This window comes from Taurulus bubalis, assembly GCF_910589615.1.
Source record: "Taurulus bubalis genome assembly, chromosome: 13".
NCBI lineage: Eukaryota > Metazoa > Chordata > Actinopteri > Perciformes > Cottidae > Taurulus > Taurulus bubalis.
In genome coordinates, this window is record NC_136601.1 from 8,364,125 (window position 1) to 8,426,575 (window position 62,451).

At 41.4% G+C, this 62,451-nt stretch overlaps 5 protein-coding genes across 5 annotated transcripts; 4 read left to right on the forward strand and 1 right to left on the reverse strand.

Annotated features, from left to right (window-relative positions):
- Positions 1–6,295: 6,295 nt before the first annotated feature.
- Positions 6,296–8,820, reverse strand: shisa3 (shisa family member 3; the record flags this gene model as incomplete). The annotated part of the gene is made up of 2 exons (XM_079228247.1): positions 6,296–6,864; positions 8,550–8,820. 2 exons carry the CDS (start codon positions 8,818–8,820, stop codon positions 6,296–6,298), a joined length of 840 nt encoding a protein of 279 aa, XP_079084373.1.
- A 2,072-nt stretch (positions 8,821–10,892) lies between these two features.
- Positions 10,893–21,362, forward strand: bend4 (BEN domain containing 4; the record flags this gene model as incomplete). The annotated part of the gene is made up of 6 exons (XM_079229233.1): positions 10,893–11,367; positions 13,786–14,370; positions 15,543–15,634; positions 15,812–15,838; positions 19,912–20,152; positions 21,130–21,362. The coding sequence occupies 6 exons, from the start codon at positions 10,893–10,895 to the stop codon at positions 21,360–21,362; spliced, it is 1,653 nt and encodes a 550-aa protein (XP_079085359.1).
- Positions 21,363–26,527: 5,165 nt separating this feature from the next.
- rab11fip5b (RAB11 family interacting protein 5b (class I)) lies at positions 26,528–38,030 on the forward strand (the record flags this gene model as incomplete). Its single annotated transcript, XM_079229248.1, has 6 exons — positions 26,528–26,907; positions 29,057–29,589; positions 31,081–31,672; positions 32,268–34,649; positions 35,948–36,083; positions 37,770–38,030. The coding sequence occupies 6 exons, from the start codon at positions 26,528–26,530 to the stop codon at positions 38,028–38,030; spliced, it is 4,284 nt and encodes a 1,427-aa protein (XP_079085374.1).
- A 2,738-nt stretch (positions 38,031–40,768) lies between these two features.
- On the forward strand, positions 40,769–48,686 carry sfxn5b (sideroflexin 5b; the record flags this gene model as incomplete). The annotated part of the gene is made up of 14 exons (XM_079229250.1): positions 40,769–40,825; positions 44,095–44,163; positions 44,468–44,545; positions 44,744–44,770; positions 44,885–44,939; positions 45,059–45,084; positions 45,228–45,281; positions 45,538–45,594; positions 45,911–45,976; positions 46,190–46,280; positions 46,577–46,692; positions 46,928–47,013; positions 48,217–48,334; positions 48,609–48,686. The coding sequence occupies 14 exons, from the start codon at positions 40,769–40,771 to the stop codon at positions 48,684–48,686; spliced, it is 978 nt and encodes a 325-aa protein (XP_079085376.1).
- Positions 48,687–50,922: 2,236 nt separating this feature from the next.
- Positions 50,923–60,733, forward strand: smyd5 (SMYD family member 5; the record flags this gene model as incomplete). The annotated part of the gene is made up of 13 exons (XM_079229226.1): positions 50,923–51,015; positions 51,893–52,001; positions 52,838–52,977; positions 54,481–54,602; positions 54,676–54,745; positions 55,629–55,733; positions 56,838–56,900; positions 57,928–57,998; positions 58,103–58,209; positions 58,379–58,435; positions 58,559–58,653; positions 59,068–59,138; positions 60,206–60,733. The coding sequence occupies 13 exons, from the start codon at positions 50,923–50,925 to the stop codon at positions 60,354–60,356; spliced, it is 1,254 nt and encodes a 417-aa protein (XP_079085352.1). The 3' UTR covers positions 60,357–60,733.
- Positions 60,734–62,451: the final 1,718 nt, after the last annotated feature.

Sequence of the window (62,451 nt, forward strand, 5' to 3'; positions counted from 1 at the left end):
TTAAGAATTTGTTACAATGTTGTTTTGTCATTCTTTTATTGCATTTTGTCTCATTTAAATCACAATTTTATATGTATATTATTTTTTAGAAAACCCATCTGTTTCATTTTCTTGTATGTTTTTTTTTTAGAATAAGATAACATTAAACTTGATAGTAGCTTTGTAGTCAACAAAGTATCAATGATGCACAATTCAACATCAATAACTTGAAGAAAATTCAAGCAGCCTTAGTGTTATTTTACATTGTAGAACTATTTACTGGTAATTATTCAGCTGTGTGTAGATTTTCGACAGACAGCAGGAAACTTCTTCAACGTCTCTTTCTAAATGTTGATGTATACATTAAGAAAGACGTACTTTCTACTACTAAGTGTAAAGTAAGGGTTCAAAGTAGTATAGCTTTCGCATTGGCAGCAACATTCAGCCGTTACATTTCCAATCATACTTAAGCATGGGGTTTTGTGTTCTGTTTATTTTTCTCTTTTTCGTTTGTCCTGTGTCTGATCAGTTTGTTTTTTGTTTGTCTCATAGGTGGGGATGAGACCGTTGTTGTGTGATACCTTTTTGAATTTCCTTATTCAAACCTCACCCCGTTTAAAACTTCAGCCTCCTCTAGCTCCCTGATAGACGCCTCTCTCCCTCTTTTTGTTTTGGCGGTTGACTTCCTGTCCTCCCCCTCGTGTGCCTCGTGTGTCTTTAGTTGAGCTCAGTAGAGCGAGATAACCAAGAAATGATGAAATGTTGCGCTGTTATTCCCCCACAATGCACTCATCTCAGCGGGGTCCTTTGAACTTCCCCGCTGGCCTCCAGGTAGTGACCGAGTCATTTGACACCTGAAGGTGAGTCAGGGGTCAAAGGTCATGAAGGAACCCTGTAGGAAAGTTTAGGTGGTAGATCACAGAGCTGCTGTTGTACTCTTGATGTAGAACATATTTGGGAGTGCTGTGATTACTTTTTAAAACTTTTGTTTTGTTTTCATCAGATGATTTATTTTCAAGAATAGTGTGACATTTTGGGAATATTCTTATTTGATTTCTTGCTGAGAATAAACCGATACCCTTCTCATTGTGCCACTTATGCATTAACATTACATTACATAACATCAGCCTCCATTTGTCTGAGAAATACAATCTGCGCGCTGAATGTTAAACGCAATTTTCTCAAGCTGTGACTCACGAAACTGTTGCAACTTTATAAGCAGGTTAAAAATATGTTTTGTCGTGAGGCAGATTTTCTATATTTGGGTCTTTGAGGATTATGGAAATTGCTTCAGAACAGTGAAACGTTTTAATGACCTGCATTCTTCAAATATTGCTCGGAGATTCTCTTTCTGACTCGAATACAACACGAATACCTGAGAAGCACAAGCTGGCGTTAGCTACAGCTACTTAGCTTAGCTTAGCTTAGCGTAAAGACTGGTTCTGGCTCTTGTATAAGACCCAAATTGTTGTTTTACACTTAGTTTTTTGTGCATTAAACAAACAAGATATAACATGTTAAATATTGAGCAAACGTTGTTTCCTTTGGACAAAGCCAGGCTGGCTGTTTCCTTCTGTTTCCAGTCTTTGTGCTACGCTAAGCTAAACGACTTCTGGCTGCAGCCTTCAGGCATGAGAGCAGTATTGGTCTTCTTAGCAAAAAAAACTAATAAACATATGACCTGAAATGCTGAACTTTTTTTTTTCTTTCTGTTTATTCAGTTGTGTTTTTTTATGTTATAATTACTTTTATTACATACATCTCTGAGGTCCATCGTTTTAACTGCTTCCACTCTTTTCCAGATGGCTACGCCTTCTCACAAGACGAGAACGGAGTGGTGTCTCAGTCTGATGTCATCAGAGTGTACGACACCACCAAACAGAGGACCAACGAGTGGTGAGCTGCCGGCCCTCTGGTCGGCCAATCCGGAGCCACAACAGCTGTTTCTACTGGCGATATTTGAAGCTTAGCAGGGGGGGAGAGGAGGTGCGAATGTGTGCCTCCAGCACTGAGGGGGTATTTGGACATGGATAGGAATTGGACAGAAGAGAGTGTCTTTGAAAAAGGGAAAAAAAACAACAAGCAACAGTTAAAATTGTGTCCACTATCAGCTGTAGTTGTGTGTCCAGCAGACATGATGAGCACTGTGCTTCTTAGCAGTCTGTGGTCTGAAGTTCTTCACTGTTCTCGCTCAGTTTGTTGGAGTGAACGTCTCCTCTCTTTTGAAAATCATTTAATTATATTAAAATCTTACTCCTTAACACTGTTGTAATAGAATTTAAAACACTGGACGATGATTAGTTTTAGAGGATTTGAACTTCTGAAAGATTGCCAAAGAGCAGTCGTATATACAATCTTCCAAGTACTAGTGAATTCGGAAAACTTTAAACCAAATGTAATCACACTCCTGAGTGTATTCCAGCACTAAACGGACCACTTCAGAGCAGACATTGTAATATTTATATTTTCTTTTTGCACTTAAGGAAGCATCTATTGTGTAAGGCCTTACATTTGCTCATGCCTTCATCGTTGTTTCTTTTAAAACACATTTGTTCCTTTTTATTTAATTTTTAAGTATGTAGATATCGTGCCTGGTTTTTATTTGTTTATTTTCCTTCTTAATTCTTTAAGAGGTTGCCTCCCGCAACTCACCGTAGTCCTGTTTCCACCGTTTTTTACAGCAGAAGCATTGCTTGCGACAAATAATTGCATTCCACACATCACTCCTGTCTCAACGATCACGACGGTGCCTACGTAGAACCTTTCCCTCATAGAAGAAGAAGATAGCCAAGAATAGTTTAGCCAGCTAGCTTAGACCAGTGCTCCACACACACACACACACACACCAACTGAATACAAAATCACTGTCTCCCCACCACAGTCTTGCACTCGTACAATGTGAAAACTACAGAGTGCCTTGTGGCACGCGTGTAAACTAAGATGTGTTCCTGCAGAGGGGAACGGCTCTCTGATGGTCCTGTTAGAGCTCACAGTGGTGGCAGTGTTTCCCTTAACATGGAGATTTTATCCTTCTAACATAAGTGCCATTAGCTTAAGGGGGAGAGAAATATTAGCCAGGAAAACTTCACGACAATATCAAAACTACTTTGTCTCTATAGTTATTTTGTGGATTTGTATTTTTATATTGGAGATGTATGACTTTTGCATTGACTGGCTTTGTAATGAACTGTCTGTAACTTTGAGTTTTTTTTGTTTTCTTCCTCTGATAAACTGGCAGGATATAATAGATCGAATGAGGAAACTGAGCTTTCTTAAATGTCTTGTTATTATTAATATCAATATTGTTACAGCTTGATTTATTTATAATTGACTACTTAATGTCTGTGTGATTGCTTTCTTCTCCCTATGGGAGATCAGATCTCTGACGGTGTGTGTGAGTGAGTGTGTTTGTTTGTTTGTTAGTTTCTTGCCTGCATGTGCATGTGCTGTATGTGTGCGTGCGCGTGTGCGCGTGTGTGTGTGTGTGTGTCATCTCTACTGTGGATAACTTATATGTATGCATTGCATGTCTGTGTCCTCTATGTGAGATTGGGAGTTCCTGGCGTCTCCCGGTTTGTTTCTTTTGTCGTGTGTATGTATGTGTGTGTGTGAGAGAGGGAATTTATGTGTGTGGCTTGCTTCAGTTGTCCGTCTGCACGACTCCAGGTATAGCTATGTTGTACTGCTGTGTGCTGATGCATGGCCCGTATGGGAGCGTGTGTGTGTGTTAGTGTGCAGGATGACTGTGTGTGTTTGTGTGTGTGTGTGTGATCAAACTCTCGACCTCGACTGTGAGAGTTTCTGATGCTCAGCTCGCTTCGACAGGAGATGTTGCACAATGCACTCGATGTACCTTTCCAGTAGTGGATATCTGGTATTATCTGGTTTCGGTATATGATTTCTCTTGAGTGTAAATGTTTGTAACTTGTTTTCTTCACACAGTGTACCTCTGCTTTACAGGAAAGCTCTTTACTGAGGGTTAATGATTATTTTTCTCTGCCGGTCTTTTAGTGTAAAAACTTAATTGGACGTCATCTTGTCAAAAGTTTCCAAGCCGCTGAATGTGGATGTAGACTGTTGCTTTCTTTTTCCAGAAAACATAAAACACACGTTGTTGTCTGTGAAAGTCGTGGGCTGCATGAATGGATAACACAAAATGTTTAACTGTACTACTTTGATTCTCCCTCAAGTGTTGATCACTTTACAAAAGAGAAAAGAACGCACCTTTAACTTTACTTTTTAATATTTGTTTTTTTTCCGTCATTCTGTTCGATGATTGTTCTGCATGTTGGGACTGCAAACTTATAAGTGTTGTCTTTTACTGCCATGAAGGACTACTGAAATAAAATTTACAATCATGGAGGAACAATGTGACCGTCGTGGCTTATTCTCCTGTGTATTTGGAGGTTTGTTATCACATAATCAGTAAAAGTCTGCCTGGTGGCCGTACATTTCATAGGCCAAACAATACATAGAGAGAAAAACAATTCAATAAATCGATAACTTTAAGGGCGTCAACGGCTATTAAAGCGGAGCAACCATGTGACGTATCGTAAGCAAAAATGGCGAACACGGTGCTGAAAATCCCCTGACAAATAAAGCGTGGTGAAACGCCAAGCGGACAAAGCTTCTTCCAAAACAAAAACGAAAATGAGCTTTCATCCGCTGGTGAGTTTGAATCCATTGCAGGAATGGTGAACTCCACCACTAATTTAAAAAAAAAAACACTATAAAGAGGTACTTAAGGAACGTGAATACACCAATTGGCTATTGCTGAAAAATGCTGATAAATAATGGTATCAAAAACATGGTTTGATTTCACAATTTTAATGAGTTATTGTTCTCTTTCACCATTCATCACAGTGACTTAAATGTATGATGGATTTTGTTACGAGATAATTGTTTTCAGAGGCTTTGGACCCAGAAAAAGGTTTGACTTCGATGAAATATGTGAGACAGAATAAAATATAAGCCTTCAGCGTAAGCAGAACTCTAACTTTCTAAAGAAACTTGAAACTTATTTGAGGCCCGGCTAAGAAAGACATGACAGATTACCTATTTGAATGATTTAGGAAATGTGAGCAAAACTTGTTGACAACTTGTATTTTTCTTTTTATTAGCAGAGTGTGGAATGTGAGAAAAGTCTGAGCCGACAGCTGTGAGTAGGAGCGAGACCCCGAAGAAGTTATTAGTGGAATCTGTCAAGTGAGTTGTATTTTGTGATGGAGCAGTCCGCTGAGAACGGCACAGACTTTAATGCAGCGGCAAACACCGGCAGACTGAACCGCTTGCAGGTTTCACGAGACACCGATCGCCAAGTCTATTTCACAGTCAGATAACCTGAGAACAGAAAAGGCTTTGTCAAGGTTTTTGCTCTACCTGTTGGTGCAACCTAAACCTCTATTTCTGGGGCGAGTTGTTTTTAACACTGTGACCATGCCATGCTCATTGAACACTGACAATGACTGATCTCAGCGCTGCATTCCTGCTGTGAAGTCTGGCGCAAGAACGAGCGACAGGTAGTGAGCTGCTGTGCAGGCCCGACCGCTCCGGTTTCCTTTTTCGTCTGAGTGATGATGAGGCTTCGTTCAGAGCGCAAAAATGTAAGTTAACAGACATCGCGTTAGTGCGCAGAAGGTACGGGAGAGACAACATTTTATTCGCTGTAAATTAGGGAATCAATATGACAACCCTGCTCTGGGTACAATGCATGTACAACATCTTTATAATAGTCCACATTTCCTCCAAATTATACTATCCTTTGTATATCAGGTCCACACTCGTTCCCCTCGTTCTGGGGTCCTTGCGATTGTCCACAAAAACACAATATTTTCCCTGGTTTCCAACATTTAGTTCTAATAATGTAACAATGCTCAGAGTGACAGTGTTGGTGCTGTTTGCCCGAGCAGTATTTCACTTTTCAGCGGAAGGTTTGTGATTAAGTTTAGTCAGTATTATGAGCCGTCACCTTGAATAACAGCCTGAATAAAAAAAAATACAAATTAAGTCCAGTGAGGACTGTTTACAATTTAAGATAAAAGTGCACGAGATCCAACACTGTTGCTGCCTGTAACAGTTGTGTTGAACTCTGATGTGTCCTGTGATGCAGAAGGGCCTCAGGCCGTGCAGCTTTGTGGTTCTTTATCCCCGGTCCTCCTCTCTGTGTCCGTTCGGACGGCCTGGGCCTTCCGCCCAAACACCACCAGCTGTGTTGCAGTGTTGTGTGTGTTTGCCAGCTCACAGCCAACCACCTAAAAAACTTTTAAAAAACTTAACTTAACGTAATCCCTCTATATTTCCCCTGCTGGGAGCCGTGTCAGCTTTGTCCGAAGTCGGCGAAGCCCTTTGCCGCTGAGAAGGCGTCTGGCTGCAGGGGGAAGAAGTACTGCTGCGGCAGGAGGAAGCTCTGAGAGGGCTGGTGGAGCTGCAGCTGGGTGTGTGTGTGTGCGGAGGGCAGTTGGTGCTGCATGCCTCCTGACATGGGTGCTGGTGGGGATGTGTAAGGGGGTGGTAGAGGCGGAGGCAGAGTCTGAGTCTGGGTGGAGGCCGACGAGGAGACGGTGGCCGACACCAGGCAGCCGTGCTGCTGCTGCCCACCCGGACCTCCGAGAGAAAACCTCCGCATGGAGCTGCCTCCTCCGGCCGAGCTGGAGCTGGTGGTGGCCGTGCTGGACTGTCGCGACGGGGCCCGGAGGCTCGGGGGAGCGGAGGTGAGGATCATGGGGATGGTTTCGCCCTGGTAGCTACGCAGGGAGAAGCGAATGGGCTGCTGGGTCGGCTGCTTGGGCCGCAGGCAGGTGCAGCAGTAGACGGCCACCAGAGAGCCGACCACGACGAAGGCCACGAAGATGCTGCCCACCATTAGGAAGGGCACGTAGATGGGCTCTGAGGGGGGAGGAGACAGGCAGGTTAGCATCAATAGTGAGGAAGCAGCTCCATGGGACAGAAAGCTGCAGGTTATAAGTATGTATCTACGTGAAAAAACATTGACCCAGTTTGTGTTCGGACTTTCTATTTGCATTTCCCTGAAGACCAAAAATAACTAATTTAACTTAAATAAATCAAAGATATTATACATTATTTCTGACATGCTCACAGGAGGAGTTATAGTTGTTCACAAATACATTAAGAAACACTTATATCTGCTTAAAACTATTATAGTGTGTTATAAAACATACATGTTTATGTAGTGCTTAGTAATCCCAAATAGAGTTGTTAAAGTTAAGTTTGACCTTAAACTACAGCCTACGGTGACTCAAATTGTGAAAGTGAACATTATTTAATAAAGTTATTTCTTTTAAGCTCTTTATAGTATTACAAAATCTAATGGACACATTCCTGCTGGAAAATACAAACAGCTCCGGTTACACTCTGTGAAGCCCATTTGCACTTTGGGAGGAAATCAGCGAATGTTTATTTATTTTTATAGGAAGAAATTAGGAAATTGTGAGCACACAGTCCATTCAGTTAAGGCCCCGTAGCTTATCAGCTCGGGGAATTTAAAGGAAACTTTGAAGAAGAAAAAAAACATTGAGGGTTAAAGTAACCTTTTATTTAAGATTGCACAACTCACAGAGGGTTAATGTAACACTTTGAGCCTATTGAAGGTTTAAAGAAGTTAAAGATAAGTTGTTGCCGTCTCATTCAGTTGTGATTTCTTTGGTTGGCAAATCCAAAGTCAAAGTGATTTTTTGGGGTTTGGCAACACAATAAGCCGGCTTGTGTGAGAAATGTTTGAATGCATTCCTGCATTCTGATCCAGTTTATCTTTTGTTTTGTGAGTTTTGTGCTTATTTCTGCTGAAAGATTTTCTAAAGAATTAGTTTGAAGAACATTTGTTGAGTGACTGACAGGCTGCGTCACACCTGATAGTGATCTGCAGTGAGTTCAGGTCAAATGAAGCCACGGGAGCGCAGATTAAAAGGTGCTGGAAACTGGACACTTGGCTTGAAATACATGAAAACCATAAAACACAATAACTGGACATATAAAAGGCTGCATATGTAAACACTTTCAGTATTGTAAAACAGAAAGGTGTATTTAGTTTTTTTCTGCAACTTTTCTATTTTACAATTCAACACACTTTAACATGTTGGCCTCAAAATGTTGTGTTGAATAACACAAATGGTGTATTTTGTTTCCCCAAAGAACATACATCTGTTGGTGTCTTGTTTGAGTGGATGAACCAAACATTGAACAAAGTGTTACATATATCATAATTTCACATGACAGCAGTCTGTCTGCTCTGGTGGTTGCACACTCAAAGTGTCCTGGGGCCCTGAAACATGCATTAGTCTTTATATTCATGTTAAATGACCTCTGTAGAAACCTATCAGAAGCCATGCATTTAGACTCAACATGTGCATGCATCTTATTGCGTTTGTGTACTTTATTTGTACACCACATTGGTTAAACCCAATCAAATTTAGACTGAAATGGTGTCACTATTTGTGTTTTGCACCTAACCGAATTCGACTCTGAACTAAATAGAGTTTTTCTGAATGCTAAACTTTCGGGAATGCCTGAGAACAGCACATTTAAGCCGGTAAGTGTAAACCCACTAGACTTACGCGCTGCGAACTCGGTGTTGTCCACCTCCCGGTCGTTGGTGCAGCCGCCCTGGTCCAGGCGCGCGTCCGCGGCCGCGCAGCAGTAGCGCAGCGAGCAGGAGCCGCAGCACACGGTGGCGTCCATGGTGTCAAAGTCCTCCGGACACTGGAAGCCATCGTGATAATTCCCATTAGCGTCCAGCCAGCCGTGGCAGTACTCCCCCTGTGCGTCCGATATCCGCAGATTCCAGGTCAGATATCCCAGCAGCAGGCAGCTCAGCAGGCACACCATCCCGGCGAGCCGCGGGGGGTTCACGGGTCCCTGCGTCCTGTGGGCGTCCTGTGGGCTTCAGCCGCCGGCCACCGAGAGCGTCGGTCCGGGTTAGAGCCTCTTCATTGAGAGGGACTCACTGAATGAGAAACGCGGGGGTCCGGGGATGTAAACTTATGTCACCGTCATCTTTCTACCATCCGAGCCGTCCTGAGCCAAAAGTTCCCAAATCCCTTGAATGCAGCTTCTCTTGAAGAAACTTCTTTTAAAAAAAAAAGTCAGCAGTGAACTTTCTCCTCCTCCAAAGCAACTGCTGCTCTCTGCTCGCAGTGTGGTCGCTCCCGAGGACGTGTGTTGATGTCGGTGCAGAAGTTGTGCGCCCACCACACTGGAGAGTTGCTGCTTTTTGTGACTCTGGCGGTGCACGCGCGCACGTAACTCCCATTAAGCAAACGTGCGCGTTCGTGTGGTGGTAGTGGTCGCAGCGGGGCCGAGTAGCATGAAGTTGCCCAAATAACGTGTATAAATTGTGTTTACGAGCTTATTATTGCACGAGTGGAGACCCACAGTGCGGCAGCTGTACTGCATTAAGATACCTGCATTTGTATTAATCATCATTTTGACATTTAAGACCGAACAAAGTAAATGTATTTAATTTAAAGACATGAATCACAACTGAGGAACCCGTTTAAAGTGAGACAATACTCTGGTCTGTTATGACTGATGTTGCTCTAATACTGACTTTGGGTCAGTTTGTGGACATCGCTGCTCTTCTACCGTTTTAAACCCATCTTTTTAGCATATATAATGTTTATACTTGTATTTATGTGGTGTGTTTGTTATACTTGTCCATGCTCTACAGGTTGTTGCCACTCAAGCCTGTTCAGCAAAAACTAGAACAGGCTCACTTTAAAGCATATTAGTAGATGTATGACGAATACATGCAGGAAGTTAAAACTTCTGCAGAATAATTAAAATACTTCATTTGCTTCAGATGCTCCATTGTTGCCTAAACGTATGACTATTTCATTGGATCATTTATGATAATCACCAGTTAACGTTTATTGTATCCGCTTCTGAACACTTTATTCAGATCATGCCTTTATATAGGCCTATAAATCTTTTATGATCAGCCATACAGACATGCATAGCTACAATATTGACGAAGCACTTGGATGTGTTTTGATTACACGCAGGAGCAACAACTACCGACCTGTCTGGCCAGGTGAAAATGAGAGTAAACACATGAATGTTAATTAGCAGCAGGTCTTTTCCTTCCATGTTTGCTAATCTATTGATGTGGCGCCCCCATGTGTTGCTGCAAACTTTTAGGGCCGCAGGCTACCAGACAGCTGCTATAAACACTAAAATGATTATATACACGAGGTAAATTCTGATTTGAATGACAGCTGGCCTTTTCACTATTTATAAAAAAAATAAATAAATAAAAAAGGATCCAATGAATAAAAGCCTTCTGTGGAATTCAGGACCAAAAGATATACAATCATATTTTATTTTATTATTATTATCATTATACTTGTTTTAGCAATGTATTTTATTCAGTGGTATTTTTCCAATTATAGCTACAGTTTCACATATTTTGAAAAACACAAACGCACCTATGAATGCTCATTATTCTTTATGGATTATTTGCTCATTTTAAGCCGTCTGGGTGTGGATTGCCTTTCCTTTCCTTTGCGCTCATGTTGCTCTGTTTATCCTCTGAGCTCAGTAGCAAAATGGCCTCTGCCTTTTCATTTGTAGGATTTCGTTCTGCGTTTTTTTTCATTTCCAGATTGTACAAATGCCATAGCGCCCCGTTGTTCTCCGGGTGGATGGGGCTACAAAGGAGGCAGGCAGCGGCGCACAAGTCCCGCCTGCATTTCCCTCTGGGGGAGTCTCAGTGTCTGCGCTCCCGACTGGGGATTGGAGCGGCGGCCTGTCAGTAAAGGAGCCCACCCTTCACACGGTGCGTATGAGAGGAAACCGAGCCAGACAGTGACGGATCTGCTCCTCCAGCCCGTCACAGCAAGCAGCGCGCCGCGACACCGACCCCCGGAGCCCTACCCACCGCGCGGTGACACCTGGCCGGGATGGAGGGAGCGATGCAGCCCGCAGACGAAGGACCCGGAGCCCCGAAGATGTGCCGACAAGCACGGGGTCCATACAGCACCCTGAAAACCTTCCAGAGCAAACGCTCGGCGGGCAAGTCGCGCGTTGACAGGTCCGCTGTGGTCGAGGCGCCTCTGTTTGGCGACGGACACCACTTCACTTTCCATCCCGAGCAGCCTCATCGTTTCCAGCCCCATCACCAGCAGCAGCAGCAGCACCAGCGTCTGCAGCAGCTTCACCAAACCAGCGTCGCTATCAGCAGCAGTCAGCAGCATCACCCGACTCCTCAGCAGCAGCAGCAGCAGGATCATTTCCCATGTGAGAACAGGCCCAGCAGCAGGGTCCCGACATCCACCTCGGCGGCGGCGGCAGCATCTCCTGGTACCCAGCAGCGGCGCGGCGGCGGCAGAGCGGAGCCCAGAGTCTCCCCAGACTGCTCCTACGGCATCAGCTCAGGTGGGTTTCAAACTTGTTCAGAGTGATGAGAGTGACTCCCGGTCATGTGTGGAAGTCTGCTCCATCTCTAAAAGCTACTTTTAGTCATTTGGATTTGGGATGGGGAGACTTTTCCGAGCTACATGTCTTCAGATGTCCTGTTTCTGGTGTGTATTTAGAGTTTTAGCTGCCCAGATATCTGAGCAAAAAGCCTTTTTTCAGAGCCAATAAACTTGAACAGAACACAAAGAATTATGTCATTAAGAGCAAGCATCTCCTTTGTTCACATGAGCGTCATGTTTTTGTTCCCGTTTCTTCCTCTTTTTTTTCTTCCTGTCAGCAGTGATTGATTTGCTGCTGTAATGAGAGCAGTCATGATTGAATCTCCAGTGTGCATGTGCTAAAAATGACATTGGGTAATTGTGTGTGTGTGTGTGTGTGTGGACTTGTGTTTTTTTGTATGTGTGTGTGTGTGTGTGTGTGTGTGCAAGAAGGGCCTTCACAATCTGGTTGAAACACATTGTTCCGTGCTAATTTTTCTCCTCAGCTGCGGTTCATTAGTGAGCTGTGCAGTCTCAGGAAGAAATGTGTTCCTTGTGTGGAGGGCGGGTCCATGGGAACCAACATTAAGATGAAAGCAATGAACCTAATCCTGCTAGTTACGAAATTATACATTACATCGCCTCCTCCCAATCAGATATTAATCTCTTTATCACCGCTGGAAGCAGAGGCTCAATTTGCTGCTGGTTATTGTTGATTTACAGAAAATCCAGTGTTCAGTCGGAGGTTGCGCTGTATTAACTCACCTACATGAGAATTGGCAAATGTGTGTGTGAAGTACACGTTTGATCTAAAATTAGGCACTTTAATCTGTGAGTGAGCAGACATATTCTCTGCCAGTATAAAGCCCAGATTTCAGTCAGGAAGACCCATTGTTTGCATCCCTTCTGGCATACACATGGCCCTGATTTCACTTATGAAAAACCCACACAAAACCATATTCTCCCTGCTCATATTACACAAAATGCACCATCAAATCCTGGCTAAACTAGTCATGGATTCTAACTGATAATGACACATCAAAGTGCTCTCTATCTGCACCATGGGAGAAACTTAACATCCCTCGTATGGCTGGAAAGAAAATAACAAAACCACGATGCCCTTCTCAAGAAGAGAGGCAGCGGAGACCCCTGGACTCGGCAATCAGTTCGGCACACAATAACACAAATTGCATTGAAAAGCCGTTCCCAAAGTGTTGTGATTAAAATAAATGGGGCTCATAAATTTGCCTCTGCCGAGCGTGTTGTTTTTAATGAAATTTTATGAGGCTCTCAGCTCACACTGCCACAGAACTGGTGAGAGAAGAAAGTAGGGTGGCGAGCGGGTGGGGGTGAAAGGGAATGATATCGGATACATCTCGACGGGTAAACAGAGACAGCACGCATATTAATAAATGCGACACATCTGCGCCAGGATGATAGATACGTCTGAGCGAGGGGCAACCAACGCAGCAGTGGCAGCCTAGAACTCATTTTGTCTGTGTGTATATGTGTGTGTGTGTGTGAGAGGACACTGGACTCGTAATCATTACACGAAGGTATGTGTGAGATCATCTCATTGAGACGTGCTCAGACTACCGGGGAAACTGTACACTGAGGCTTGTTGCTGGACAATAAGCTCCGTGCTGATTTTCTTTGCTTGGCTGGGTTTGGTCACAGCAGATACTGTGACTTCAGAGTTTATTGACATCTGAATAAATCAGCATAATCAAGCTGACATTTCTATGAGCAGAGGGGCCGACTGTATGTGGAGAGATTTGCCACGAATAGAGAGAAAAGGGAAGTGGAAAAGAACCAGAACCAGAGAAAGACAAAACACAGAATCACTCACTGTCTTTCCATAAGTGTATCTGCTGGTTTTTCTTCATAATGTTAAGCAGTACGACACTAAAGTACTTCACTTTTTGAGGTATTGCTTCTTCTAACGTAAACGTTGTTAAACCACTGCACGTTTTTGACAGCTGAATTTATTGGATCTTTCCAGATTTCGATTTTGCATGTATGTTATATATGATAGCAAAGAAAAGGTCCATTTAGTAGCTTTTCTGGGGCTTTTGCCTTCATCACATGGTCTTCAACAGCAGATTGAGTTGGTTGATTGTCATGGAACTGTAGACTTTAACTTCTTGCCCTTTTGACTGAAAAGTTTCTTCTATGCTAATGACAGAAACTCGGTCTGCTGATGAAGATCATGTGACGCAGTCAAAAGTTTCAGAACCGCTGCAAAAATGGACAGTGGTGATATTACTTTTGTCAACTGCTATTTACACGGTCAAAAAATGAGCCGTGACCCTCAGAGTCATCCGTCTGAACACAACAGACTCAGTGATTGTAGAGCGATGGCGGCCTCTGACCTCTTCATTTCCCCCCTGTGCCGTAGAGAATCGCCTCATCCTGGATGCCTTCGCCCAGCAGTGTAGCCGAGTCCTCAGCCTCCTCAACAACGGTCGCCTCCTGGAGCCCCCCTCCTCCTCCTCCACCTTCACGTCCAACATCAAGCTGGAAGGCGGGCCAGGGGAGTTTCAGGGGCTTCACTGCTCCTCGCTGGTGAAGACCAAACCCGAAGAGAGTTCCTCCACCACAGACCCAGAAGAGGAGGCCCAACAAAGCCATCTGAACCAACAACAGACCTCTGCCGTTCTTCGCATCTTCACAGACTCCCTCCAGAACTATCTGCTCTCAGGGCCTCAGCAGCAGCAGCAGCAGCAGCATCTGACTGCCGGCCCGGATGATGAGCAGTGTCCGTTGGCGGAGCCCGGCTCAGGGGTGACTCCTCCGAGACACAACCTGGGAGGCTGGGGCTCGCCGACTCCGTCAGAGTCGTACGGCCACCCGTCGTCCACGCTGCCCGAGGAGGAAGAGGAGGAGGAGAGCTGCTGTCCACGCTGCCTGGAGTTGGAGCAGGAGGTGCTGTCTCTGCAGCAGGAGAACGAGGAGCTCCGCAACAAGCTGGAGAATGTCCCAGGTGCAGTAATGAAAGCGGGGGCTTCACAGGGTTTGAGTCTATTCTTTGGGATGGGTCAAAGGTCCAGCGAAATTGATCGCTTTTGGGTTCTCCGTTGTACCTTGTTTTTACTCTTTCTATGAGTGGAAATGTTGGTATTGGCAGTGGTAGAGGAAGCACAGCTATTTTATTTAAGTAAAACACCACACTGTTAAAAAAAGAGTCCTGCTGGATAGTTTAATCCAGGGCTGGAGTTGAATTGAGGCTGGATGGAAAAAGCTGAGGAGACTTGACTTGGTGATCCATGAATACAGAAAAATGCAGCTTTGTGTTTAGTTTCTATTTTGGAGCATTCATGGAGAAAACATCATGAATAATAAATAAGATAACGAGGCGTCTCCATGACCTGATGCACACTGCTGCTGGCACCACAAAAAAGAACTCTTGAGTTCATATGAGAAATTTGGCTTTTATTATGAAGATATTTTGTCTCTATACAAAAGTAATTGTTATATTAAGCATTGATAGGCCGGAAAGGACGCAAAAGACTTGAGACGTGACTTAAAACTGTTCGGATTTAATCTATAATAATGCATCATAGTTTTGTTGTTGTTGTCAAAGCGGTGGATCAACATTACCGACCCCAGAGCCACACAACTAACAAAGTAGAACATTAAGAATAAAATGATGAATACATTTGACTATCAAATCAGCAAATAGATTTAGTCTAGATCGATTAATCAACTAATTGTTTAATTCCTACTCATTTATTGAAGCTCTTTCTTAATCCCTCATCTCTCTGTAATAATCCGTAAAAATAGTTTGATATGAAGATATTCTCAGATTTATTTTTGCACCTATTATTCAAACTGATCAATCAATGCCAAATCTATGCGTCCATATATTTGATCATCATCAGACACTGATTTAAGTGTTTGTGTGTCATCAGTTTCAGAAAGCCACGTGTTCTCACTCTCTAAGTGCATCACAGAGTTTTAATAGCATCTATTTTTATTAAGTTTCTCGCTCTCCTCAAAGCATTCTGAGCTCCCCAGTGTCACCGTAACCTAATTTGCACTAAAACAGCAAATTTTATCTGCACATTGCTGGATTATTGTCGTTAAATGAATCACCAGATGGGTCATAATTCTGACAATGTGTTTTTATTTCTACTCACACGTGTTTCCATACAGTTCCCTGTCAAAATGCCCTCAACTACTTCAAAACTGTTCTTGAGTTTCACAACCAGCTGGTCCAGCCGATGCCGGAGGAGCAGCTCACCGAGGTGAGGATTCACGCTGCCGCACATTATTCACATTTATTTAAAGAATGTGTGATCAGTAGCATATGTTAAAGGTGTTAAAATATCAGATCCCATCCTTCCCAAATAAGTAACTTTGTCATTGTGTTAATTGTGCCATTAATAAATGTTGTAATTAATGAAAAATTTATGTCTCTGCAGGAAGAAGAACGGCAAACAGTCTTTGAGGTCTGTGTTTTTAATTAATAAAATATGTTGTTTTTAAGATCATAAAAAATATAAACTTTTAACAATGTCTTTGTCTGTGGAAACAGGACATGGTGGCAAATGAGTTAAATTGACACTAGATGATGGTGTGCACCCTAGAACATGGTTAAAAGTTCATTTCAAAGTGGACAAAACTTTAGACAATGTCGTCAAATTTGGAATAAAAGTAAAATGCCCGCGTGAGACTGCATGTGGAGTTAAACCTTTTTTTAATTTTTTTATTTTTTTATTTGGAAATGGCAAACATGCATTTCAACTGACACTTCCATCTTTTTCTATACATATACAAACATACAACATACCCACCCCACCCACCCCTCCCACTGGTAGACCCACCTAGAGTATAGGAAAATAAATACATAAAAATAAATAATAAAAAAAAAGAGGTCACCTCATTTCGCCGAGCCAGACGTCTGCACACATACACGCACCTAAACACACATATCTCTGGTACATCTGAACGTAAACACCTGCTTCACTCTGCACATCAAACATCATCATATCACACAATCATATCCACTAACTGATTGGCAGCAGTTGTGGCCAGTAGGCAGAAACCAGAGCGCCCAAATTATCGCCTATCCAACAATCAGATTAAAACATGAATAAAAGAAAAAGGAAAAGAAAGAAAAAAGAAGAGAGAAAAAATAAATAAAAAAGTGTTATGTCTATTGTGTGCTTAATGATTTAGGGACTATACCAAAAGATACTGCTCGGGGGAATCAGGCATAGTTTTGAGTTTACCCAAGTATGTCAGAACCGGGTCCCAGGTGGAAAATAATTTGTTCCTTGACCCCCTCAGCGAGTATTTAATTTTCTCTAGATGAATGAATTGCATCAGGTCACCAAACCACATAGATGTCTTGGGTGGGTTCGTTGATTTCCAGTGCAACAATATTCTTCTACGTGCAAGAAGTGTCATAAACGCCAGGATGTTTTTATGTTTTTTTGTTATTGTGCAGTTTTGTCTGTCTGTGACACCAAATATAGCTGAAGTTGCGTTGGGTTGGAGATCAATAATTAGAGCCTCAGAAAGTGTTTTTCAGGGCATGACCAGAACATATGAGTTAAGTTGGCTGGGGTGTGATGGCATCTTCTACAACTAGCATCCGAGTTAGGGTATATTTTAGCTAATCTTGCTTTTGAAAAATGAGCTTGATGCAGAACTTTGAATTGGATTATGCCGAGTTTTGCACAAGACGAGCTGTCATTCACTCTTTGTAGAGCGCAGTTCCACAAGTCTTCTGCTATGTCAGCCCCCAGTTCACCTTCCCAGTCCGCCTTTATCTTCGCCAAGGTCACGTTTTTAAGAGATGATATACAGTCATGTATTCTTGAAATTAGCTGCTTTGAGTCGGGTGGAAGTTCAAGCATATCATCCAAGCCTGCCACTGAAGAGATATTTGGAAAGTTGGGGTCTTGACACTTCAGGAAGTGGCGGACTTGGAAATATCTAAATAAACTTGACTGAGGAAGATTAAATGTGTGTGATAAATCCTCAAAGCTGGCAAATACCCTGTTTATGTACATATCCTTAAATCTGGCGATGCCTTTTCTTCGCCAGAGAGAGACTGTAGCATCCAATCTAGCTGGGTGGAAGAGGTGGTTATTGCATATAGGGCTTATGTTAAGAAGATATGTAAAACCAAAGTTCCGTCTAAATTGAAACCATATGTTGAGGGTGTTAATGACGATTGGGTTATTTGTGAAATGTGATATAGAAACTAGAAGACTGGAGGTGACCAGAGCTGTAAGAGATGTTGAACTGCAGGATCTAGCCTTATAGTGACACCAGTTTGTATCTGGAGCATGAAGCCAATAGGTCATTTTTTGGACATGTGTTGCCCAATAGTAGTAGCAAAGATTCGGAAGAGCAAGCCCTCCCTGTAGTTTAGGCCTCTGAAGGAGCTCCATACGAAATTTGGGGAGCACATTCATCTTTATGCAATTTACTTTCCCTGCTAAGGATAAGTGAATTGTTTTCCATTTTTTAAGATCCAATTTAACTTTCTCAAGTAGAGAAGAAAAGTTTTCTTTGTAAAGGTTCTGCATATCTCTTGTGATGTTAATGCTCAGGTATTTAAAACCATTTCTTGCCATTTTGAAAGGCAATACGTTATCCTGAATTTGAAGCGCTAAGTTATTAACAGGGTAGCCTTCACTTTTACTAAAATTCAGTTTATACCCAGAAAATGTACCAAATCTTAACACAGTGTGGTAATGTGAGGTACACTTAGAACAGGGTCTGATATGTACAATAATAAATCATCAGCATATAAAGATAGTTTGTACTCCTCCTCTCCCCTAATAATTCCACTGAGTGTGATAGATAAGGGCTCTATAGCCAAAGCAAATAGCAGCGGGCTGATGGGACAACCCTGACGGGTTGCTCTTGTCAATGTGAAGTACTGTGATTTCTTACCATATGTAACTACAGAGGCCTTGGGTGAGTTGTATAGTAGTTTAATCCATGAAATTAATTTAGGGCCATAGCCAAATTTCTCCAAACATGTAAATAAGTATTCCCATTCAACCCTGTCAAAAGCTTTCTGAGCATCCAGCGAGATGACCACTTCTGGTACCCTACTGGACATAGGGGAGTGTATAATGTTTAAAAACTGACGGTCATTGGTAAATGAGTTTCGCCCCAAAATGAAACCGGTTTGGTCAGCAGAGATCACATCACTCATTGTGATTTCTAGGCGTAGGGCAAGAGCTTTGGCCAGGATCTTAACATCGCTGTTTAGGAGAGAGATGGGACGGTACGAGCCACATTCTGTGCTATCTTTACCTGGCTTAAGAAAGAAGGAGAGTAATTGATGCCTCAGTTAGTGTTTGTGGTAGTGACCCACGGGAAAAAGAATCTATAAACATATCTAGTAGAATTGGGGTTAATTTGTTCAGAAAAGTTTTCCCACTTTGGCGCCTTCCCACTTTGCATTGCCATTATTGCTTTAATAATTTCAAAATGTTGTAATGGAAGTTCAGTCTTTGACTTATGTATCATGTTTATAGAAGGGGCCTGGAGGTTATTAAAAATGTCAGTTCTATCATTTGTCATTTCTTACGTATACAGGTTTGAGTAGAATGAGGTAAATGTTCCATTAATTGCTCCTTGGTTACTACTTAAGTCACCATTTACTTTCCTTATTTGTCGAATTTGTTGGGCAGCAGTTTGACATTTAAGTTGGTGTGCCAAAAGGCGGCCAGCTTTTTCTCCATGCTCATAAATGTATCTACGTGATTTTAACAAAATTTTTTCAGTCTTTCCAGTTGATAACAAATTGTATTGAGTTTGCAGGTCTAGCTTCTTTTTATTGTTCAGAGGATGGTGACATAGAGTACTGAGCATCCACTGTGTTTATTGATTTAATAAGCTGCTCCTGTTTATTCCTCCTCATCTTGTTGGTTCTTGATGAATATGATATAATCTCACCTCTGAGCACAGCCTTCAATGTTTCCCAAAGCAAGGAAGGGGGGACATTATCTTTTTTATTAGATTCTAAAAAGTCATCAATGTTTTTGTTTATCAATTCACAGAAAGAAGCGTCGGCCAGCAAGGTTTTGTCTCATTTCCAAGAAGGGCGTTCCGAATTATTAAAATTATTAAAATGTGAGGTCTAGTATCACTGGGGCGTGATCAGATTCAACTATAGTTGAATATTCAGCTCTACTGACATAGGGAAGAAGGATTCGATCAATAAAGAAATAGTCTATTCTGCTCTATGAATGGTGCACTGGGGAGAAATAAGAGAATGATTGACTCAGTGGAAATAAAAAACGCCACAGGTCGACGCTTCCTATTTGATCCATAATAAGGGATAATGATTGAGCCATTTTAGACAGTTTTGTAGATTTAGGGTTAGAACGGTCCAATACTGGATTGACTGTACAGTTTAGGTCACCCCCAAAAATTAATTGTTGCGTATTTTAAATTGGGTATTAATGAAATAACTTTACCTATAAACTTATCATCATCCCAATTTGGGACAAAAACCTTTTGACCATTAAATCTATCCTCCTCTTCCCTTCAGGGCAGCAAACAGCTGCTGGAGAACTATCCTCTCTTCATCTCTAATAAGCAGTGGGACGAAGCCGTCAACTCCTCCAAGAAAGATGGCAGGCGGCTGCTGCGCTACCTGATTCGCTTCGTCTTCACCACAGACGAGCTCAAGTTCTCCTGCGGTTTGGGCAAAAGGAAGCGTTCAGTCCACTCAGGAGATCCAGGCCTGGAGAGGCGACCGCTCAACCCCGTCAAAGTCAGCTGCCTAAGAGGTACGCGGCCTGGAAAAAAGTCTGTCGAGTTAGACGTCTGTTTGCATTATGCTTCAGTCTGCTCATTTTAAGTGATGCATTATTATTGAAACGCTGGGAATTGAAACACTCCTGCAGTTGTCCGACAGCCAGAAGCTCTGGCAAATGTCTGCTTATAAAATGTTAGTGTTGTTTGAATGATGCGGTGCCATACTTTTTAGAGCACTAAATCTTTTACAGCCCATGTTTCAGACTTAAAAAGCAGCAGTGGCTATCAAGTGAGATCATTATGCATGGACTCATAACCATTTGAAACTGATGGTTCCCATGACAAGCAAACATGAACCAAATGTAATTTTTTTTGGCTCACATGGATATGGTTGAACTTATCATTCATGGTCACAATTATTTCACTTATGACTAATCAAATTCAACTCATTTCCACAATAAACCTTCTCTTGATTTGTTATTTTAAACCTGCATTAACAGTTGTTTTTTTCCGGCCACTTGGGGGCAGCAGAAACAAACTGAGAGCACGATAATGACATATCACCACTTTTTAATTTTATAAGTTTAAATTGATCGCAAACAGTTGCTTAAGTAAGCATCCAGCCTTCACAGACACACATGGTAATTTATTCAGAGTTGTGTGTGTGTTGTCCACATGAGGAACGTTAGTCTAACGTTTACTCTTCTTTTAACACTGTTTTTGCTCTCCACCGCCTCCTGAAGGAAAGATTCTTTAGTTTCTAAATCCTCTACTATGTTCACCAGCTTACTGTGTCTGTCTTCTGTTTTTAGAGCTTTTTCCTCTGAAAATAGCTGCCTGCCTTGGCCTAAAAGAACACTATTAGAGCGGAGAGAGTGAACCAAAACAGTCAAGTTGAGGGTCAGACAGCTAAAAAATGAGCTGAAACTCACGATAAAGCTCATTGAAAAAGAAAGTTTCGGTTTGCTTTCACATTTTATCTTGTTTTAATCAAAACTCTTCTTGCCAGATTTCATCCGAATGCACTGTGCCTCAAACCCAGACTGGTGGATGCCGTCAGAGGAGCAGATCAACAAGGTGTTCAGCGATGCCGTCGGCCACGCCCGCCAGGGCCGAGCGGTCGGTACGTTCCTGGGCAGCAGCGGCAGCAGCACCAGCAGCCTCTACATGGACGGCTTTGATGGACATCTGTCCCAGGACGAACTGTATCTGAAAGGCTGCCAGAACGGCCAGTCGGACTGAGGTCGAAGGAGGAATTAGAGACAAATGCCGGAAATGTAGCTGTTCAACAACATATCCCAAAACGCTGACCTTAACCTGCCACTTTACAGAGTGAAGAAAACATTCCAGATGACGTTTATCATTCAGAATATAACTGCGTTTGTAGCTCTTTTGCCATTTTTATACCTCAAATTTAGTTTCGTCCAAATTTGAATCTTACGGTGTCTTTAATTTCTTTTTAAATTTGAGACTTCCATTTGCTACTTTTTATGATTTGATGTGTGTGTTTTTGGGATGCATACTTTAAGGTAATCAGGAATATATTTGTGTTAATGTTACCCATTAGAGACTCCATCACTGCCCTTCATCACAAAAAGTAGCATTTCATATTTCTCGCCAAATTTTCCATCAAATTGTGCGTCATTGGCAAAGCCCCTATAATTGCAACCCTTCAACAGGAGTGCCTCTTAGAAAGTCGTGTTTCGTTACCTGTAGTCTTGCACTTTGCATCCCAATTTTTTTTTTCTTAATTAGAATATAAATTCTGATGTGTCAAGTTTTAAAAAGAGAAATGCATTAAAAGTCTCTCCAATGAGCTTGAATTCAGCTTCTCTTGGGTTGAAAACAAAGATTTGGTCAAGGCTGATGTCAGGATATGCAAAAGAAAAAAAAAAAAAAAAAAGACGTGCGTCATATTGCAAAACAGTCTTATAATTGTTCAATATGATTCCTTATCTGCAAAGGTTATAAGAGGTCTCCTAAATTAGTTTGAAACGCTTTATACGTCAGTGATATAACGCTGATTAAGGTGTGCTAATGATTAAAATGCAGATTTGCAGAAAAAAACAACACAATGGTTTATATATCAAAAAACAACACATGGTTTATATTTAATGCTAAATTCTGCACTTTTTTTGCTCTGTCAGATTATTTTATTCATCTTGATGCAAAAAGTCTTCAACTGCAAGTTAGATCTATGCATTCTACATCTTGGTCATCGGTGAGAAGACGTTTTGACTCTGGATGAATGAATGTCGCCATATAATATTGCCTTAAACTTGATTCAAGACCTCCACAGTATAAAGTGTTGGTGCTTTGTGTGTTATCAGTCATGTCTTCACAATGTGGATTGTCGCTGTCTTCTTCATAATGACAGAGAATAATCACTTCTGTATAATTATCTGTTGACCTAAGTGGAAGAAAAATCAAGCACTTCTTTCTTATTTGCACTTTTACGCGTCTTGTTGTGGCTGAAGCTGCCCGACACTGAGAAGTCCTTAGAATTTAACAACGTGTTTTCTTTGACTTTGTATTTATTATATTTGGTACTCGATCACTTCACTTCATGACACTGTTTTCTACGTTTTGAATGTACCAGATTTATTAGGTCAGTTTGCCACGTCGACAGTGCTGTGTAAATGTGTAATATAAAGTACAGTATCGTGTGAGGTGTTCTTGAAATACCATGTCTCTCTCTTAAGCCAAGTAGGAAAGTGCCACAGAAACCTTAAACAGTTGGATTCTGTTGTTGTGTTGCTGTTCTGAATGTGAGCGTTTATTTGTATTTACTCCCTCAAAGTGGCTGTTAACAACACTGTGAAACATCAGTATGATTTTTACAAATCTAATAGCTTCTGTTGTTTTTTATTTATAATAAATAAAACAAGCACTGAAGCTGAAAGCTTACATTGACGATGATCTATCTATCAACTGTTAGAATTGTATGAAAACTTGTCAAAAATCTATTTATTCAAGACATATTATTTTATTCTTAAAGATATAAAAACAATCAGTTTAAAAGGAGAGTAGTTTTTATTTACAGTGCAGTTTTATTAATGCGTCATTTAAGAGCATCACATCTATGATTCCAGATTGTGATGCATTGGATTAAATTATATTTAGCAGTAATGGTATTGGTAATACTAACTGCAATGCAACTAATAATAATAATGATGATAGCAGCAGGAAGTGTCAGGCAGGACCACGATCCAGATAACCACAATACATGTCAACAGAAGGAGATAGAGAGAAGGGGCATCAGCAGGGCCGATGAGGCAGGAGGCAGGACCAAGGAGGCAGGACCAAGGAGGCAGGACCAAGGAGGTAGGACCAAGGAGGCAGGACCAGCTCCAGAAACAACCACGATCCATGGAAACCTGTGAGGCGAGAAAGCACAGAAACTAGAGTAGAGTTAATGTGCATTGATGGGAACTACATTCATGTTGAAGGAGAGAGAGGAGAGAGGAGCTCAGTGTATCCTAGAAAGTCCCTCGGCAGTCTAGGCCTAAAGCAGCATGTCTAGGGGCGGGACCAGGGCAAACCTATGCAAAGAGAAGCAATGATTTGCATGATTAGAAAGAGGAAATACATCCTGGAAGTTTAATTTCTTTTTCTTTCCTGTGTTCTATCATCAACCAATAAACCAGTCACACATATACTGCTGTATGAACCTCTTAACTGGTCTCATAAGTGTTTTCTGTATATTATTCCTTTCGACATTATTCAAATAGCCCTTGTGGTTGAGGAGATATTCTGTATTTAGTATGGGTATGCAAACCATTCGGAATTTTTGAGAAAAATGGCTTGGGCTTTACTGGGGCTAAACAAGTTTTATCTTAAGGAGCTTATTGTCCCATTAACCCACTAGAGAGATTTTTTTAATGTTACTAGTTGAAAAAAGACGATCCTTGAGATTTTTTTATGTATGAGTTAAAGGACAAGTCCTGATCAAAGATAACTCCGAGATTCTTTACGGTGGTGCTGGATGCCAGAGCAATGCCATCAAGAGAAACTATATCATCAGATAATTGATTTCTGAGGTGTTCTGGGCCGAGTAAAAAAACTTCAGTTTTGTCTGAGTTTAACAACAGGAAGTTGCAGGTCATCATGCTTGTATAGCGATCTGGTTGGTTGTATCTGGCTTGATCTACAGATATAATTATAATAGTTAGAATCTTATCATTGAAGAAGTTCATAAGGCCATTAATGCTGAGGTCTGTAGGAATACACGGCTCAGCTGTGACTCTCCGTCAGCTTGGCCACAATGCTAAAGAGAAACCTGGGGTTGTTCTTATTTTTCTCTATTATTGATGAGTAATAGGCTGCTCTGGCATTACGGAGGGTCTTCTTATATTATTCGCCAAACTAATAGACTCTCGTGGGAAGGTCGAGGGTGTGGTTAAAGCAGTGAGTGGGTTTCTATACTCTCTGACAGAAGCCAATTGAATCTAATAATGAGATGAATGCAGCACTAAGGCGATCATTATCGACATTTACATGAATATTAAAACCACCTACAATAATAACCGCATCAGTTTTACGGACTAAACTTGATAGAAAATTCAAATATAATTTCAGAATATTGACCTGGTGTCCGGTACACTATAACAAATATAATCGGCTGCATTGTTTTCCAGGTTGGATGTGAAAGACTAAGAACAAGGCTTTCTAATGAGTTGTAGTTTAATTTAGGTTTAGGATGCATCAATAGGCTTGAGTCAAAGATGGCTGCTACTCCAACTCCTCGGCCGATGCCTCCAGGAATGTGAGTATTAATATGACTTGGAGGAGTTGATTCATAGGCTGACATATTCTTCATGACACAGCCATGTTTCAGTAAGACAAAATACATATATATATGATTGTGTCTGATATTGAACAATAATCTGTTTTTTTTCTTATGTAGTATAGAGATGAATTTATTTGAGTATATATATATATATATATATGTGTGTGTGTGTGTGTGTGTGTGTGTGTGTGTGTGTGTGTGTGTGTGTGTGTGTGCGCATATATACTATTACTGGTGTATTAATAATTGAATTGTATGTTATGTTTTATGGCAAACAAAACAAACATGCTGCACCCTGTTTAACAAATATAGAAATATATATTCTTAAGTTTTTAACCTGTAAGTGAAGGTGGGAGCTGCTGTAGATGAAGACAAAAGACACACCTCAATCACCTCAATCACCCCAAAAAGGTCTTCGACTCTCCCTTAAGCTGAGTCTATAAATACAATTTGCCAAAATGCCAGTGAATTAAAGGTGCATCTGTCTCATTGTTACAGCAGACAGTTATTTGTATCAGATGGAGGCTGCTGTGTTTTAATAGTTTGGAAAGAAATAACAGGATGTGACCGCATCACCTCCACCTGACAGTCTTCAATATGTTTTTGTAGTTGATGCTCTCTTTGATGCTAATTCTTCTCATCCTGAACTGTCTCTGATCTCCACCAGGTGGCGTTGTAGCTGCAAGAATGTCAGTAACGTGATGAAGTTCATCAGTAAAACGCTTTTCTCCAGACAATATCGATAAAGGGCTGTACTGGTTTTATTAAGCCAATGAACAGGTCTGTCCACGAGGGGAAGTGCACCTATGTGCATAAACCAAATAATGATTGATTGCCTTAAGGGTCTATCAATGTTCAGATTACAATCTATTTTAAATAATCGATCAGTTTTCATTTTCTCAATCATAACTCAATACATTTCTTCTTTTTATGGCTTTTAATTTAGTCTCTGTCTGTTTGCTCGCACCAAACTTGCACGTGGTGACACGTTGATCCGGGGGTTTGGTTGACAATAATAATTCTTTAAAAAAAAAAAAAAAAAATTGGAAGGGAAACACCAAATAGTTTTTCACGGATGTTTCCGGTCAGAATCTTCACGGACTTCATTTTTCTGCGGTTCGACACGAGGACACGCAGCCGAGCGCGCGCGTCCTCCCCGCATGTCTCCTCTCGGACAGCAGCGTGACAGCTGACACAGCGTTGGGGTGTTTCTCTTTAATTCTGCGGCATCTCTCTCGCTGTATGCGGGCCTGCTGCTCTGGAGGAGGGCGGGTCGTGAGCACAGCTCGCGGACGGTAAACTAACGGATGCGACATGTAGCACGCGCGTTGGGATGAGTCCAGCACGCAGCTCTCCTAACTTCATTTGCATTGATTGGATTTGTGAATGGCACGCAGAGCTTCCAGTTGAACACGGACTGCTGCTGTCTGGAGACTGACCTCGGGTAAACCCTCTGAGGCTCCGCGGACTTTGGAGATATTCTGCAGAGGTGTTTTTTTTTTTGCGCAGCACAGAAACTCTGGCGCAACACAAAGGGGGGGATGCTCTCCAAAATGCACTGACAGGACCGAGCGCAACTACGATTAATAAAGGACGCAAAGACAGCCCGTTGTGAAAGATGATGTCACTGATAGACCTGGACGATGATCAGCGATGGGTGCCCACTCACGTGAACATCACCGTCCTCCGCGCGAGGGGGCTGCGAACCAAGGGCAAGCACGGCAGCCGCTACCTCTACACCATCATCCAGGTGGGGAAGGAGAGGTTCACCACCGGGCTGGTGGAGAAGGCGGCGGTGCCCGAGTGGAACGAGGAGTGCTGCTTCGAGCTGCTGCCCGGGATCCTGGAGGACGGGGGCCGGGGCGGCTACCCCCACGGGAGCGGGGACCTGGTCCTCACGGTCATGCACCGGGTGCTGATCGGACTCGACGTGTTCCTCGGGCAGACCGTCATCCCTCTGGACAGGATATTCCAGGAGGGGATGTGTCCTCGAGATGAGTACGTGGTGTTTTTAATGGAGCCTGCATGACAAACCAATGTCAGTTTGATGCTCACACAGAAGATAGAAGTGTGTGTGTGTGTGTGTGTGTGTGTGTGTGTGTGTGTGTGTGTGTGTGTGTGTGTGTGTGTGTGTGTGTGTGTGTGGTGTCAGACAGAGGTAGAACCAGTACTAAAACCAGTAGTAAAAGTAGCAATACGACTGAGCAGAAATACTCTGTTACAAGTAAAAGTATTGCATTCAAGATTATACTTTAAGTATCAAAAGTAAAAGTATACTCTTGATGCAGAATAGCACCATTTAGAGTCATATGACTGAATAATAAGTGATGCATTAATGTGTAAACATCGCCAATGTTGCAGAGGGTAAAGGGTTCATTTAAACTGCTTTAGACTGCAGAGTAATTTATTCTATAATAATACTTCATGATTTATTGTTTATATTTCTTATTCTGCAGAGTAACAAGTTACTAAAGCTGTTAGATACATTTAGTGGATCATACAATGGTGACATTGTGGAGTAGAAGTAGCATACAATAACAATACTCAAGTAAAGTACAGTACTTAAGTAAATGTATACTGCATATATTCCACCACTATTGTTAGGTGAATGACAAGCAGCGTTAGTTCTTCTTTATTTACCTGATATTTGTATTATATTTAATATTCTAGTCTCTTATTTAAGGTGTAGTTTTCTCCTCTCACCTGTTTTGATGACGTCATCATTGTGATTATCAACCGTTTGCTTTTACAACCCAAAAAACACATCAGCTGATAAATGAGAAGATAAGAGTTCAACATTGAAATCAGACACAGAAAACGGCAAAAGCTGGAACCCTAAATGCATACAGGCTCATTAAATGCTCCTCTGGTCTGAAGCAGTTCCCACAATGCACTGCAAATCAACAAGATGAGATGCAGTTTCCACTGTGGAACAAGTGATTCTAGCCAGAAAGCCTCCATCTTCAAGTACAATGCACATCCTCCGTTTACTCTTACACAGCACCAGTTTACTGTTCACACAAAAGATATAAGTGATGTGTCATGTTTTCCGGGACAGACAGGGGTGGAACAAGTACTCAGATATCTTTTATTTAAATAAAAGTATCAATACCACATTGTAGAAAAACTGTGTTACAAGTAAATGTACTGCATTCAATATCTTACTTAAATAAAAGTACATTAAGTATAAGCATTAAATAAACCTAAAGTAGCAAAAGTAAAAGCACTCATGATGCAGACTGACCGATTTTAGAATGATATATTTATATGACTGGATTATAATTAGTGATACGATAATGTGTGCGTGACTTTAATCTTTTGGACATCTGTCAAAGTGGATTGGTGAACCTGGTATCACTGTACTGATATAAATAGAACAACGACGTGAGGAGGAGTGACAGATTCTTCATCACATTCAGTTTTGAAAACTTCAAGGAAGTGGAAATGTTTTTTTTGGGACACACAAGGCATGCCCATGATAATTAACTATGACTGAAAATGTGTAGTTTCGTCTGTGCTTTGTGGTTTAGGTTCCCAAAGTGAGTTAGAATGTGAATTCAGTTTACATACTGTAAGTTATTTTACTTTTGTAGAGCATCTTGAAAATAGCTTGGAGTCTTTTGTAATTTGCCTGATTGTGAGTATTTGACAGGTGACTCAACAGGACTCGCCACTAAAGCAACACTGCACATCTGGCTTTAATTGTGGGCTCTCCGTCCTCTCTACGCTCAGTGGAACTCACTGAATTCCTGCTGTTAGTTTTGGCTCCACAACACTTTCTCTCAAAGGATTTAGGAGGCAGGAACAGAGGGAGGATTTCATTGGGTGACTCTTGATACAGTATCGTCCCTCATAGCACATAGCTCGAGGAATTTGGGTTGTGATTTCCTTCACTGAGGCTTGTAAAAGCAGTTTGTTGTCAAAGATTATGAGTACAATCCCCCGGGCAGTAATTCCAGATTATGTAATATGTGGAAAGCTTCGCCAGAAGGAAATCAATGTGTTTTGTTGCTGCTGGTTTTGTTTTGCCAGATAACACATTCAACCTCTGATTTGTGCTTTAAACCGACAGCATCTCACTGCAGTAACATGATTATTTCGAGCAGTGATAAAAGATTGACTGTCCCCTTTTCTGTTGTGGCTCCAGATGGTTCAAGCTGAACTCTAAGGCGGGCAGAAAGGAGAAGGAACGTGGGGAACTGCAGGTTACAGTCCAGTTCACTCGCAACAACATGACAGCCAGCATGTTCGACCTCACCATAAAGGACAAGCCTCGCTCTGCTTTTGGCAAGCTCAAGGACCGCGTCACGGGGAGGAAGAGGGGTGACATGGAGTCCTCCTCGGCCATCGTGCCGGGCCGCTTCGCCGCCCTGTCGGGATCCCTGGGGCAGCCGTTTGGAGAGGAGGGGGGCGGAGGCTCGGGGGAGCCACGAGATGTGGAGATAGCGGAGGAGAAGAGGAGCAAGATGAAAGATTTCTTCAAAGGGAGGCTGCGCAAGTCGTCTGACACCAGGTCATGCTCGTCCCTGGCTTCAGAGAGTAGTGTGTCCTCCATGGCCAGTGATAACCCCGGGCCTCCGCCCAGCCTGGATCTGATGTCAGACCCTCCCAGCTCTCCCATCTACACGAGCAAAGTGAGGGTGGACACCCATTACGGAGAGACAGCTTTAGCTAAAAAAGGTAGGCCTTGTCGTTATTTACATGTGCGGGACATAAAGGCTGGTGACTGTTTTCATTGAGGCCCGGTGATGAATCACATTCCCACAGTGTTTTAAGGCGAAGGTGGGCCACCTCTCTGGAAAACAGGACAACCTTTACAAACATCATTCATAAACTAGAATCTTCAAGGATAATTAGCAGGCAGACTATTCCACATGTGCTGTATTTAATGAGCACGGCAAGTATTTTAGGCCCTTATATAACAATTACATTGTTCACGAAATCAGAGGGTCGGGATCTCCAACTAATTTAAGTTCCAGTTCAATTCAAACTCAATTTTGAGGCCGATACCAATTATCAGTGTTTAAGATTAAAAAGCATTCTAACTATAAATCTGTTTATATTGTAATTTTTTTATCATAACCACAAATATACATTACATAAACACACATTGTTTGAATAGGAATCCTTTAAATGTAGACATAGAATTGCAACCAAGATATGTACTGTGTGGGACATTTTACAGGAGAAAAGAAAACTTCTTCTGTTGGACAAACTTTGTGATGCTGACACTGTTTCAAAGGAGCGTTTTCTGTACTGTGATTTGTTGTAACTTATCTGCTGACAGACACACACTGATACGCTACATATAAAATCACCAGTATTAGCGATATGGGTGTGATGCTCCACTGTGGAATACGAAGCTGCTTGTAAAGCTGCACAAACTGATATTTTGATATTAACAATTACTACTAAAACGAGTCACTCTTGGTCTGGAATCCACCGCTTTCCCCCTCATTTCTGCAATTTCATGTTTTTTTTTGCAGCTCATTGTTTTGGGTTTTACTGCTGGCGCCAAATTACAGACAGAGCTAGTGACCAGCTGGTGAACACAGTGGAGCGTTTAGCAGCTGAAGAGCCACATATGCCCCCCAGGAATTGGTGGAAAACAAGACACAGCCTACTTTTGTCGGGTAGCCACCAACCACAAACATGACTCCCAATGAATGCTAATGTTGCTGCTGGATGAAACGTTGCCAACTGTTTTCCAAGAAAAGTAGCTAGCACTAGCACTAACAGTCGCTAAAGGTCGGCAGTTGATGTCCTATGCTAATTTGCATAATGGTGATGTCATCGTGTATCTTTTGCATAAAGCTTATTGGTTGAATGGGCTGACGGTCTGCGCAAGAAACACAAGGAGAGGGAGAGACTTTGTGCTGTAATCTCTTACAATATAATACATTGCTAACTTTTCCCTGGTGGTCTGAATAAGTTGCTAAATGTCTCGCAAGCTGCTTTTTAGAAATAAAGTCGCAAAGAGGGTATGACATGTATAAATAAACAAAAGTTGGCCTGAACAACCTCAAACTATGATAAGGTCATGTTGTGTTGAAAGCTTTTTAAGTGGTGTGGTTACAGTTGTTACTGACTTTTCCCGGAATTGCATGTGATTGCATGAAAACAAAGATGTGGGCTTGTTTTCATAACACAGTTCTTCCTTCCCTCCATCAGTGCTCACCAGCCAGCACACCTCAAAGGTTCTCACACACAAGCGAGCCTTCAGCGATGAAGCCAGTAAGATCACGGCAGCCTTCCCTCGACCAAATCTGGCAGTGGAGTCTCTGAAAGGTCAGACCATGACTCAGTCCAAGTCTTCCTTGTGTATAAATGGCAGCCACGTCTACGACTCCGAGCCGTCGACTCCAAAGAGCTCAGGAGCCCACCAGTCCAAGCTGGACCTGCTGGAGAAGTGCTCCCCGCTCTCTCGGTCCCTGCAGAACCTCACCAAGGACAGAGGCTCCTCCGCCGAGGGCCGACGCTGGTCCTTTGACAAGATGAAGAAAGAGGAAAAGGAGGATGAAAAGGAAGCTCAGCCATCGTCTCCTCCAATTCAGCAAGGGGGTCGCCCTGCGCAGGCGGAGATGCCGGTCGTCTCATCTGCTGCGGTTTCACCCGACAAAGGGAGGAAGCTAAGAAAGACGTTGTTCTCTGGAGGGAGGAGTGATTCTCTGCCAGCTAAGTCCGACCAGAGCCAGGCTGGTTTGACGTCTGAGGGGAGGCTCAGAGGCTGGTTTGGCTCCAGTGAATCCCAGAACAAGCCGAGGTGAGTCGCTTCCAGACTTTCCTTTGGGCTCCTCAGTGTTTAAATGTACTTTCTATCCGGGTACATGGGAGGCCTGCATTCAGCCGGGTGTCGCTGAGTTCAGTGTTTGCTCCATGCTCATCAGACAATGTGATAGATTTAGTTCATAGTTTACTCCATTTTTTTACGACCATGCCGTATCATCATCTCATAATATATTTTCCACAAATGGCACTCAAGCATTTCCATTATCTTCACCAACACGCGTCTACGTTAGATGCAACATCACAGTGGTTTTGGGAAAATGCTTTCCACGTTGTATGAGCTCACCCAGCTGAAAAGCTGATGGTCTTGAATGGCTACAATGCATTTTATTTATTTTTGCTTGATTATTTTTGCAAGTGTGCTCTGCTTTTTTTGATCAAGCTACTGTTTTCATAATTCTTTAATTTGGCCAGTTTGATATTCACTGATGTTAGCGGAGTTTTTTCCGTAACAGAAATGTCACCTAATATTTTGGCTTGTCTTCTCTGTTTGTGTAAGAACGATGTTCCCCATTTGGTAACGTGGCACATCATTAACTAAGAGGACTATTGTGCCCTATTTTCCTCTACAGGCTGGAAGGTTCTCCTAAGGTAGAACGCAGCTCAGACGCACCCCTTCCCCTCCCTCTCCGCTCCCCCGTACCCTCTGAGTGCTCCCTTCCCCTTTTCTCCCCCTCCGGTCATGTCTCACCTGACGACTGCAATCCCACCAATCCCTTCACCCCCTTTTCCTCTCCCGCCTCAACCCCAATCTCCCCCTCCAACCCTTTCTCCTCACATATGCAGCGCAACCCATTTTTTGAGGACCTCATAGCAGAAGAGTCACAGAGGTCCCCTCCTTTCGGCTCATCCCCGTTTCATTACACAACTCTGCCTTCCCAGCTCTGCGCATCCAGCTCTGCTCATGATGGTAAAGCTACAAATATGGCTTATCTAAAGCGGGAGCGCCCCAGGCCAGTCGCTAGGCAGATATCTCTCCCTGCATTGTTACCCAAAGCAGCCACACCCAAGCCCTCCGCCCCTCGCTCCATGTCAGAGAGTGCAGGGGAATCGGACGACTCGTTTGATGCCTTTGCCTCCAGCAGGTTCAACTCACCTAAAGGGAGTCTTCCCAGGACCAGTCCAACTTCATCTCACATACACAGTTATCTTCCAGTTAATAAAAGCAGCAGTAATCATGCACAAGATCTGCAAACGTGCGAGGAGGAGCCTCCACCTTTGCCTCCGCGGAAACCTTTACGAACTTCCGTGCACGAGATTTACTCAGATGGCTGGCTGCACAGAGGTCAAGAGCTGGCTGTGCATAAAGAAGCCTACCTGCTCTCGCAGACCGGCGTGGCCTCGCTGCAACGGGGAAGAGAGGGAGAAAGCAAAAGAAACAGTGTATCTCCAGACCCTCACACCACCAGCAGCGAGACCTCCGACTCCCTCGGCGTTCCCTCTCAGCCATACGCAAATGTTACTTCACCGGGATTCACGTCCCAAGAAAAGCTCCAACGGTTCAAATATGAACCTTTGGAGGATGAAACCGACCGCTGGGGAGGGATGCTGTTTGAGCAAGACTTGTACGGACGCACGTGCAGAGGAAACTACGGACAACCCAAAGCAAATCGTTTATCGTTGAGCGCTGAGGAGACTGAAGGAAATAAGATCACATCTATTACCGTAGGACCTAAAATACTTCTTAATAATGACACATTTGTAGCAGATATTTTAATCGTGCCATCTACTACTTCCTCAACGTCAGATGCAGAAGCACTTGATATTACAACCGCTCCAGTAGAGAAGACGGAGTTTCATCCACCTGAGACCACATGCACCAACAATAACGTGTCTTTCTCATCCGCCTCAGGAGATCTGAACATGAATGTGAATAAATCAGATTTTGGTTTCATCGATTCAGATGGCTCTTCTCAGTCAGAGGTAGTCGACACTCTCAAAGGCATCATGAGTTTGGGCGGGGCTTTTCCTCAACCGACAGAAGCTTCCCAGATAGCTGCTTACCATGTAGAGACAGCGACCACACCTGGGGATGTCTTCACTTTGAAGGACACTTACATACCTGGGATGAACTCTTCCTTTGAAATACCTGCTTCATCTAACAAACTGTACAAAGCCTCTCCAGTTTGCAAAGACAATTGTGAACTGACTAACGTGGCACCACATGGCCGCAGAGAGATCGAACGCCGAACATCGGATGCGGACGATTTTGAAACTGAAATCAGGGAAGTTTTATCGAGAAGCGTAGGGGATTTTAAAAAGACACAACGTGACTTTGACGGCAACGAAAACCCACAGGCTGAAGTGGGCGCACTAAACCAGAAGGAGACATTTCCCGGTGTGGTGAGCGCACGTTTCAGACCAAAAGGAGTGTCCCGACAGAACAGCAGCGGCAGCCCAAGCAGCCAAAGCAAAGCCGGAGACAGAGAGTTCGAACAGTTCTTGTCCCTCGTTCAAAACATTTCAGAAGTCAGCGAGGGACCGCTGTCGTACCAGCCCTCTAAATCGTCTCTTTCTTCCTTACCGGCACAAGCAGATAGCAGCATGCATCACGACGATGCCAATGCAACATCACGAATATCTTCGAAACCCTCCGTTATCACTTTTGAAGACCTTCACGCTCAGGTAGCACCCAACTCCAGAACGCCGTCAAAGTCAAAGATTGGGCAATCTTTGCAGGGACCCTCCTCTTCCTCCCTCCCGCACACAATCTCCCCGTCAGCTGACGCAGAGGCCTCGCTCCACCCCACCCCTGTCTGTTGCGCCTCCATGCACCCCTCAAGCATGGGCCCCAGCACCACTCTGGCTGTGGCCCCCTACACCTCCCCTTTCTCATCCTGCTCTTCCTCCTCCTCCTTCACCTCCACCACTGACCGGCCCCCGGTCGATGCACGGCACTCACTTTTGCCTGAGGAGACTCAGCCAGCTAGCAGCCTGCCCCGTCAGGAGAGCAGGTGAGAATCCTCCCACCGGGATATGACACGTGACACTTTTTTACCCAGCTGTAGATCTCCACATGCACCACGAAAACACGTACTGGTTTTCATTTCGTTGCTCTGGTTGCTTTGTTTACTGTTGGCCCGGCTTGATGTTGAATGCATTTTATGAGTTCTGTTTGTTGCATCCAACGTGGTTGGATGATACCTGCTTGCATTGTTCTTGGCTTTGCTTCACGTTTATGTTATTCATCTCATTCTTCAGTTTCCTGTTGGCTATTGTGCGTGTGCTGTTTTTCTTACACTTTGTTCCGCCTGAATTCAGCTACTTTTGCTGCTACTTTGTCCAGATATCTAGTACCAAATGAAAGCTGACGTTTTGTCCTGTATGTATGTACGTATATGAGATCATTAGAATATGTGTCATCTTGTTCAGAGGTAGAATAATTGTATTTTCAGACGTTAGGCTAAAAAACAACAGAAATAGGGCAATACTTGTACATAAGAAGTATGCTTAGGCAGTCAGAAGCACCACTTTGTGGTAGAGAGAATTCAATATTTCAGGCCTCCCAGAGTTAGACCGGACATGCCAGAAATCAGTCCCAGGAAACACAACATTTCTGTTCTTTGTGAGATACTGTATGCAAAGTGCTGTTGTTGATATTATATTTACAGCAGATACAGGTGAGGTCATATTTCAAATATTTGTGCTTTTATCATGTTTGTTGGCTTAGAAACAAATGGACAAAGGACCAAAGAGTCAGTTAATTATGACTTTAATTGATTAATTAATCACTTTAATTATCTCCTTTTAGATTGATCATTGTTGATACACTCTAAAAAGCAACAAGAGAAACTCTGCTTTTCTTTCTGTTGCGATCACAAAGTGGCTTTAATTCTAGTGTTTATTCTAATTTCAGTTTCTAAACATTCCCTTGCTGTTGCTGTTGCTGTTGTTGTTGTTGTTGTTGTTGTTGTTGTATAAGTCCACCCTGTGTCCTCCCCCAAGATGATTTCATCCTCCAGTAGCGAGTGAATCACTGCACTTGCATTTTAGTACATTTCCTGTTTGAACTCGACAGATATGGCTCCAGTTTTTAATGCTCAAAGAAGTTCCCCCTCCATATTGCTCACGGCTCCTTTCACAGATTCCTTTAGATTTCCTGACCTGCTTTGAAGTGCGTGTCACGTTCAGTAATTAGCTGGCGACTGAACTGACATACAGTAACTTGACCATACGAGATTAGTCATGCTTTGTGCTTCACAGTGAACACACACTGTGTTTAAACACCATTGCTGACCTCTGTACTTTGCAGACCTCATCCGGTGAAGCCGTTGACCTCCAGTCAATCGGAGAAGAAGGAGGGTCGTTCGGTTCTGGAGAAGCTGAAGTCCACCATCAAGCCCGGACGCAGCGGCCACCAGGCTGCAGCAGAACCTGAGAGGAGTCCGGTACTAATGCGACTATAATTTTTGTGACATTTCCAATTTAACTGTACAAACACATTTCCCACCAGATACCAGATGCATTGCCCATATTCTGGGTTGTTTACCACCTTGTGATTGAGTGTTATTACTGCAGCGAAGTAAATAAGTCGGACATGACAGTGTGCAGCTGCAACCTACCGGCTCCCTTTTAGACTGAGGTTACTTCCAACACTTGGGAGAGAAATGCTGATCCCATTACTTCTTTGGCCCAGTTAAGAGTTTCCAGCCTTCCTCTGTCACACTTTGGTCTGTTTCTGTAACACTACGTCAAACAATAAGGTGATTCTGATGCTGTGAAGGGGAAATGAATAGCAGGTCCTGACACCATCAGTTTAACCTGAAAATAAACAAAAGTGTAGAACTGTGTAATACCTTTAATTATTGTACTTTTTAAGATTTGAACTGTTTTTGCTTTTGGGTGAATCTCAATTACACATTTCTGTAATTGTGTCGGCTGGGGTTGAAACTGCTATGGAAAATTCATAATTGCAGCCCTCAGTGTTATTGTTTTCTAGGATACAAAAAATCCTTCCTTCAGCAATTTGTGGATTTGAGCTGGTGTGCAGACTACCATTAGCATGTATTATGTCACATTCCAAATTTCCCTTTGGGGATTAATAAAGTATATATTCATTCATTCATTCATTCAATAACTGGCAAACAGGCTCCAAAAAAGTCACATTACATTTTCAAAATGTACCCATTACACTGTTTGAGTCTCACTATGTGCAAACAGCGGAATAATTAAGTCATTAACGTGTCATACTAAATCAAAGCCATTAGGTCCACAGACTATTTAATGCTTCCATGAGCATTTATTAACAGCAGCGCTGTTCGGTGTTAACAAATACACTGCGGGACTGGAGCATAGTTGACTTCATTTTTTTTTACCATAAAACGTAATTTAATATCCATTTAAGATCCATTTAAGATCTTAATAAGCCAGTTATTGTAATCACAATTTCTTGTTTAAAGAAATAGTTTGACATTTAAAAAAATAAACTTGCAGAGTTAGATGAGAAAATGAATACAACTCTCATCTGCATGTTTAACATGAAGTCACAGCCAAGAGACAGTCATCTTAGCTTAGCATAACGACTATAGGCGAAGAAAAACCGCTAGCCTGGCTCTGTCCAACTGGATGGAGTCAGGTTTCCTCCCGCCTCCATCTTTATGCGAAGATAACTGTCTCTTGGCTGTAGCCTCATATTGAATGGACAGATATGAAAGTAGTATTCTTCTTCTCCTCTATCTCTTGGCGAGACGGTGGATAAGCATATTTCCCTAAATGACAAACTATTTCCTTTAACTGTGACATTTACCAGCCAGGCTCACACACATACACAAGAATCAGTAATCTACTTTAAATCACTTCTTTAAATAATGTTTTACTGACTAGCTTTTATGTGATGTTATCTTTTTACTGCATTTATTTACATTTTATTATGTTTTTATTTATATTATTACCAGTTTCTTCTCATTGTATCGACTGGTTATATTGTTTCATCTATTGTTTAAATGTATCTTTGCTTTGTCTGTCAAAGCACTTTGTAAACTGTTGTTAAAGGTAAATGAAAGTGATTGTTATTATAATTACACACACATGCATCTATAATACATCCCTACTTGTTCCGGTTCCCTCTCCCGCAGGAGGTGCCCGTGGATCGGTCGGCCCAGTACCAGCACCTGACCAACATGGAGCTGATCTCGCTGCTGCTGCAGCAGGAGATGGACATGCAGAAGCAGGACACGGCCTCCGGGCGGCAGGCGGCGCAGCTGCACAAATGTGAGGCGGATCTGAAAAAGGTCAAGTTACAGGTTCGAGACCTGGAGGACTACATTGATAATCTTTTACTGCGGATCATTGAGCAGACACCGACGCTGCTTCAAGTTCGCAACAGACACAAGTGACGACAGGGCGAGTGTGTGTGTGCTGCACACGACGTAGGATCCTCCAGAATACTGGGTCCTCCAGAGTGGGTGCAAAACACGGTTATTATTTGAGCTTGGGAATCACTATTCTAGAGACAGTTACAGTCAAACTGATGCTCCACGAAATCTGATCTCACGATCATCCAGGTCTTCTCACTGCTAATACTGCCTTGTTGATGTAGACACAATATTACCCAACATGCATGCTGGTTACCATCCCAATTTGGCACAAACAGAAAACTAAAACATAAATGGGAGCTTCGATCAAAGCCAAATGATTATTTTACTCATGCTTTGTAGAATAATTAAAGGTAGTCAGCTGTTGTCAATTTCAACTTTAAACTCACTGCTTTCACACATGCATAACATAATATACAGGCTTGAGAAGAAAAAAAAGTCACTTTAAAGTAGTTCCTCTGTCAAAATATGCTGTTAGCTCAAGTAACCTTGAAATTACAGCCGCCGAAGTGCAAACAATGTCATTTTGACTCATGGTTTTCATCTCAAACAGTTTTTAATGAAATGCCAAGGTTAACTTGAGGTAATTGCATATTTTTAAATAGAATTTAAGAAATGCAAAAAAAATAGCAACATGTCATAAAATGCTGCGCTGTAATGTGAATACTTTAAAAAGAGACATTTCTGCATTAACGTCGTTCTATGATAAGCAAAACACATTGTTCCCATTTGAGCCAGAAGGAGACTAAAGAAGATGAAGACTCATTATTTGTATTTTGTTTCTTTGTCTTTATTTTTTGCAAAAAATTGTGTTTGTTAACAACAATGTAAAAACATGTTGGTTTTGTTTCCATTCTGCATTTTTTGTTGTTGTGGAAAGAGTAACATTTGACTGTAGATATAACAGCATCAATGCAATAGATAAGATTATTTTAAGTTATTTCTATAAAATACTTTTGTCATGATAATATATTCTAATGCCACTCTAGTACCACTGTAGCTACTTGCAATGCTTTACATGACCGCAGTACTGTACTGTATGAAAATAAAGTGCACATGAGCCAAAGTTTCTGAGGTGTTGTTGGTTTCACTGATCAGAGAGAAACTAAACATCCTGCACAGGGAATGGTTGTATGGATGAAACGCTACAGCACTGCTCATGTCTCTCCACTAGAGGGCGCTCCATACTGCACAGTGGATGGAAACCTTCTGGTTCAGAGTAGACCTTGGCTTTCTCAAAGATATTCTACTCTTATCTGATTTATTCGAGATAATATTGTTGCAGATTGAGCCTGTTGCATTTTATAACAAATGCTGACAGGCTGTCCTTGCACTGTTGGCCACTTTACCTTACTGGCCTCCCTCTCAGCTGGTTTACAATCCTTACTCAAAAGCAAAATAAATCAGTATAGGCTGTGTTTTTTTTGGTGCTAAAGGGGGTTGGTACGTTAGCTGTTTAAACTGAGCAGTCTACTTTCCGAAAAAAAAGTTGTGCGGCATTTTGACATTTAAAAAATAAACAAGATGTAAAAATAGAAAAGTTGAGAAGTATTCAGATCCTCCTAAAATCAGCATCACCACTGTAGAAATACTCTGTTACAAGTAAAAGTCTAACTTCAGTAAAAGTAAATATAAGTATAAGCATCAAAGTACTTTAAGTAAAATATATAAAAGTACTCATGCAGAATAGCCAATTTGTTTAATGTATAATATGATTATAATTAGTGAGGCATTAGTGTGTGTATCACTTTAATGTTGCTGCTGGTAAAAGTGGAGCTAATTTATATTTCCTTATACATAACTGGGTAGATTAACCTATAGTAATATATCATCATGTATTATTTGATGATGTGTTGTATTGATAATCCTATATGTGTGAACTCAAGTAATGTACAAGTATACAGTTTAACATGATTCTTCAGTACTGGAGTAAATATTGGTTATTTCCACCACTAAAATATGATTATAAAGGGATGAGTTTATAAATGTGTTAAGCCATGAGAGCGAGCTTCCATGTTGTTGTTGTTGTTTCTTTGGTGTCATGTATAAAATGAGAAATGTGATTAAGGTTTATACTAATGTGAATATTGTGAAGATTTCACAAAGGTATTTCTTATAAATTATGTTAAACTTAGCACAACACACAGTCAATGACATGTGTCACAATGTATGAGAGCAGTACACACAATAGTTATTGTACTCCTTGTTTTCAATCCACATGTGCATTTTCTTATGTTATTGTATATCTCCTCTCTTTAGTTTTATTTTAATATGAAGAAATAAAGAACTAATGCACATTTAATAAACTTTAGTCTATTTAAATAGAAGCAGCATCTTTCCCCGGGGCACTTAATGACAAGAGCATAATGAAAGTGTCCAGTGTGGAGATTAATATTTACGTATATTTGCTCCAGGTTAGTATATATTTCTCTCCCTTTTTGATCAAGAGCACCTGTGCCAGCTTCTGATCGATACCCGGCACAGACCCCCTTCTCCCCTCAGGCCAGTTGGCGCACCCTTAGGTGCGCCAACTGTCATCTCTTCCCAATATCAATCCGAACAGTTACGCAATAGCTTTCCCCTGATCGATTATTTGGGATGTGTAGTCATGCGGTGCAACTTTGCCAGTGTGGACGCAAACGAGGAGACTACACATCCCGGCAGCACGAGCGGCTCACTAGTTACACACCGAACGTAGTTCCCACCGCTTGAAAATCCGTTCATGATTCGGTTCATTAATACATAAATAATTCGGTGTCATGGCGGAATCCGCAGCATGTCCTGCCTTCCAGCTCGGGAGACCCCGATACGAGCAGGTGAGTCTCCTCTCCTCTCCAGTTAAAACGAGCTTTAATGACATTTTGTTCGTCGGTCTCTGAGGGTGAAAACAGCCCGATACTCCGCTCCGGCGGCTCGCACTTTGTAGCGAAAGTTGTCTTTGATGTGCCGTCCCGGTTCTTTGTTATGAAACCGCAGCAACTTTGAACTGGTAATGAACTTCTGCGCTTGATTGGATCCGTTTTCGAGTTCGTTTTCGTTGCACCGGAGGAGAGAATCGTTTATTCGGCGGATTCACGTCGATGTTTGTCATCCCACAGATGACAGATTTCACACCCTTTGCCTCGAAAGATGATATCACTGTTGAGGTCTGCAGACGGACACTGAGACCCTGCGCGGCATTTTAAAGGCACTTTATCACGATTATTATGTACAAATGTTTGTTTATTCATATTTCATATTTTCTATTATTTATTTATTTTTGCCTTCAAGATAGAGATTTCTGATACAATCTGCACATAATTTTTTCATAGAAATCCCACTTCCCACCTTCAAGTTGTTCTCTTCTGCAGATTCACTGTGCATGGCCTCACATGTGATCCAGATTAATGGACTGTCTGTCTTTATCTGAAGCCCATTACTCAATTTTCCATCCTCACTGAATTTGCATTAGTCAGCCCTGAGAGATAATGTGACCTTCACGTTGACTTATTAACAGAGGGGACGCTGGTACATTTACATTTATAAGGCTTCTTAATTCAGAGCCATTTATTAAACAGCACCTCAAAAGTACATTATTCACCGGATGGTTTGCAGAGGTCCATAAACAGATTGTGTCAATAAGTCTCTAAACTTTTTTTTTTTATCTGTGATTGCTTCAACTGATATGAGCTGTCAATGCAACTCGTATGACTCTAAAATGCAGGATGTCAACACAGAAAAAATACTGAAAGGTACCAGAGACGGAAGGAAAACAGCTTATCTTAAATGTTGAGCCCACGGGCTCAGGGGTCGACGGCTCAGTTTGAAGTGAACTGTTCACATTTACTGCTGAGAAGTCAATCAAATAACTACAAAGAGACACAAAACAACCAGAAACCAACTCAAAATGGCCTCATGAGATGATGTTGTGTCTCTTTCAGTCTGGGGTTGTGTTCTTATAGGAGGCTTAAGGGACAATATAACACAGGATGTGGCATGGTTCACAAATTAATAGTTAATTTAGACCCTTTGTCTCATGTGATTCTTGTTGTTCTGAGTTTGTACTCGTGGTTGAATGCACTTATTGTAAGTCACTTTGGATAAAAGCGGCAGCTAAATGTAATGTAAAGCACTTTTTTGCGTTCACCATCATTTTAGGGAAGAGAGTAATTCATTCTTAGTTTCCGGCTCCCTCCTGCTGCTGTGAAGTTGTTTCTTCTAGTCGGAAGTCTCCATCAGAAAACCTTTTAATTTTCCCATCTGAAACCTGGAGTTCATGTCGGGGTGATAAAGGTGCTGTAACACTTTCACTTCCTTGCGTCAAAGCAGTCAGAATTAGGCCAGTGTTTGAATCGGCATTGCTCAGTGTGTCTGTGCTTTCTGCCGCGCTCCGGCTCTGCGAGCCTTGTTGTGTACTCTCCAGGGAGCTGAGGCTCATGCATAATTAAAGCAGGCTCCTCACATGGATCCTCAGTCTACCCCGACTCTTACAAAACAGCACTGCAGCACATATGGCCTGTCAGAGGAGGAGACGTGTGAACGGCAGTGGCAGAAAAGCCAGAGTTATACAGTAGAGATGGTTTATTGACAGTCTTTAGGAGGACTGGCTGTTGTTTCCAGTCTTGTCAATTAGGACTCGATGCTGAACAGATGATTAAAATCCAGAAAGGTTTGTTCCTCTGTCTTTCCACTGTGTTTTCTGCCCTTCATAACTGATTAATGTCTCCGAGGGAAGCTGATTGAAGCTGCCATGTTTTCGCCCATCTGGTTTGCCAAAGAGACTCTTGGCATACATTGCTGTTGGGCCTTTTCAGACTGTTGGCACTCGTAGTTAGCGATTGGCATGCTGATGAAGACAGCCAAGGGAACAGAAAACGGGGCACTTGACCAGCAGCTCCAAGCCTCACTTGGGAAAATGTGTGGGAAATGTAAACTTCCTCAGATTGTGAGCATACAAGTTGATCTCAAAAGGCACATTTCACATTCTCAGTTGTATTGAGTGAGATTGCTCCGTTGTGATAGCACAGACTTTTTAACCCATTTTATTACTTTTGATGATTGGTTGTGTTTTGATATTTTAATAGTCCAGTTTTCCTTATGGCGGCACTTCAAACTATCTGCTTAATCATTTCTCATTAGCATCGCAAAGATTTGTGCATCTGCACATGCTTTACCTTTGGGAACAAAATACTGAGAAGGTCTTTTTTTAACTAATGAGTCAGAGCTCTCAACTGCATCTCATGGTTCTTCATCAAGTGAGTAGAGAAAGAGAGGATTCATAGTCCGGCATGGAAATGTAAACATATGGCAATGGGAGAAATGCATTTATTTGCTTTCGGACAAAGGGGATTGTTTTTTGTTTGTTGCTGACAGTAATTATGAAGCTACAACCAGCAGCAGGTTAGCTTAGCACAATGATCGAAAACAGGGAAACAACCAGCCTGGCTCTGTCTGAAGAAAACAAAATTCACATCGGCCGTTGGATGGTGCTTCATTTCGACTCACGGTTTTCAACATGGAGGCCGGGTCACAAACTTGTATCATTTTCCAACTAAACAGTTCCATAGAATATGTTTCTGAAAATACAGTAATATCATCTTGATTCACATATGATCAGTGCCGCCTTGTTGGAGATTTTGGCCATGAGTTTCTCGAGCTGCTTGACAGCTGCGTCAGACTCCTGGCCTCTGATTGGTTGTTTTTCTTCAGCCGTGGTGGAATCTTGCAAATACCACCAGGAGAACCAAAAGGAGGCAAAGGAACCTGATTTATTCACAGATGATCTGTCTGGATGTAGAGACAGTTTAAGATGATAACACATTAATACAACACATTCATTTTCTATTAGGAGACAATATATTTCTGAAATTATGCCTACAGCCATGTTTATATATAAGACAATAAACCGTGTAACATTATAAATACATAAGTGTAAATTTGCAACAGACAAAGCAACGTTTTAGCATGTTTAAATATGACTGATTTGCAGAGGATGAGTGAAATCATCCATTCCCAGAGGGGAGGATGATCCGCTATTTTGTTTGTATATCGTGCAACAATACTTAATATTCATTAAGAGTTAACTTTGTCATTCTCTCTTCTCAAGGGTTCATTCCTCGGGCGGCTGAGACACTTCATAGACATCATTGACCCCAGCACTCTGTTTGTGTCCGAGGTAATAAGAGCAACCTGTTAAACTGTTGATCTGTGGCTGATAGACGTTTTTACAACATGGTTTCAGTACAAAGTTCGAGCTTCTATCCATCAGAGTATCATAAACTGTCACGGAACAAAGAAATAGTCAGATTTCTAATGGAGCTGCACAACTTTAAACATTTGTAGAGCTTATAGTATATGATAGTGAATTAAACATTTCTGGGGTTTTGATCAAGTTGCGATAAAACAATAAATTGATAAAGCATTTGACAGATTAGAAGACATGCATTCCCGGTCTAATACAGCCACATGTTGTTCTTTAGAAACGATTGAAAGAATGCGTGAAACTGCTTGATGACTACAAACATGGCGCGCTTCCACCGGGAGTTTCTGATCTTCAGGTGAGTTTTTATTCACGCTGATGTGATAGAATGATGCAAAATAGTATGACAACAGGTTGATAAAGATCACAAAGTCACTAAGTCCTGTCTGAAGCTAAACACACAATTATCACAACAAAAAATGAACGTGTCCTAACCAGATATGTAAAATAAAAGCAAACATAAACCTAAAGAATACTCCTCTGCTCACCTGTGCAGCTGTGGGAAGCCCAGAAGGTCAAGCAGGTAAGTGATGTGTCGGGGATACTCGTAAGTAGGCTCAGGTGAAGTTCACCTCCATGCATTCAGGCCTCTGGGCTCCTGGCAGCATGAGGATGATGCCATGCTCTCTGCACGCAGGCCATGATTCATCCTGACACAGGGGAGAAGATCTTCATGCCATTTCGAATGTCAGGTACGACCTCAGATGAAGATCTTTGCTGAAGTTGTTGAACTTACTTCCATTTTGTCCTCATTTCTTCTTTATTTCTTTCTTTTATTTTTTACACTGAACATCATTTCTTCGCTGTGCAGGTTATGTACCATTTGGAACACCGATTGTAAGTCTCATATAAACTATCATACATTTAAAATCATGGCTGTGCAGATGTCCATTTACATGGTCGTGTTTGGGGACAGATGCAATGAGACTTCTGACTTATTTTGCCCCAAAAATAAGCTCTTATCCCCTGGTCTCATCTAGGTCATTGGCCTTCTTCTTCCAAATCAGACTGTGGTGTCTACCATTATATGGCAGGTACTGTAAAAACATCAAACCATTGCATTTATTGTACATTTTGAACATCTGGTAAGTGTACTTGTATTGTGTACATGCATCGCTGGAATAAGAACAGTGTTGTGTTTGCTTCTTTCTGCAAGCTGTTCCTCTATATAGAAACATGTACGCTTGTGAATATCTATCTGTCTATCCATCCTTCCTGCCCTTTCTTTCCCTCATGCCCTCCCTCCATCTGCCTTCTTTCTTTCCTTTGTGCATCCCTTCTTTCCTATAGTGGCTGAACCAGAGTCACAATGCCTGTGTGAACTTTGCCAACCGCAACGCCACAAAGGTGAGAACTATCACCTCTGGATATTCACATCTTTAGTCTCTCAAACACGTCTACAAATATACTATATATATATATATATATATATATATATATATATATATATATATATATATATATATATATATATATATATATATATATATATATATTTATTTATTCTTTTGGCTGCTCTAGATTATTATGGTTTTATATAGTAGAATATCATGTATAGTGTTTTTTAAAGACCATCTTAAGACCTAAAATGCCGATATAAAATACAAGATGCCACTAGAGCGTAAACCAGCTGTGACACAATATTTATTTTCTCCCTCCTCAGCCAACGCCATCATCCAAGTTTCTTCAGGGCTATGTAGGAGCTGTGACCAGCGCTGTTTCTATTGCAGTGAGTGGGTTTCTTGTTCAATGACTTCATCATCCTCTTTCCTTTGTGAATTGTACCTGCACATGAGAGCTGTACGTTTAACGTCTTGAGCTGTTTTGTTTCTGTATGTTTGCTGTATAGCAGTATTTAAAGCATGTAACATACGTTTTGACAAAATGCTAAGTAGGTTTTGATTTCTTTCAGTCTTTTTCAAAGTGTTTTTGTGTTTACTAGGTGGGGCTGAATGTGCTGATTCAGAAAGCCAACAAGCTGAGTCCTGCCACCAGAATGATAATTCAGAGACTTGTCCCCTTCCCAGCTGTAGGTTTGTTTACTCCAGTTATCATCACGTGGCCCTCTGGTGGTCGGAGTCAAAACACCCAAAATCTTTATCTTTATGTTACAAATGAGTCAATTATGTCCAAACATCTAACCTTTCAGAGCTTTGTCCGAGCAATGTAATTTCTGTTATTAGAATATTTATTTTACTGAAGTCTTTTAAGGGTTTTTAGGGTATTCCTACATAAACGTCTCAGGGAATTTCTTCTTTCTCGTCTTCAGCACATGTTCTTGTGGAAATATATGAAACCATAAAAGCTGCCTTTCTCTCCTCGTCCTCAGCTAGTGCAAACATCTGTAACGTGGGCCTGATGAGACACAATGAGCTATCTGAAGGCATTGATGTGTTGGACAACAACGGGAACGTGGTGGGATCCTCCAAAATTGCTGCAAGCCATGTGAGTGTTTTTCTCTTTCGCATACTCCGCTCATTGTGACTCGACTGCACTGAATATGTTCATACACTTACCGCCTCTTAGCGGGATGACGGCTGATGATGGGAAAATGCATCGTTTCTTGCTCGACTGCCGTCACTCAGCACACATCTGATCCCATAAAAGAGAAAATTAAATCCAACTCATTGCAGTATTTTAAATGAAGCGTGTGCACAATGTTCTCATCTTTTCCCCACAGGCGATCATGGAGACCGCCTTCACACGTGTGGTCCTCCCGATGCCGATCTTTGTCCTGCCCCCCATCATCATGTCCTACCTAGAGAGGTTTGTATAGGAACATATAGCTGGCATTTACTTTTAAGATCACTGCTGCTCGTGATATTTGCTTTCATTGTTGATTGACAGATCATTTTAACAATTAATCCATTGGTCTGTAAAATGTGCAATATGTGAGTCTTTTTTTAAATTTATTTTAATGTCTTGTTTTGTACCAAATCCAAAGTACCGTCGACTAACATAAAAGACAAAGACAAGCAGAACATTTTCACATTTGATTGTGATTTTAGTTTTTCATTTTTGCTTCAAATATTTCTTAAAAATCTCAACAACGTACCCTGAAAAGGTTCTAAGTTACTGTTGATATTCAGGTTAACTCAGAGAAAAACAGCAACTAAGAGATCAGTCAGAATGAAGATGGTTCTCAACCCGTCTGGTCACAAACCCATCAGTGATCTTTATATTGATTTTAAAGGCCTTAATATCAGCCTTAAACTATTCATTAAACAGTAAAATAAACGTCATTATTTTATTTAACTGGTTCTTACCCCATCTTGCGACCCCTCAGATATATCTTGCATAACCTTGTGGGGTCCTGGTTCCCAGTTTGGGAACTAGCGGCCAACATGAATAAACATTCTTTAAAAACCGGGTCAGAGGAACTCATGTAAATATACTGAAATATGGTAACTCAGAAATGTAATTCTGCCTTTGAGCATATTTTTAAAGGAAGTTGTGGACAATGAAGCTTTTGATTTTATTCTGCCCTAAAAATGCAAAACACAGTACTTGAATACAACATTACATTTTGTAATTGATCTATTTCACCTCTTTCTTCTCAACCTCATCCTTTCTCTATTGTTCTTATTGCTGTCTGTCTTTAAAGGTCTGGCGGTCTAAATAATGTGTTTATTGAGCCAGAGCCGACATATGTTGTGCCCCCAAGTGCTACTCATATATTCATTCTGCAGGAGGCCACAACGAGAGAGAATGTAAAATGTTCTGCCTCCTATTAAATAACTAAGGAAAAATAAAGTGCAGTCTGACTCATTAAACCCAGAAGTGTGACTTTCACAGAGACAGATTAATCTCATACCCACTAATTGTGTAAAATAGCCCCCCCCCCTCCTTAATTCTGCACGTGTCTTTTCTCCGGGTTCCAAAAATAACTCCCGGCGTTGCAGCAGTCATCTGGGATCGATCCACACCGCAGGCTCACGTTCCCTTTCTTCCCTATCTTGAATTGTGTAGGCTGCGATTCCTGCAGAGCAACCGGCGGTTGCTGCTGCCCGTCCACGGCCTCGTGTGCCTGGTCACCTTCGGCCTCTCGCTGCCTGTGGCCATCAGCCTGTTCCCCCAGATGTCTCAGGTACGGCGAAAATGTCGCTTCAACCGCTCCCACTGCTAATTTGAGGCCAGATGGCAGGAAAAAGAGGGAGCAGCTGTGGAGAAATTCAGATTACACATACACCACTTGACATGCACAGCCCCGGCCCACGAGCTCGTACGCACCTCTTATTCCAGATGTCTCTTCCCACGTGTAATTAAAAGTCAAAATGATTCCCGGAGCTTAAAGTCAGTGCGATGTAGAGCAAAAATGTTTTTTTGACTTTCAGTCTTTGTGCTTTTTTTTTTTTTTGCAGATTGAAGTGTCTTGCCTAGAGCCGGAGATCGCCATGGCAACAGATTGCAAAGTGTTGACCTACAACAAGGGTTTATGATGATGTCGTGGTGAGGGAGAGGAGAGCATGAGGAAGATGGAGATGAGACTGCATTGGGAAATGGCTGTCGGGGAGAAAGTAGCGGGGTTTCTCCTGTCGACAGGTTTGAGAGTCTTTCTGCTGCCCGTAGAGTATCGGCACTAACACAGGGTTGTTTTTTTACTTCACGGTTCTCAAGATCACAGCAATTATTGAGCCAAGGTTTGAAATGAAGTAGCTATGTATATAGACATTATGATATATTTACTGTGAAATCTGTTTTTTAGTATTACTGAAATGATTTTAATATGTGCAAAACGGTGTTTCCCACACACGGCTGCTTTTCATCCGATGACAAAGGGTCTGCAATAACTGGGTCTACAATAACTGACTTGTTCTGGCTCTTCAGCTGGCTCTTAACTCCGTCCGTCTGCTAATTGGTTTGATCAGGTGGTGCACAGTGTTTTTGTTCAAGAGCTTTTAGACTAAACTGGAGCAAAAACAAACACGGTGAGCTGTGAGAAAGTGAATTGTGTCAACAGCTTGTTTGTCCACATTTCAGTCACCGTTAGTTTATCAGATAGCATTTGATTTATCTTTATTTGAAGCCCAAATCTCCTAAATCGGCGGTTTTCAATTCTTTTTTTTATCTTGTGATCCATTTAAAAAAAAAAATAGTAAATAAAGAAATAATATAATATCATGCCGCTAAAATGTTGATTTAGTTAATTATCCCGTAGATAAATCTTTGCCACCCCAAGATTAGAACATTCTCCTAAATCTACAATTCTGCATCTCTTTCTGAGTTTGAGGCATCTGTTAGAGCATGATGGCCAATACTGGATTTCTGAAGCTGATGACAAATACAAAATATAAGACAACATTAACTTCCTTAAATAAATACATAAAGATCATTAAAACAATTTAACTAAAGAATTTTGACAATGAACAAACCCATCACTGCCCTCTGCTGAATAAAAGACAGCAACCATGTTGGGAATTACTTTTGGCCTTCCTGTACTACAATTCCTTGTAAAACAAAAATGCTGATCCTGACACATCTACAATAAGCTGCTAACGACTGATATACAGTATATCAGGTCTTGGGTCTGTTTTGTATTGTATTGGAGACAGTTGACAAAAAGAAACACTGCACCAGATACAACATTTCTATTTATCACGAGACGGAAGAGAAACTGCACTAATCTGTAGCTGCACTGATTATTCTGTAAATGTCTATGGGAGCACGTGGAGACTGTACTGTAGATGTATAATAGTTTACACTCTGTTCATCACGCGACTCTAACCTCAATAATGTGAAACAACACACAGAATTGTACTCTGGACATTTTGTTTAATAACCAAACACTGTACACTAACTTTCTTTCCTAAATTGTTGGAAGGACATGTGACTCGACTGTTTCTATTACTACTACTGTACTCCTAATGCTTTATTTGTACAATATTTTAAATATAAAAGTAGAAGCAAAATATTATACTACTTATTATGAACTAAGTATTTTTAATTATTTGTATAATAATTCTACTTCAAGTTTATTAAATGTTTGCTAGTCAAACAATGTAAAATGTGAATCTATATCATCTAAAAAAATAAATAATAACTACTATCTCCCCATTCACTGGTTTTTGGTTGAACATTTTATTTCCAGACATTTCCGAGTATGTAAGCTGTACATTTTGCTTCAGCTGTTTAGTGTTGTTACTTTTCATTGGGGCTTTTCAACAAGGATCTTTTCAGAGCTTTTTTCACCTTGAAGTAATGTCCCCTGGGGATTCAGAAAATGTTCACCATTTTAAAAAAATGAATGAAGCAATTAATCAAGAAAATAATCAAATCAAAATAACAAAATATAATATATTTTAGCTGGCAGCTGGAACCAGTAAAGGCAAAAGTAATGATTAGTGCATATACATACATGCATGTAATAAGAGATTTACTCCATTCTAGATCCTTCTCTGCTAAATTAGCACATGTGTGAATGTTTATTGAGTATCTTGAATATATTTATGGCAGTTCTGGAGCTAGTGATTGTATATGTACTCTGGTATTTGTATTTCAAGTGTACTCGTAGTCTAACTCGCCTCCAATAAATCAATTAGCTTCCAGTGTTGATCTGCGAGAGACCCGCAGTTCACGTGTTGACCGCCAGAGGTCGCTGCTGCGCCGATGCGGAAGATAAGACGTCAGAGTCGGTCAGAGTCAGTCAGAGTTGAAAGGGAAGAGGTCGAAAGAAACATGGCTGCTCCCGTGGATGACATGTTTTCCTTCTGCGTGGACCCCGGCAAAGTCTCCAGCAGCGTGGATGTTAGCTTTATAAACAACGTGAAGGTAAGGCGGCTTGGCGCTGGTCGGACTAAAGACACGCACACAGGTCTGGGGCTTTAAATCGCTCCGTGGCCGAGATGCGGAGGACGCATGTCGGCTGTCGGTGTGGACTACAGCTGGGCAGAGCAGAGCCTGATGGGCTCTCAGAGGGCTGCAGCAGCCGGACTGGCTCATGAAAGAATGTCTGAGGGGATCCGACGATAGTCGATATGTTGGTGTCCCAAACTAGCAGTTAGTACAGTCTGCTGTGGTCATTTCAACTCAACGTGTGCACGCTAAGGAGCCACATCCACCATTGTACTCTATTAAACTTACTGTGGTGTGCATGGAGCATGCAACTTTGTTGCGTCATTGCACCCAGGCATGATGCATGGAGGGGTCAACGAGCTCACGAAGCAAGAAGAATTTAAATCATTCAATTTAGCTTCAGTTTTAAGATGAGGTTTTTGTTGGAGGGCAGAGCGAAAACTGTAGTTTGCCAGCTAATTCATGTCAGAATAAACCAATAAATATGGCGTTGGCATTGAAATGAAGCAGCTGGTGTACCTAAGCCTCGAGACAAAATCTCATTATTTCACTCAGAGCTGTCCACTGTAATCTCTGCTGATGATAAATCCATTCAGCCACATGCATAATGTATATTAGTTACAGGGTCGCAGGAACCCTCCACTTACAACACTTTCAAACCTGTGATAATATGAGCAAGCAAATAAATGCTGAGGTGCTTATGAGCTAAAAGATAAAGTTATACATCTGTGAGTACATTTCTATCTTTGATACTTTGTGAGAAGAGATTCCGCTCCAGGTGGGTTTAAATGAAGACCGCTGTGTTTTCAAAGATTGGTGCACAACAGAAATGTGTTTGTTTTACATGTTTCAGGGCAAGGGTCTCTTTGCCAAAAAGAGCATCAAGAAGGGAGACGCCATCTTTCTTGAGCGGCCGCTGGTCTCTGCTCAGTTCCAGTGGAATGCTTTGTATAAATACAGAGGTGAGATGTCGACTGTATTTTAACACACACGAAACCCCTCTTTAGTAGAGTAACATGTTGGTCAGCTATGCAAATTTCGGACTTCAGAAACCGAGTAGGTTTTTTCACACACGAGGAGATTCCCTTGGTGCATATTATGAACAGAATAGATAGAACAATATTCAAGTAAGTGACTGAAACAGTCAACACTCATACAAAAATCAATAAAAAGACAATAAAAATATAAGTCTGTTTGGAAAAATGAAGAGCTGAACAGTTGTGTGCAGTAATGTTTGTTCACAGTAATATAGAGTCTAAAGAATATGTGCAATTATGGATGGAGATTATTATCCAAAAGATGTGGAGACTTTACGATGTCAAGCATCTATGAGGCGGGATGGGAGGCCTTGTTGTTGAGGCCAGCTGCAGACCATTTGTTTTATACGACGTGAGGTTTCGGGCCTGCATGTAGACCTCAGGGTCCGAGAGGCGGTCAGGTCCTGGAGAGCTACATATACAGAGAGCTACTTCCTGGACTTCTTCCTTTTTTAGATTACTTTTTGGAATTTTGCCATCATTGGCGATCCGACAGTGTGGAGAGACAAGACACATGGGGACAAGGGAGACGTGGCACCCATTTTTTAAGTGCATCTTGCGTTAAATAACCAGGAATGTTGCATTAATAATGTTTAAAAATATATTCTTGACATTCTTTTTTTTTTTTACCAGATTTGGCAAATACCGTCTTAATCTGGGATTTAGGGGGGCGTTTTTTTGTAGGATTAAACCAACAGGGTCTGCAGTAATGCTTTACCTGCGCTCATCCGCTCCACTCTTGCCCTGTTCTCCTTTCGCAGCCTGTGAGTACTGCTTACGCGCTCTGGAGACGGCGGAGGAGAATGCGAGGAGACTCAGCGGCATCCCTGGACTCAGCCTTCCTTATCCGGAGCTCTGCCGTGTTCGACCAGAGCTGCACCAGGGCTGCCCTCAGTGCCAGGTCAGTCCACACAGGATATGCTGATGATTTGACTGACGATGGCTTTGGAAAGACTAAACGTTTTCTGTAGAAGTATTGATCTTAAGCCGGCTGTTCTTTCGAATGGTTGGAAAATATCTAGAGGTCAGCGTTGGTATTATGGATCAGGAAGCCACTCTTTTTTTAATTTTAATTTTTTAATTTTTTTTTATTAACCAAAGTAAAAACAACAACTGTTTATCCGTGGCGGTTCCTTCAGACACGATTTAACTGCTGCAAAGTGTTTTGAATTCGGGTGAGTGATTTAAATGATATTAATGACTTGAATATTAGCTACAGTTACAAAGTGCTGCAAAAAGACACGGTACAATAAACCCCACTTAATTTAAATTAGAATGAACAAACTGGTAAGGAAGGCCAGCAGCGTACTGGGGCGTCCTCTGGATACTGTGGAGGTGGTGGGAGACAGGAGGATGATGGCTAAGCTCTCATCCCTTATGATCCACGCCTCCCACCCCATGCAGGACACACTTCATCCCCGGTATGTGAAGGAGAGGCACCGCAAGTCCTTCCTTCCTGCTGCTGTCAGGCTGCACAACCAGCTGAGCTCACAGTAGACCACAAAACACTTAATAACACTTTAATCACTTTGGCCACATTTATTACGTCCAACTGGTGCAATATAAATATTTTTTTATATACTTTTTATTCCGTCTGTATATTTAATATTGCTATTGTGGACTATTTTTCTTCTTTACTGCTTTTACTGTTTATTTATATTACTTGATTTGTATTTACTATGTGTCTCTGCTGCTGTAATCCTGCAATTTCCCCACTGTGGGACTAATAAAGGATTATCTTATTTTATCTTATAAATACAATTTAAAAAAAGAACAAATGCAGTAAAAGCACAGAATTCAACTAAAGTAACATGTTTTTAGGATATATTTAAACACATAAAATGAATACCCCTCATTCCTTCTCAAGTATTACCTTCTCTGTATGAAGCTCTATGAACTCTATTTTAAAACATCCATTAAGATGTCCTAGATTTAGTCTATTTAAATACAAATACAATACTTGCAATCCAAAATGGATTGCAAGTATTGTATGGGTAAAAGAAGCCATGGTATTTTCAAAAATTCAGTTACTGTTGATACTGCTCTGAGGTGAAAAGCTCTCAAACATTTGTCCTTGCAGTCATTTGAAAAAAGAAAAAAATCATTCTAAAATACAGATAAAAAAATGTGTGGAGGTTTTTCCAGTCAGCTTTATTATAACTACACATCCCAATACTTTTCTGAGATGTTTAATAAACTGTACAACTCACTTCTTGATCACAGTCACTCACAATAGTTGCTACTAGGCGATGAAGACCTGGGGGTTCAGTTAGTGATGAAAGAAACTGGGCTGTATGTCAGGGACGTTTTAAATACACTTCCTTAATATATTCAAACCTGTCACTTGAAAGGATTTGCATTCATTTTCAGTGTTTTTTTTTAAATTATTTTGTTACCTTTGCAGGTGATGTACTGCAGCAGCGAGTGTCGACAAGCTGCAGCAGATCAGTACCATCGAGCTCTGTGTTTGGGCTCCTCTCAGGACGATCCAGACCATCCCATCAACAAGCTTAAAGATGCATGGAGGTGAGAGGGCATTTAATGCAGATTTTCTATTAAATAATGTAATTCACTCAATGAAGACTTGTCTTCTCCTCAGGAGTATGCATTATCCCCCAGAGACCTCCAGCATCATGCTTATGGCCAGAATGGTAGCTGCTGTCAAACAAGTGAGTCTGTATTTATACCCAACAATTCAGAAGATAAAAGTAAACAATGTGTGGTTGGATTCATTCTGGTGTGTACTAGTCTTATTAGAGATATGATACAAACACCTTGCCGGAAAAGGACATGACGTGCAGCATTACATTTAGATTATTAGCGCCCACTCCACATTTTGATGGTTGTTAAACATAGCTTGAAATTAACTTTGCCATACAGAAGAAAGCTGGACGTAAAAATCATTTTTGGAAGGTGACAACCTGGTTTTTAATAGACTTTGCTGTCATTCAGGCAACTTCCAGTAAACAAAACACGATGTGATGCACATATTCATTTGACAACTTGAATATGCACAATATGAAAGGTGTTGCTTGTTGTGATGAACCCAAAAACCTCTACAGTTATTTACCATCTTGGAGATCATGGCTTTTAACTTTATTGCTTTGGTTCCATCTCACTGCTCTCTTCAACCTTTCCTCCAACAGCTCTCTGATAAACTCACCACACGCTCCCTGCTTAGCACCTTACAGCAGACACACAGTTTGCGACTAGCTGTAAATAGGCTACAGTTTGCTAACAAGTTTCCCATAACAACTTTATAAGGTGGTGGTGTGAGAGTGTTGTGTTTGCTGCCAAAATGTGATCAAAAAGATGCCATTTCTGATTTTAATTTTCACTGTGAATTCAGAAAGAAGATGAAGATGAGAACAAAGCTTGAAATAATACAGTCCAAAGTGAAAAGCTACAAATGGCTTCCTTGGTGGAGACACCACAAGGAGTTTAGTTTTTCAAAAGAGGCATTGAAACATTATGCATGTGTCCCAGAGTTATACTGAATACTAAAAATGAAATGCATGTTTGTTATTCATATTTATTGGTTATGTCATACAGGCCAAAGACAAAGCACACTGGCAGAAGCTGTTTTCACACTTCTGCAGCCGGACGGGTAACGAGGAAGAGGAGATCGCCCATAAGCTCCTGGGAGAGAAGTTCAGAGTAAGTTACCATCAAATTACGAGGAGGTGCAGAATGTTTACCATGTCAGAAGAATTTCACAGTATGCCATGAAAACAATCTTTAAACTGTCAGTGTAATATGTCATGTAAAAAATTGTAGTAAAGTACGTCATAAAAGATGTCACAGTATACAAATCAGTCGTAAAGACCGTCATAGCATAGTTTGTCATAAAGTTAGTCATAAAAACAGTCATCAACATATCATAAAAAGTAATCGTACAGTCCGGCCATAGTATGATGTTAAAAAGCCAGTGTATCTTTCTAGTGATAAAAATAAAAGTAAAGTAAATGATGCGATACTAATGCGATATAAGGTCATACAATGTAATGAAAAAGTCAGTGTTATTAGAAATATTATGTCATAAAATTCAGATTTTGCGTGTCAGAGAAGTCAGTCATTGTATATGTTGAAAATATTCATTAAAAAAAAATTCATAGTGTAAATAGCATGATGAAAAGTCATTAAAAAGGTCATACAATAAAATGTGAAAATTATGTTGAAAAAAATCTAATATAGCATGTAGAAAAAAAGTCTTAAAATGGCCATATAGTGTTGTATGTTATCAGAAGAAGAGTCATAGTACTGTTAGCCTTTAAAATGTCATACAATAAGTAAAATGTAACAAATACAAAGAAGCATCTTGGATCTCAGGCTCCCTCCAACAATGCTCACTCAATATGTTTAAAAGAAGTAATCATACGAGTAAAAAAAAAATTGATAAAATATAACACATAAGATGGGGAAAAAAATTATATAACAAATATACAAAAAAATTCACAAAGGCCATAGTATGCCCTAAACAAATATATATTTTTATTATACCATAAGTCGCAGTACAGTATGCAATACAAATGTAATAAAAGTCATAGTATAATATGTCATAAAAATGTAGTAGTAGTAAGGTCTGGCAGTTCAAAGATAATGTCATGCTCTAATGCTAATTAGTCGTTTATGGCTCAATAAGCAAAGCGTGTCGCTCCCTCCTGAAAGAGGTTTAATTCCCACTGTGGCTGTCTATGCTGACGATGTTTGTTTTCTGTTATGTAAAGTGTCATTTTAATCCGCCTGACATTGTTTCTGTAGGGGCAGCTGGCTTTGCTACAGAGCCTTTTTAAAGCAGCACTTCATGACGATCATCTGAGTCGGGTGAGAATGAACATTCTGAAAGCATCCACATGTCTCCATGTTTCCCCCATACGTCTTACCAAATGGCTTTAGCTTAAGTGTCTGACAATTCATTTCTTGATTAAATGAATAGTCTGACCTTTTAGGAAATGCACTTTCTTGTTTTGAGTAGGATCACCTTTCTCTTTTCATGACGCTGCAGCTGGTTAGCTTAGCATAAAGACTGGAAATGTCTGGGAATCCGTTAGCCTCACCCTGTCCAAAGGTAAAAAGCTGGAGCCACCAGACAACCTCAGGCACATAATCATAACATAACTTGTATTATTTAATTTTATTAAATATCTTCTATGTAACTGCCACAACCAAATATATATCCTATCCTAATCCCACATAAAACAGCTGGTTAGCACCTCAGTGCTTGACAAAGGCTGTATACAGTATACTAAGATAGCGGTTGCCTGGCTTTGGCTTCATATTACTACAAATGTCAAACTATTACTTTTAAATTAATGAGTAATTAATAATTTGGTCTTGAGAAAGGAAAACGTTAAACAATGGCCATCTTAACATCTGTTGCGCAAGACTAATTTAAATTGCTTGTTTTCAGAATCAACTTTTGTGTGTGTGTGTGTGTGTGTGTGTGTGTGTGTGTGTGTGTGTAACACATGCATGGAATTTGACTCTGGTTACACTTCTCTTCGTACCTATTTACATATTGTATACAAATAAGAGAAATATATATATATAAATATAAAAAGACATTAAGGACAACAGAGTAGAACACAGAGATTAAGCATTAACATTTAACTAATATGTGCTCTATATATAATATATATTATATAATATAATTATTGCAGAAAGGTGTTAATAGTGCAAGTAGTGTGACTAATGGTCCAAACTAAAAAGCTCTTCAGTAAACTTAAAGCGCAAGTTCATCTTAAAAGAGTATAACAGTTAACGACGAATCAATTGTTTAACATTTTTGCAAATCATGTGCGTGTTTGATGATTTTCCGACATGGATCAGTAAAGATTCGATTGCTTTGCAGTGGTTTGTCCCCGAGGGTTTCCGCTCTCTGTTCGCTCTTGTGGGAACCAACGGACAAGGCATCGGCACGAGGTAAACACTCGCTGCTCTCGTCCTTCCCTTTTTAGCTCTGGATCTGAGTTCGGCTCCAGTAACGCTCTCTCTCTCTCTCCCTCTGCTCTTATTGTTCTGCTCAGCTCTTTGAGTCAGTGGGTTCACGCCTGTGATGCACTTGAGCTTTCTGCCCAGCAGAAGGAGCAATTGGACTCTTTTATCGACCAGCTATACAAGGACGTCGAGAAAGGTCACAGTTTTATCTCGCTCTTGCAGTCATTTTTGATGTAAATTATTGTTTTGTCGAAGTGTTTATTATCGTCTGTGTCGACCCAATGCATTGCTGAAGGTATTATGTAATCTGTTTTAGATCTCAACAATGGCCAGAAATTTGCATCACTTGTGTCTTATCTCTGTAGAAACGGGAGACTTCCTAAACTGTGAGGGCTCTGGACTGTTTCTGCTTCAAAGCTCATGTAAGTGCAGATGATGTCCATGTTGTGAGCGCTGTCACTTCAGTTCAAAGCCACCGTTACTCTGATCCAGAGACCGCCCAATGACCCCCACCCTTTTGTTTCTGTCTTCTTTGACCCCTGCAGGTAACCACAGCTGCATACCCAACGCAGAGGCGTCCTTCCCCGACAACAATTTCCTGCTTCAGCTCAGCGCCCTTAGTGACATCAACCCAGGAGAGGTCAGCTGACACGTCTGGGTTTGGAGTGATAAATTCTGGCCCGGGATAGACGGCACAGAACATCCCTCTCTAGCTTTGTGTGCTCCCTTGTCAGCTGGTATTAGAAGGCTGAGACTTTGAGGATTGGAGTTGGTTTGTCAAGCTGTCAGAAAGATTGAGAAGCCTTACATCTGCGTGGCACAGTAATGTCACAGCAGCCGTGCTACTTTCACAGCAAAGCTCCCCTTTGAGAACTCCCAAAGACAGGAGTGCTTTGTGTAATATTCCACTCGTAGAAAGATGGAAGGACACAGTGACTTCCTGCCCGATGGGGGTGGGGGGGGGACTTATTTTTGCCATTTGAAAAATTCCAGTGATCTTGTATAGTATTGCTGATTGTTCAGCCAGTTCAACTGTGTTTTCTTCCATTCTCAGGAGATCTGCATCAGTTATTTGGACTGCTGTCAGCGGGACCGAAGCCGTCATAGCAGACACAAAGTTCTGAGGTAAGAATCTGTGATCCCTCAGACGATTCACTTGAGCAGAGTCATGCTGTTACAAAGTCCACCCGGATCAATACAAAGCTTCCAGGCAGTGATGCGGTAGGAATGAGGCAGGGATGCTCTGGGTCTGATGGCTCCTCATTGGTCAAGCCAAGTCTATTTTTATTGTACATTTAAATAACAACAAAAAGATGTATATAATGTGAATGATCAAAGAAAACCACACAAGGTATTATAGGCCCTTTATCATGCAAGTAACCATATATAGTCATTTCCCTCACTAAGTATTTCAATGAGTGCCCTATAAAGGGTTTTAAATGAATAGAATACTGATAAGATCTTATCACAAACGAGGTAAAAATACTAAAGCGTGGTCAGCTATGTCTTCATGATGGTAAATAAGGGGCTCAGACAAAGAGATGGGTCTTTAGACAAGTTTCCAATGAACTGGGCAAATCTAATTTAGACTATTCCACAGTCCTTTAACTGGGTGCTTGGCATGGAGAGCAGTACTTTGCCACCTGATCTTAAAGGAGGGAGGTGTTACCAAGTACAAGTCCAGCTAGTGCTTAAAAGAAACACCAAATAATCTTAAAATCAATTCAGTATTTTATATTGCATACAACTCGTGAAAAGAGGCCAGTACAGGGGAGGTGTGTTCTTTCTTCCTGGGACCAGTGAGGAGTGCTGCTGCTGCATTTTGAACAAGCTGCAGGCGAGAGGGGGCTAACTGACTTATTCCTGCACAGAGAGAGTTGCAGTAGTCGAGGCGAGAGGAAATCTCAACATGATGTCAATCCATTTTTAGATTACACCCCAACGCTCAGTGGGGCATGTTTGTTTTGAACACGTCTGCGATGTGTATGTCTTTCTCTCCGCCTTGAGACCGTGCAGATGCAATCCAGGTGGTTGCTGTAAACGAAGACTAATATGTATGAGCACCCACTGAATGAAAAGTATTAAACACTCATTTGTTCCGGTGTGACGCATCAGATTTTCTGAACAGCCGAGTTAATTTCAGCTCTTGTTAGAGGTGCAACAATGTGACTGGCGGAACATTTCCTTCCCAGGGAGAACTACCTGTTCGTCTGCTCGTGTCCAAAGTGCATCTCCCAGATGGATGAGCTGGACGTGACATCAGAGGAGGAAGACGAAGACGAAGGCGAGGCAGAAGGTGAAGCAGAGGGGGATGAGATGGAAGATGAGATGACAGATGTCTGAGGAGAGACTTGCCCATATTGTTCCCGGACGTTCCCTTTCCTGCCACCACGCAAGCAACCATGAAGCCCGAGGAATAAAGACCAGTTCAACCCACGATCTGCATTTCACCAGAACTGTCCAAATGTGTGGCAAGATTTATTAACAGTTACCGACACGTCACTCATTCTTTGTCTTGTTTTGGGGATCAGCCACAACAAAAAAATGTATTTCAGTATTAGGACAGTGGTGTTTTTTGCTGTACTTCAACACACTGGGTGGTTTGAAATAAAAACGAAGGCTGATTTTCAACATCTCTAAAACATTCACTAAATGTGAATGTAAACACCTTTTTAAATTTACATTAATAATGATTTGACTTTGCCTTAATAAATAGATAAACACCCCATGAAAACCTTCTGCTTGACTGGTCACACATCTCACCTCGATGCAGTGATGTCCAGGTGTATTATAATACACCTGGACATCACTGTGTTTAGTTACAGATGCATCAAAGCATATTTCTGACAACACCTGGCAGTCAAAGGTAAAACAAAATTTAATTTAAACTGGAGGCGGCAAGTAAACAGTATAAATATTTTTAACAGCTCACTGCTGCTGCTGGAAATGTCACTGATAAGATCAGAGAGAATAAATCACAAAATGAATTGAAAGGCTCTAAAAAAAAAAATAAAAAAAAAAAAGACTGCAGAGGATGGTGATTGTTCTCTGAAGGTTTGTCACTTTGAGTGGTATTACACAGTCCTCTAATCCATTTTTAATATATGATTAGAGCGGCTTTATATTACAGCTGAAAGGCTGTACTTCAACCTCAGTAATTGTCTTATTTGTTCAAATGTTCCACGTCATTCAATGTGCTGGAGAAAAGAGTGGAAACAAAATGGTCCTGATACTCATGGTGCCGCGTCTGACCTTCAGGTCCACTCAATCAAACTCAAAGGAAGTGTTTTCATTTTTTGTTCCTGACAACTCTCAAACAAGGCAAAGTGATTAAGCCAAGGCCAATTGATTCTCAGATGTTTTGCGCCACTTAAAAAGTTTCTTACACAACTATGCATTATTGTGTTGAGGCTTTTTTAATTTATATTCCGTTGTAATTACGGTCTTGTCATATGAGAGACATGCGGGCAGTGATATATAGTTTGGTTTCCATACAATGATCTATGGGGTTAAGTTAAACCTTCCTTAATGTATTATGGAGACCTTGAGTTGAAAATTGCTTTCTCAGTAACTGTTTGCCCTTTGTTGAGGACTGTATTTCAAGCCGCAGTTCCACATGAGTGAAAGTGCTGCTGCCCACACATGAATCAATATTACAACAATGACTGTAATCGCAAATTCCAATATTTTTTAGTTACTTGACAAAGATTGGAAAAATGGAATAAGTAATCACATTTTATTTCAGTTGGTATCCAGCGTATCCAGAGAACGTGCAAGTCACACATGTATGATTTAAATATAACCGCAGCAAACAGGGGCCTTGTCATTTTTTACTACTGTGGCATAAACCATTGAAATTGGATGTCTGTTGAGTCATTTATCTGGTTTACACACCGCCTGCCTTTCCTACAGAACACTACTAGTCAAATATTTGTTCAGTCTTTGCATATTAACCACAACTCGTTTCTCAAATGGTCTTCCTCAAGGGGGTTTGGGTTTTACCATTGCTTTTTTTATGACTTACTCTCCAGTGAGCCTTTTGCTTAAGGCACTTTTAACATACCACATATAGATACAAATCTCATATCAAATCATTAATTAGTAAATGGATTACATGAATTATTCTACTGCTGATACCTGCCAATCAATCACTGTGTGCACTGACATTAAGTGCAGTCAAATCAGTGCCAGCAGATACTGGTTATGAATGTATACAGTAATGTGTCTTAGCAAAGTTAAGCATACTTCTCCCCTTTGCCTCCAATCGTCTATGGTTGACATTTCTCCATTAGCCTTCTCAGTTGACTCTAGTCCAGTCCCCAGTTGTAGCTGCACTTGCATCACATGCTAATTCACCCAGAATGCACAACAAAGAAATGGGATGGGGGGAGAGAAATTATGAGAACACATGATGTCCATGAAAGGATGCACACCTGGG